This window comes from Cryptomeria japonica, chromosome 1, assembly GCF_030272615.1.
Source record: "Cryptomeria japonica chromosome 1, Sugi_1.0, whole genome shotgun sequence".
NCBI lineage: Eukaryota > Viridiplantae > Streptophyta > Pinopsida > Cupressales > Cupressaceae > Cryptomeria > Cryptomeria japonica.
The window spans coordinates 295625498-295697586 of record NC_081405.1 but is presented as its reverse complement, the minus strand read 5'-3'; the positions used below and the strand labels follow the sequence as shown (position 1 = coordinate 295697586).

Genomic DNA, 72089 nt, shown 5'->3' with positions numbered 1-72089 from the left:
TTGTTGATACCATGATTGACATAGGTAGACAGGGATGTTATTGAGAGGTGTGGACTATCCTCTTTGTTAGAGATGTCCTGGTATATCATTAACCGAGGTTTATTAACAACTTTGGCTGAGAGGTGGCATAGTGACACCAACACCTTCCATTTGGCGATAGGTGAGATCACAGTGACACCTGAGGATTGCTACCAAATTCTGTGGATCCCATGGTAGGTGCACTTTTACCCTATGAGGAGACTGGGGAGGGCAGGACAAAGGCACTTTGCTGGATTCTGCATGATGAACATATTTGCGGGTATGAGATCCCATGGTAGGAGTTTATTGATTTGGATTATGCTCCTCTACCATCAGTGCTGGCAGGATTCATAGTTGGCTTTTTATGTCCCAACCGTAGGTCGAAGGGACTGGAAGTAGGATGGGGGTTGGTTTTAGAGGACATGGTGACACAGGGTTGCCGATTTGCATGGGGATCGGCTATGTTGGCCCACCTATACAAGGATATGCATCAATGGTTTACTTGGGATACAACAGTCTATCAGTGGGGGTCACGCTGCTATAGGTATGGGCATGGGAGCATATTCCCGCCGCAAGGCCACTGGAAGACAGAGATAGGCCTACTGGATGCACCTATGCCTATGGATATAGAGGGATAGTTGTCTAGCATAAGTTGGGAAAACTAGAGCATTGGAGGTGAGTGCTAGATGATATTGATATGGTTATCTAGAGACTGTATATGGATTGCGAGGTGTGGGCCGAGGATAGTATGGAGATGCCATATGTCTACATGTCTCGATTTTTGATAGGGCGGATGCCCTTTTTTATTGAGAGATTCCTGCATAGATGAGTTTTACAGTAGTATGGTTGAAAGCAGGGGATACCATAGGGAGCATGCTTGTATGCTCGACAGAGGTAGGATGTACTAGAGTGGGGACCCACTATTGATAGTGCGGTGGTGGTTGACGAGTTCTTTCACCTAGCTAGTTAGATATGGGATTATACCCATGGGATAGTGGATGCAGGGATGACTGATGAGTTCGTAGCACTCTTTGTGGCTCATGTCGTTGCTAGGATATCGGATCCAATGGATATGATTCCCGCTTTTGATGATGAGGAGGATGAGAAACCCAAGAGGCTAGGGAGATGGGGCGAGGAGGGAGAGGATTTGGATGAGGGAGGTGGGGATGGTGGAGGAGGTGGTTGAGGTTGGCATGGGGATAGGGGGAGAGTTGATCAGGGGAGGAGAGGGGATAGAGGGAGAGTTGATGGAGGAGGTGGGATAGGGTGGAGAGAGTAGTGTGGCTGGCTATGGAGGATAGAGGGAGAGGAGGTTTGGCTATTGGGGTTGGGGGTGAGGAGTGGGTAGGAGAGGTGATAGCAGTAGTGGGAGGGACATATGAGTTTAGATGGCTAGCATAAAGGAGGAGGTTAGATGTTTTACCCCCACCAGCGTCGAGGACAGGGAGAAGGACGAAGGGTCCCACTACATAGGTACCCCTCCAAATTCGGATTCTGACTCACCGGGAGGATGCTCAGATTAGGTCCTTACAGTTATCAGTGCAACACCTACAGACATAGCTATTGGCACATCAATGGCAGATTGCACACCTGACCACTAAGCAGGATACAGTTTTGGAGCGATTGGGTTGAGCCGAGGCTCGAATAGAGACTTTTGATAAAGCGGTTGCGGGTGACTCGATGAGAGACACCCTGAGGGATTTTTCTTATACAACCAAGGAGGCTGAGTATTATTAGAGGCATTATGAGGATGCGGTGCCCTAGAAGCACAAAGTTTCAAGTTTCACAGCGACGAGATCTAGTCGATCTAGGCAGACGGGGTTGAGGACAGAGAGCAGAGGTGTGGCAGGGCCTACTCATTAGGATCCACCTGGGGATCATGGTGCTAGGACATCTGCAGCGAGACTGTCACCCTTAGGAGATAGTCATACCTAAGAGACATCTCCTTTTTATTTTGATCATTTTGTTGTATTATGGGACAAACATGACATATTTTGTACATTTGATCATTTTTGAGATATATATATATATATATATATATATATATATATATGACATAATTTTCCTTGATCCTCATGTGATGTGTTATGGATGATGCTTTCTATATGATTTGGATGTTTTTATGATAATGATGCAATGCTTAGATGTATGTGATTTAATATGTGATGAATATGATGTGACAATGCATGATGTTGTGAGATGTATCTTGAAAATGAGATGTATGATAATGATATGCTGTGAGATGTATCTTTAAAATGAGATGTGTGATAATGATATGCTATGAGATGTATTTTGAAAATGAGATGTATGATAATGATATGTTGTGAAATGTATTTTGAAAATGAGATGTATAATAATGATATGTTGTGAAATGTATTTTGAAAATGAGATGTATGATAATGATATGCTGTGAGATGTATCTTGAAAATGAGATGTATGATAATGATATGTTGTGTGCAAATAATTGTGAAATGATATGCAACTAATTGTAAAATGATATGCAACTAATTGTAAAATGATATGCAACTAATTGAGCATCCTCATTCTTTCATTTGTCATTCCTGTATAGTCACATGTTTTTGCTTTCTTTGTAGTTATCATCATTGAGCATTGATTTGTTGGGATATGTTGAAAATTTATACAAGCATAATGGTATAATTGAACCATAATGACCTGAAAAAAATTTACATGATTTTTTATTTTGCAAGATAGCACAAGCGCCAAGGTATAATTAAACCAGGACGACCTCAGTGCGGCTTGCGTATAAACAAACAAGATTAAACCATTTGTATGTGCAAAGTGGAATCATGTCTTCAGTGATATGCTTTGAATCACATCTTGAGACAAGTATTTGCACAGTACAAGTGATCGCCTCATAGATAGAAAACTAAAAAAATATTAGAGTTCCCATGACTTTCTCTAGCTTGATCCATCGTTGAGAAAATGTAGAGGATCCAATAGTGTCAAAAAGTTCAAGTGCAAAAATAGTCAAAACTTCATGCTAGATGCAAACATTTCATACTTCAGAAAATCATCCATTATGTGTTGTGAATCCTTTTAAGTGATCAATGTTTGTTCTCGTGATTGTTGATTTGTTGTTGGATAGGATGCTCTGAGTTTGCTAGAATTTTGATCAATGTTTCCCCTAGCTGATTTTACCTCTTGATGCGGATATGTACAATGATTACCAAGCCATCGTAGATGACGAAATGGTATTTCGATTAACAAGGATAGTGACTACAGTAAGTATGTCCTGAAGAAATGATATTTTGATAGAGTGTCGAGCGATGGCCGATATTGCGTGACTGTGGATATAAAAGTTTGAGAGTATAGATAGATAGAGGAACCGTCCTCTCACAATAGTATTTGTTGCCAGGTTTTCACCAGTTAATTTTTATTGTACCTTTTTATTTGTTTTTTCCTGATTTTTTTTATTGTTTTTGATATTGTTGATTTTTTCGACCTATTCATGCATTAGACTGCTCAAATGTAGTATTTCTTTAGATGGATGTTGTCAGTTGGTTCGTTGAGCACATCTCCTTCTGAAGTTGTTAGCTGATAAGCACCTGATCCATAGGCTGACATGATAACATAGGGACCTAACCAGTTAGGTTCAAATTTCCCTTTCTTTTCCCAATCCTGTTGATTTCTGGGATTTTCTTTGAGGACTAGGTCACCAATTTTAAAAATCCTAGGGATGGCTTTGCGATTGTAGCTTCGGCACATGCGTTGCTGATATGCTTTGAGGTGAGTATAGGCATGTTGGTGTTTTTCATCTAAGAAGTTCTAGCTCTTGCAGTCGGTTTACTCGATACTCTTCATCTGGAATGAGGCCTTTCAAAGATACTCTGAGAGATGGAATCTCTACCTCCAAGGGTAAAATTGCTTCTGATCCATACACCAATGAATATGGTGTAGCTCCCGTAGGTGTGTGGATACTAGTTCTGTATGCCCAAAGTGCTAGATTGAGTTGCACATGCCAATATTTTCCTGCATCATTCACTATTTTCTTTAGGATTTTCAATATTGTTTTGTTGGATGCTTCGGCCTGACCATTCCCCTATGGGTAGTAAGGTGTAGAGAAACGATGTTGGATTTTGAAATTTTCATATATTTCTCACACATCTTGGTTCTTGAAAGGTCGTCCATTATCTATGATGATGGAACTTGGAATGCCATATCTGCAGATTAGATAATTAAGAATAAAAGAGGCAATTTGTTTCCCAGTCACTGTGATCATGGGGACCACTTCAATCCATTTGGTAAAATATTTTGTTGCAGTAATAATGAACTTGTGTCCATTTGAAGATGAAGGATGAATTTTGCCGACTAAGTCCAGTCCCCATTGGCAAAAGGGCCAGGATGTTGTGAATGGCTGCAATTCCTATGCTGGTGCATGTATAAGATTGCCATGGATTTGGCATTTAGGACACTTCTTTGCAAAATGGTAAGAATCTTTTTCCTTTGTTAGCCAGTAATATCCCATTCTTAGAAGTTTTTTAGCAAGAGTAGGACCACTTGGATGTGTGCCACAGATACCTTTGTGAAGCTCTTTTAAAGCAGAGTTAGATTCATTATGATCAAGGCAACGAAGAAGAGTATCATCTAAACCTCGACGGTACAAAGTATCGGCAATGAGCGTATAACGGGTGGCTTGCTAGATAAAGTTACATTTTTGGTTTCGAGATAGGTCAATAGGTAGGGTATTGTTTTTAAGATAGTCGTATATCATTCCATATAACAAAGAGTTAGAACCGGTCAAGGCATAGATAACATGAGATTCGGAATGGTCATAGGCTGGGGAGAACAATTGCTCTACCAGAAACTCGTAACGACATTGTTGCTCTGGAATCTATAGCAGTGAAGCGATAGTAGACATGGCATTGGCTGCTCTATTGTCTAACCTTGGTATTTGCTCGAAGGTGATGTGTACAAAATGTTGTTTAAAATCATCCACCATGCGTTTGTATGGTAGCAGCTTGTCGTCTTTCATCTGATAGTCATTATTGATATGATTGATGAATAGTTGTGAATCTCCGTAGACTTTTAATTCCGTGATTCTCCATTCTACAGGCATTTTGATCCCTATAACCAGTGCCTCATATTCAACAATGTTATTTGTGCATGGATACATGAGCCTATATGATCTTGGTATGGTGTGTTCGTCAGGAGTGATGAACAGAATTCTAGCACCTTAGCCATGTTGAGTATAGGAACCATCAAACTAGAGGGTCCCTTGCTTGGTGTTTATAGTAAGAACATCCCTATCTGGAAATTCAATATCCATCGGTTGTTTATCTGGTAATGGTGCATTTGCCAACTGATCAGAAATCACTTGTCCTTTGATAGCTCGTCGCTCTGTGTAGTGGATATCAAATTCATTGAGAAACATTACCCATTTAGCCAGTCTACCAGTGAGAGTTGCTTTGCTGAGTAAGTATTTTAGAGGATCAATTTTTGCTACGAGCTTGATTGTATGCATTAGCATGTAGTGTCGAAACTTTTGAGAAGCAAATACCACTGTTAGGCAAGCCTTCTCAATGAATGTATAATTGAGCTCATATCCATTCAAATTTCTACTAATGTAATAGATAGCACGTTCCTTTCCTTCTTGATTTTTTTGTGCTAACAGTGCCCCTAGTGATATGTCTGTTGTTGATATGTAGAGAATAAGTGGCTTCCCTGCTATCGGTGGTACTAGAACTGGCAAGTTCATTAGATATTGCTTGATTTGGTAGAATGATTCTGCATATTTGGCCTCCCATCTGAATGGTACATTCTTATGTAGAAAATGATTGAATGGTAGACTTTTATCTACTAGTTAAGCAATGAAACACCTGATTGAGTGGAGTTGTCCTTGCAAGGATCTGAGTTGACTAATGTTCTTAGGTGGTTCCATCTCCATGATGGCTTGTACCTTTGTTGGATCAACTTCAATGCCCTTTTCTAAGACTATGTAGCCTAGTAACTTGCCTAATGTAACCTCAAAGACACACTTCTTAGGGTTGAGCCTAACTTGAAATTTTTCCAATCTGTCAAAAATCTTTTCTAAGATGCTTAGATGTTCTACTTGGGTAAATGATTTAGCTAGTAAATCATCCACATAATCCTTCATGAAGGTATGCATCATGTCATGAAAGATTTTTGTTTTGGCCCGTTGATAAGTTGCCCCAACATTCTTTAAGCCAAATGGCATGACACTCCAATAGTACGTTCCCCAAGGATAGGTAAATGTTGTTTTATCTTGATCCTCTGGGGCTATCTTGATTTGATTATAGCCCGAAAAACCATCCATTAGTGATAGCATTGCATGGCCTGCTGTGAGGTCTAAAATTATGTCAATACTGGGCAAAGGAAAATCATCCTTTGGATAGGCTTTGTTGACAACTCTAAAATCGATGCACATCCTGATGCTACCATCTGGTTTTGAAACTGGCATGATGTTGGAAATCCATTCAGCATAGTTGATAGGTCAAATAAATCCGATGTCTAATAGTTTCTTTAGCTCAGCTTTGACCATGAGTGCTACATGTGGATTCATCTTTCTCAATTTTTGCTTGACTGGCTTAGCTCAAGTGATGTATGATTAACTATGGATCAATCCTGGGCATATCTGCATATGACCAAGCAAAGTTGATATGCTTTTCTTTGAAAAATCGGACAAACTCTGATCTTTCTTCTTCTATCAAAGATTCTGCTAGATGTATGTTTTTTGTTGTTGTTGTTGCACCAATGTTGATTGATTGAGTAGGCTCAATCAATATGGGTGATCTCTCCTGATAGTGTTCAAGTAGAGTGTCAAGTCTCCCATCTTTAGGTGCTTTAAAAAGGTTTTCACCCACATATGCATCCTTTATTTTTACCTTTTTGTGATCTATTGTTGCCATTGACTGGTTTTCAGCAGTAGATCCTTTATTTCTGTCATTTTTGTGACTGAGAGACTTGGAACTCCCCTGATTGTAGATGTTGTTACTTTGTTCACTAGTAGAGTATGTTTCTGGGTTGACGATACACAAGTAATGGATAATGGAATCATCATTTGGGAAAATTGGTATGTCATGATTTTTCAGGTTCATCCTAGTCTATGAGGTCAAGAAAGATAAGTGGTAAAGAGTCATTGGATGGGTCAAGTTCAGTTGTTGTAAGTGTCAGGATGGAGGTATCATCATGGTTGGCTGGGATTTTAAATAAGTTAATGATTTTGTCAAGGTCTTTGATGGTATCATTTTCTGTGTAGATTTTCTCGTAATGTCACTGCTCGTTTTCCTTGGCGTCATAGATATTATGTGGACCAAATTCAAGTAGTCTAGGTTCTATGTCTTGTTCTTCTTGAGAAATGGGTGTATGGTTATCATTTGCAGCAATATCTTTAGTAACATTAGAATAGTTTCCCCATTCATATTCATTTGAATCAATCCCAGAGGTATCATCCCAGATTGTAGCAATGCTGTGGACTGGTATGTTGTAGGTTGAAAACAGGTCTTTGCTGATTGATACAAGTCTAATGGTTTTCTCTGATTCTGTATCAAATCCTACTTCTACCCTTTTCATTTGCTCATATACTGTCTCTCCTCGGGAAGGAATGATGTTATCAGGAGGTGATTCTTCTTTGTTTGACACTATTTCTTGAACATGATGAACTTCTGCAATAGGTGCTTCCTTCTTTTTATTGATGGACTTCTCTTGATGTTGCTTTCTTTCTTGGTATTCACATTCCTTGCATATTGTCTCTGTTGTTTCAAATAGTGCCTCCTTCCATGAGTCGTCCTTGTATTTCTTCTTTTCCTTCCATTGAGGTTTTTGGTATTTGCTTGGTGTCTTCTTTGGTGGTAGAGTGTGTTCATAGCCCAATCATGTTTTGTCCTTACAAAATTGTGAAGGAGGATCTAATGGTTCTATGATGCCTTCCTGACGCTTGCCGATAGGTCCTTTTCCATTGTATTCCAATTGTTGCATGATCAAGTAGCCTTTTCCATATAGCTGTGTTGGTATAGCTACTTCCATAGTAGTTGCTCTATCTTCTTCCTCATCCTTGTATAGCCAACTAAGGATGTCCTTTTCTTCTGATTCATGTGCTAGTGTGTCGAGTTGGATAAATTTGCCATCAAACTTGGTGATGGGATGTGTTGCTTGATGTGTTGATGTTGTAGGTAATCCATGAGATTTAGGCGATGCTGGTAAGTTGGCTAAACACAAAGGTTCCAAAGAGTATTCTCCCATGCCTTGCTCTTTGATTTTCATTTTCTGCTTGAAATCCATAGATAGTGATTTAGACTTTTCTTGCTAAAGATCTGGTGCTGAGGAACTTTGTTTTTCTCTATTATGTGGAACCAAACTGTCTGGGGCTGCCCCCATAGCATTACAATGTTGAAACAAGTTATGATCTACTGATATAGAAATCTCCTGTCCATTGTAGGGGAACTTAACACACCGATGATAAGTAGAAGGTATTGCTTGCATTTCATGTATCCAAGGTCGACCCAATAAGATATTATATGTGAGGTCTATGTCTAAGACTTGGCACATAGTATCCCTTTGTATTGGTCCTACTTGAATTGGCAACATTACTATTCCTTTGGATGATCTTTCTTCATCATCATATGCTTTGATAGTGATCCTTTTGTGTGGATCAATATATTTCTCAGAGAAGCCTAATGCATGGATAAGTTTCAAGGTACAGATATTGAGTACAACTCCCCCATCTATTAATACTCTTTTGACTCAATGTTTGTAGACCAAGACTTGAATGTGGAGTGGAGTATTGTGTGCATGGCTCAATGAGATATTATCATGCCGAGAAAAGGTAAGGTTATGAGGCCTTGTCATGTGAGCTACCATGGCTTGGAATTTGTCAGCATCCAGATCTTGAGGTACATTTGTTTCCAATAGTGCTTGTTCCAAGATGTCTTTGTGTTTTGGTGAAAGTTTTAGCAACTCCAATATAGATATTTGAGCAGGAGTTTTGCGCAGCTAACTGACTAGATCATATTGAATTTTGGGTATGGTGTTTGTTGTTGACGTATGTCCCTTCAAGACATATTTTTGAGCTCTGGTGGTTACATTGATGGATTCATGTTCACGCTTGTCTTTGATTGTAATGACATTTACTTGTTTGTCCTCTACTGATATATGATTGATGGTGTTATTGTATATGTGATTGATACGAGCTCCACGTGTATCATTTGAGGTCGAAGCTCCATCCTTGTTGTAGTTTGGAAGAGGATTATTAAAGGCTCCATGGCCACAATCTGTCTTGAGAGCATCGATTGTTAAATTGCCTCTATCAATCATGTCTTGAACAATGTTCTTCAGTCTCATGCAATCATTTGTTTGATGGCCTTTGTTGTGATGAAAATCACAAAAGTGTGAGTCATTCCACCAGGGTGGTTTGATTTGTGGATCAAAGTTATTGATTGCTGGTAAGGAGATAATTTTGTTTGCCAGGATTTCTTTGAATGCTGACTCCAATGATTGCCCTAATGGTGTGTAGATGTGTTTTGGAAAGTTGTTGGTGTTACCTCGTGAGTTTGTATTAGGTCCTCGATTGATGTTATTGTATTGGGTATTGTTGGTGTTGTGAAGATGATCTTGATTGCTAGTTGGTGCATAAGTGTTAGTACCTTGGTTAGCACCTTTTTTATTTTTGGTAGCCTGAGGATTACCTGATAAAGCTAACACTGGTTATTTGGACTTCGTATCATTAGGATCATTTCCTCCTTCATTTCCAGTGTTTTTGTTTCAGGTCCAGAACCTGGATTTGTCTAAGTTGTTGTTGCTTTGGTTATTGTAATTAGAGTTGGATGAATTCATCCCTTCTTTGAAGAATTTCAATGTTCCTTTCTTGACACATGCCTCTTCTACTTGGATGCCATTCTCAATCAATTTAGAAAAAGATGGTATGCATTGGAGTTTGAGTATGTAACTCATCTCGCTATTTAAATTGTCGATGAAAATTTTCATCTTTTCCTTCTCAAGCACATCTCGAGGATACCTTGAGACCATTCATCGCCAATGTTAAAGGAACACCATGAATGTTTCATTTTTCTTTTGTTTGGTATTGCAGACATCTAGCATGGTGATGGCGTGTTGAATGTTGTAGGAATATTGAGTAATGAATTTGTTGACTAACTCATCAAAGGATTTGATAAGAGGTGTGATTTTGGATGACCATTCCATTGTTTGTCCTCCCAAGCTTCTTGGGAATAATCTCATTAAATAAGTGTCATCAAGGGCAAATTCTAGGCTCATGGTGTAGAATTCCCGAACATGATCGTGGAGATCGCTTTTCCCATCATATTTGTCAAATTTGGGAATGTCTGAATTTGGGGAAAAAGGTACCATTTTTAACCTCCTCTCAAAAGGATAAGGACAAATTTCATTCAAGGAATACTGTACTATTGATCCTTGTTGCATGTCTTGCATCTATTTTTGCAGCATTTGTATTTGTTGTGTAAGAGAAATCAAGGGTGCATTTGTTTGCCGAGGGAAGAGTTCTTCCCTCATATTGTTTCTAGTTTGGAATGGTGTGTGTAGCGGTATGTTTTGCTCAGGGATATTTTGCTCAGGTAAATTCTGCTCAGGTATGTTTTGCTCATGGTCACATGCTTCCTCCTCTCTTTGTTGTTCTTGATAAGCATAATGTTGAGACCTTGTTCTAAGTATGTCAGCATCGAAGTCTTCAAGGAGTTTAACTCCTTTGCTTGTGAGCATGAGTAGGTATTTTTCTTTGTCGAATTCCATGAGTTTTTCCACAAGCTTTTGAAATGAAGCGCTTGCTTGACACTCTTGGAGGAGTTCCTCAGAAATTTCTATGTCTTCTAGATTTGGATATTCGAAAGGATTTGATAATCTTCGATCCATGCTGGACTCTGGTTGTGTTTCTCTTTGTTTGTTTCGTTGAGAGTGAGTAACAACGGGCATCTAGTAGAAACTTTCTGTGACAAAGGGAATGAACTCCTCTTCGATGTTTTGCTCAGGGGTTGGTGGTTCAAATCACGGTATATCATAAGTGATGCACACTTTGGGGAAGAAAGCTAGATTGATCTTTCCTCCTTGATTTAGGCATTGACTAAATGCTGATTTTTGACAGAATGCTCTACTCCTCAATGGTTCCTTATCAAATTTGTTTGTTTTTTCTTGAAGATACAAGCGCATATGACAGAGGAATGTTCGATGAGATTTGAAGAATTGGTGATTGATGTATAAAAAATTATTCCTTTTGGCAAGTTTCAGAGAACTAGGCTATTGTTTCCTCAACTTAGTGTTATGATAAATAATCTTTCTTCTCAGAATATGAGGATTAGTCATGCACAGGCGATCAATGGTTTCCTTTGATTTGTTTTGGATTCAAGATATCTTGTTTGGAAACTTAAGTTTTACTTTATCAAATGAACGTTTAGATGCCCCCTCATGACAAAGCGTGTCAAATGATATGGAATAAGAGCTTTCCCAATATGGAAACTCGATTTGACAACTTAGAGTTTAAAACAAGTATGTTTTTGGATAAAATTCCGTTTGATTGAAGGACATTTTGATACATGTGATCGTGTTTCCTGATTTGATAGGAGAGATGTGTTTTATCCCTTGACTAGTTTTCGGATTTGGACAACTTTGTTTTACGGAAAACTTGCTTTTGGAGTAGTTTTGAGTACATTGATTTGATTTTTTGTTTCATGGACTTCAAGATGAGGAAAGAAGGCTTCCTAAACTATTTTTAGATTTTTCAAAAATAGCTTCTGTTTTGCCCCCTTTTTTCTCAGTTTCTGCTATACGCTAAGACATAAACCAAATGCGCTACTAAATTTCTGCAACGCGCTGGAGAATAAACTCCACATGTTAAGCTGCCCTTTTGACACGCTAATAGGATTTTTTGAGTTTGTTTTATTTTGAAAGGTTTATGCGCTAATATGGACTTCTAAAGTGCTAAATTTTGACTTCAACGTGCTAATGTTTGGTTTCAACGCGCTAAGTTGTTACTTCAATGCGCTAGAATATTTTCAGAAAGCCCTGAGTTTTGATCTATTAATGTTTTGGATTGATCATGCGCTAAAGTTCAGCAGAAATGCGCTATGTTGAAGTTTGCAAGTGCTAAAATGTGGTTCCAAAGCACTAAGATGTTGCTCTTATGTGCTACACTGCCCTGATATTTTTGACTTGGTGGTTTTCTTGTGATTTTTGAATTTTTTCTCAACTATGATAGATGATTTTCTGAAGTAAGAAATGAATGCACAACACAAAAGAGATAACCATTTTTCCTAGTCTAAACAATGAGTGTATGTTCTACGAGGATGTGTTCAAATCCCCAGTGTTTCAACAGGTTTGGATACAAAAAATACAAATCAATCAGCCTTTTTATTCAAAGGTCATCGACAATACCATAGCTCACTAGTCTCGATAATCCGTCAACTCAAACACCCTTGTCACCCCCTAGGGGGCACCCGTTTTTTTTCCTTTTGCCAAAAATTAACCCAAAGTGAATTGCTTGACAATTGAGTGGTTATCTTGGGATATATATGTGAGTAATCTTGGGGGCAGATTCTTCCCCACCCTTGCACTATGATAGTGCAAATGTTTGGATACTGACTCGGCTCAAGGTTTCTATCTCTAAGGTTTGTAATTAGGCTTCTTGTTTGGCCGTTAGTGATAAACTCCCTCAGAAAGTTTCCCAACCTTTAGAACAAAGGCTTTATGTATCGTAAAGATACTGGGGGAAGGCTAATCGCTGCATGCAACCGTTGAAAAGGACTTTAGCCACTTTCCACTTTTGATTATAGTGGGTTGGAACACTTGGTGTCAAAGTCATTCCCCACTTAGGTTGTTCCCCTCACACCGGCCAAAGAATGGCTTTAAGAGTTGTTCAACTCCTCGGGAGGGCAGGCCTACTAAAGGTTTTAATGCAATAAACATTGAAAGCGTAAGAGTGGTCTGGCTTTCTGATCACCCAATTAAGGGGAGAGCATATTCCTTCCATAAAATCTATATGCAGATATTGCTCCACAAAAACATGGTGTTCATTTTATCCCATGAAATCAATGATTACCTAAGCTAGTAAAGGAACTTGGTCACAAAGCAAAATTTTGATTTTGGTGGTCAACAAAAGAAATCAACAAAAAGGGGAAGAATTTCCCTCTTTTAACCAAAATTTAGACAAATGTGGTTCTTTTACCTTGCAAAAATTGGAAGTTGATCCTTTTAAACACGAAAGGATGGTGAGGTTGTTTTTAAAGCTTTTTGCAAAATGAAAGATTGTCTTGTTCTTTTTAATAACCCAAAAGGAAAGTTTTTCTCCTATGAAAGCAAGAAAGATTTTTGATTGTGGTTCTTTTTAGGTACCCAAATGAGATGTGAGATCAATTTTAGCTTTTAAACAAGAATGAAAAGACTTCAAACTTTTAACTAACTTAGCTAGGTTAGTAAAAAAATTCAAACTATTTCAAATCCTAACTTAAAAATAAAAATGGGCTCCCAAACCTGCAAGAAACTGTCAAAAATCCTGCAAAATAACAATTAAAGTAGTTAGAAAAACACTGGCTTTGTGGACTTTCACAAGTCTAATTCTAATCTTGGTTACAAAGTAAATTTTATCTTTTGTCTATGATGGGCTACAAAAAATACTGTATGCGCTATAGAATATACCGGATGCGCTATTAGACAAACATGAAGCACTGCATTGTTTTCCGAATGCGCTATACTGTTAAGATCCCGCGCTGAGACCTACAAGAAAATTTTTAAAATCCTATGCGCTAAGCAACGATCTCTACGCACTAGGATATGAGTCCCATGCATTGAACCATATACCGGATGCACTATAATATTAACCAGATGCGTTAAGTGATGTTCCCCATGCACTGATTCTCCTTTCTTGCGTACCTGCAAAGATGGTTAGATTCAAAAACTGATTTGATTATTGGGGTTATGCCCCACGGTGGGCACAGGAAATGTATGTGGGAAAAGCGGTTCGATGAAATCCAAAATGTGAAAATATTTCAAGGACTTGCCCACACACCCACGGGACTCTTGGTGCAAGTTATGGAGTCATGAGGAATGACTAAACTTCCCAAGGAGTGTTCCATGGTTCTCTATCTCACAAGGTCCCTCAAGCCAATGCCTTTGCTCTCAGATCATTGAGAAACGTGACTTAGGGATGACAAATGCAAGAATGAGGGTGCTTTGATTGAATTTAGTATGAATGCATGATTTTAGGGAATGAACTAAACTAGATGATAAGATGACAAGGTTAGTAAAAATACTATCCTAACATGATATACTAGCTATATGATTTAATCTAATGATGATAGAAATACTCTAAAATGCTTATTAGATTAATTTCTATTACAAAGAGAGGCTAAAATGCTTGTTAAAATTAAGTATAAGTATGATGCTAAAGACTTGGATTCTGAAATGGAGGAATGAGAGCTCTATTTATAGGGAAAATAGGGCAATGGATGGTCAGGATTGAAGAATCTAATCAAGGGTCAGTATTGAAAGCTATCAATCCATGTTTGCAATTCTCACCAATGAAATGGTGATAAGAAGAATCTAATCAAGGGTCAGTATTGAAAGCTATCAATCCATGTTTGCAATTCTCACCAATGAAATGGTGATAATTGTCAACATAAGACTGCTTGAGAGGAGAGGTAAGAAGCATTAAATGCTTGAGAAGACATGAAGGTTAACTTAGACGGTAAAGGTTAAGGTTAGGTTAAGGTTATCCATTGGATAAAGCTTTTACCCAAAGGATAAACTCTTGTGCAAAGGTTAAGGGGATAACCATGGTCAAAGCAATGAATTCTTGATGAGACCCTTGTGTTAGATGAGGGTTAAGTTAGGCAAAAAGACTCTAACCATGCCACTAAGGGTTAGTTAACCGTTAATGGTTTGAAGACTTTGGGGACAAATTTGTAAGAGTCCTTCCAAATTTGGGGGATTTCAACAAGTTATCTTGTTGAAGGCATAAAGGCTTTAATGCCTTTGGAAGACTTTACTCCAAATTTGAGAAGTGACCTCCTCAAATTTAGGGAAAGGGGATAATTGATGAGTTTAGGTTAATTGATTAGAATTAGAGGTATTCTAGAAGAATTTAGGAAGAGGGTTAGGAGGCATGTGGGAGATGTAGGAAAATGCAAGTGGATGAGGGATAATGGGATTTAATTAAAATAAATTGCTTTATTTCAATTTGGTTACAAGTTGGGGATTTAAATAAATTAGATTTATTTAATTGGGGTGAACTATTTTATTAAATGTAAATTTAATTAAAAAGTAGAGAGAAGGGATTTAATTAAATACAATGATTTATTCAATTAAATGATATAAAGGGCTTAAGTGAATTTAAATAAATAAATTGAACAATTTACTTAATTAAATAGAAGAATGTGGGTGATTTAATTAAATTAGATTTAACTAAATAGAGGAATGAGAATAAAATGAACATTAAATATTCATTTAGGAATATGGTCATTTTTATACATCTACAAAATTTATACCTAAAGAACCTGATATGTTGTTGTAATTAGACCTAAAGGGCAAATTACCAGTCCATTTTCTATTGATGTGTTTCAAAAAAATCATAGCCAAGTTTTTGATATGTTTTGTAATACCCAAAAAGGGTATCCAAATATGTAAACAATTTGTGAGTATCTTATCGACATCAAAGATTATGCCTAGTTTTGTCATTTGTGAGGGCTACTAGTATTAGGATAGTTTATGTAAAAAATATACAAATTGGAGTGACCAAAAGTATTGGAGGGTTTTTTTAGTACATTTATATATTTTTTTACTCGGTCAAAGATGTCTCCATAGTTTGTTCAAGCATTTGAAGCCCTGAAGCAAATAAATGGTGTTTGTAGCCTATGAAGCATAGTGTTATGGTGAAGGGTAACTCGAAGTTTGTGAAGCATGGTAGTGAAGTGTTGACTGGAACTCCACCCTCTACATAACTTAATCATATTGCATCCTACATCAGAATAGACTACCTACACACTCACATCTATCAGTTTGCTCACAATAATTTTATTTGTTTTAATCTAGGGGTATGTAACACACTACCAATCCTTTTTATTCTATCATTGGAAAACTTGATCTTAACTTTACCACAACCAACAATATCTAAATGTGAATCATCACCCAAGTACACCTTACCTCCATTAAATTCTTCATATTCAGAAAACCAAACTTGATTGGAAGTCATATGAAAAGATGCACCTGAGTCAATTAACCATGCATCATTACCTACATGAGTAGCCAAAGCTGCAATGAATGCATCACCATCTTCCTTCTTAGGCTTAGAATAAGAATTGTACTTCTTCTTTTTCTTCTTTGTAGTCCTTAAAGATGTTTCTTGGTTTACCGCAATTCCAACAGATGACTATGGACTTTCCAGGATATTTTGATCTCCCATTGGACTTGGATGTATTATGCTTCTCATTCTTCTTCCATTTTTTCGTAGGTCTTCCACGAATAGTTAGGGCTTTCTTAAAACTAATGGATACCTTCCTTTGTATCTCTTCACCAAGTAGGGAACCCACCACATATTCAAACTTCAAAACAACAGAAGTACTACCGATAGCCATAATAAGGGAATCCCATGAATTAGGCAAAGAACTAAGTAAGATATGATATTTCTCCTCCCCATCCATCTTAACATCGACAAATGCCAATTGAGCCACCAACATATTAAATGCTTTCATGTGGTCTATAACTCATCCACCCTCTTCCATTCTCAAGGAGTACAATTTCTTCCTCAAGAAAATCCAATTCAATAAGGATTTTGCTTGATATATTTCACCAAGCTTAGTCCATAGATTTTGTGAAGAGTTCTCTTCATGGACATTGATCAGAATAGAGTATATCGAGCATAGTTTGATTGGACCTTTGTCTTTTTATTCCATAACATCATACTGAGTTTTTGCATCAGGATCTGCAAGTCTTGATACATTCACATCAACAACATCCCACAGATCTTGATCTATTAGTAGATCTTCCATCTTCAACTTCCACATCTCAAAATTACTTCCATTAAATTTCTCCACCTCTATTCTCCCTGATGAAATTGCCATCTAAAAATTACTCTAACAAGATCAAAAAGTGTCTTCTTCACAAGCTCCCACTCAAAACTAGATTAGTTCAAAAAACCCAACAACGCACAACTAAAACCAAAGGTGATCAGGCTCTAATACCACTTGTAAGGAAGTTAAGTAGCGGAACAACTTCCTGCACTAACCTTGATAGGAGGGTAATGCAATTTTTTTTATATCATTACAATAGTTGTAGAAACTTAGTAGAAATAGACATAATAACATGCATACCATAACACAATGATTTACGTGGGAAAAACCCTTTCAGGTGAAAAATCCCACACTTCAAAAGCCACCCAATATATTATTCAGTAATCAATTACAAATTACAATATACTTGTAGAGAAATATCTTCATGAGAGTACCACTAATTATATATTTAGAGGTAACTCAATAGCCATAAGACTCTTACACACAACCTCTATCTCACACACCTCACATATAGGAAATACCGTACAAGAAACCATCAAACGATATTATAACACATGGGCTAAAAACACCCAATAAAGTAGAGCTGGCCTTATCTCTGTACTATATGCCCTATGATGTGTCAAAACACACATCAACATGTGTCCCTCCCTTTTACAAATCATTTATGTGTCCGATGCATTTTATATTTCCTATTTCAGGAGTCCAAACTTTCGGAGGCCATAACTTGACAACAGTGTGTCTGATTGATGAATCGTTTGAAGTGCCAAAAAGTTTGCGAAGTGATTTATCACCTTGTAAATGGATACACCATTTACACCCACTTTTCAATTCATTTAAAATGGTCTAAAATCCTCAAAATCAAACTTAAACCTTTCATCTCACCCTTCCAAAATAGAAACTTTAATATCTTCAAAAATAGCTATGATCTTGCAATGAAAATTTATCAGCATGCTTATCTAGCCAACCAAAAGCTTTGGGAAGAATTTTACACCATTTCGTGCTCAAACAAAAACTTACTATAAATAGTGACCTCATGTAAATGCAAGGTTGAGACACCATTTTCCCAACAATAGGGTCCTAAGATGGATAGAAGGGAGGAAGGATTTGATTTGGGACAAAAGGATCCAAAATGGATTTGGAGAGTAGGGTCTATGTATGCTTGTATTTAGATGGATTAATGTGGGATTTAGTAGGGACACCAATTTTTTAAGAGTGAGTTATGTAGCCAAGGCCATGGTAATTGAGATTTTCTTTGATATGAAGGGGTTCTAATATACCTTATTCATGTAGGCCTAACCCTTTGCCTTGATAATGCATGTTTTGACAAATATTTTTAGCAATGAGATACTTGTTATTTTTGAAATAAGATGCAATTCGATTTTGAGGAGGATATGGTATGGAAGGAATGCCAAGATCATGAAGTATAACAGATTGGATAAAAGTGAAGGAACCCATTTGATAAGTAAGTGGTTCATGACTAGCTTTGATAGGGGTGATGTGATATTGTGGAAGATTAGGACCATGAGGGGGATAAGAAGGGATGATGGGGTATTCAGGTGGATATGGAGGATTATGACATGAAGGTGAAGGGAAACTTTGATCTTGACTTGGAATAGGATCGTTGGTACTTGCATTTTGCTCCTGATTTTGAATGGAATTATTGAAAAATATGGAAGGAATATCATGATCTTGCTCAAGGAGTGAATTATGAATGCAATTTGAAAGGATAATTTTCTATTGAGGTGGAAGGGAATCATCTTGGATGGAATAAAAAGGGATGAGGGGATCATCATAAGATTCTTGATAGGTGGGATCTTGATCAAAAACTGAATTGGATTGGAGAGCCATGGTATTGTGATCTTGATTTATGCTAAGACTCATTTCTTTTGACTTTGGGTAGCCCTCTTGACACAAGGTAGGAGTTTGGATATGCATATGGGATCTTGGAAGGGTTCAACACTTTGGCATGATAATAATGAATTTTGAATGGGACTCCTTGAAGTGGGTTTAACTGGGAATGGAGAATATGGTGGCATTGGATCTGGGATTCTTGAATTGTACAAGGTATCTATATAAAGGAATGGATTAGCTTGGATTTGTACTATGGATATCCCTTGGGAGTAAACTTGAAAGATGTCATTATTGGATTTACTACTTGGTATGGAGTCACATAAGATAAATATTGCATTGATATAATCACTTAGGAATGAGTCGTTGTTAGACATAGGTGGATGATTTAGTCCATGCTTGAAAGAGGCATCTTGACATATTTCGTTTCTCTTGCTCTAGGATTGTGTAAAGGTTCCTAGAACTACAGTAATGAATATAAAGGTAAACATTGTTTTCAGAATTTTAGATGATAATGCAACTGAGGAACTAATAATGAGATCCTATGTTTTTGGATTTTTTTTGGAATTTTGGATGAAAATGCAACTGAGGAAATGACAATTTGAGATCCTATGTTTTTGAATTTTTTAGAATTTAAGATGACTCTAAAAAGAGGAACTAGATGGACCTATAGGCTCTAAGTGCTTGATTGATCACAATCTTTGAAATGATTTAGATCCTAGTTGACAGATTCCAATTGACCCTATAAGGCACCAGTTTTAACAGTCAAATGCGAAATTAGGACTTGACAAATGCGACACAGATTTTGGACAAATGCAAAATGACTTCTAAACAATTGTAATAGATTGATATGATAGATGCAGAATATATTTTTGACAAATGTGGAATATGGTCTGAATAATTGTAGGAAATATTCATGACAAATACGGAAATGATGGTACAAATGCAAACAGGATTGGGTTCAAATAGGAAAGTCTATGTTTTCTATGAGGGATGGAAGTTTTGGGTTAGTTTTAGGGAAATTTGAATAATTTGTGGTGATCAAATAGTTACAAATGATAGAGATAGTATGACTATAGACTTGACTTACTTTGAAAAATCAGAGTCATGCATTGAAGGGCCTAGATTATCCTAAGTCATGATTGACTCTATTGGTTTATCGCATAAAAATATTTTTAAAAACTCAAAAGACAAAAAAATGGCCTACTCAGGATATAAAGGAAACCATCTGGTAAGTCCTCTGTTGCAATAAGATACCTCATGCAAAATGGATGGCTAGAGACTAGGTGGCACTCGCTACCCTCCATGACATTGACATGCCTTTCCTCTTACCTTGAAGATCTGGAGATCTTGTAGCTAGGGAATTTCCTATCTCACTCTAAAGGGTACATGAGGGGTATCTACGAGGTACGATCTGCACTCCCTGAACTACCAAATGTAGGGATTTTGGTCTCTAAACACCTAGGTTTCTAGTCAGAATCTAGGGATACCAGCACCCTGCAAGCACAAAACCAAGCTTAGAGTATGAAACTCTTTTCAAATTGACAAGAAAGATAAAAGCTAATACCATTGGGATTACATCTTTTTTCTCACCTTTTTTCATATAGTGGACTGGACTAAAGTACTACTTAGGTCATTCCCTATCACAAGTTTAGCACATCAAAAGACATGCCTTCTAAATAGGATTTAAACAAAATGAGCAAATGCCCCAAACACTTGAAACAAATTGTTCATTTTTGAGCACAAAATGAAGTGTGAGCTAATTTAAAAAGAATAACAGACACTCTCCTATACTACCCCTACAAAAACATTGAATTAGTAGTTTAACTCCAACCCTTCTCCTACAAGAAAATTGTTACTAAGCTAAGTGGTCTTAATCAAATGAGGGAAAAGCTATAGAAGCTAGGTTAATAAAACTAAGAAAAACCCAAAATTATTATTATAAAAATGATATAAGATATGTTTTGAGTGAATTCCTTATGATTTTTTCATAGATTTAAAAAAAATCCTACTAAAAGATGATCTTGTATGGAAAAGATATGAGAAAATGAAGTTTTAAGAAGGGGTGGCTTTAGAAAAAATTTCAAAATATTCTATGATATATTAGGAAAAGAGAATTATGGAAAATGATAGAGCATCAAATCAGATGCAAAATTCAATGTTACAAATACAAAATTCAATTCATATATATGCAAAATCCAATTTTTACGAATGTGAAATTGCACAGTCAAATGAAAAATTCAATTTACAAATGTGAAATTGCATATTCAAATGAAAAATTCAATTTACAAATGTGAAATTGCACAGTCAAATGCAAAATTCAATTTATAAATGTAAAATTGTACAGTCAAATGCAAAATAAATGATATGCAAATGCAAAAATCTTTGGAACAAATGCAAAAATTTGAACCTACACCTACAATATCATGAAAATCAAAAGAATCAAGATGATGTGTTCACATCATGTTCACCAAAAATGTATGCACAAAAATTATTCATTAAATCGTTAATTAGAATTAAAAGGTTAACCACCAAAACCTATCTAATCAACAGATTCCAAATACAAATCAATGAAAGTGTGTTCTTAAATTTGAGAGCAAAACAAGTGAAAACATAAATTTGAGAGAAAATTGACTTAGGAGAGGAAGAGACAATGAAAAGCCTCAATGGAGAGGAAAGACGATAGAGATAGATGATGTAAAGAGAGGAAATATACAAAAAGAGGATGAAGGTTGCAAAAAAGATGAGATTAGAGTGAACAAATGTGGGTGTTGCTAAGCGCACCAATATGGATGTTGCTAAGAAGAAGATGAAAGACTATAGGGAAAAGGATGAAAAGACCCCAAAAAGATCAAATTCATGCTAGAATAGAAGAGGACAATCTTTAAATAGTCTAGAGAAGAATCTTGAAGAATATGAGTTATAGATAGAAGATTATTGTTAGGGGAATGCATTAGTATGGAGGCTCCTACCCTACCACAACTTGCCACAAACCCTAAAAAAAACAAAAACTTATTGAATATAACAATCAAATTAGATGAAAAATTTATGTAATTTTAACTAACTTTGAAGAAGGTCTTACCCTTAAATGAAGCAAATTTGGAGGAATTAGCTGATAGGAGTATAAAGAAATTAAGAAAAGAGGAGAAAAAAAAAGACGATGAAGTTAAATAAAATTTGGTTGAAGAATTGAGGTCATTTATTAATTAAATATCACTTACAAATAAAAATATGAAATATTATTTTGAGGAGTCACAACCCCTTGACCAAGATTCATCCCCATATCTATATGAGTAGGAGAATTTTGGTGGAAGAGATACTATAAAAGAGAGAAAAATAAATATAGAATAAAAAGTAGAGCAATAGGTTGCTTGGGAAGAGATATTGGGAATGTTTTCTTTGATATTAAATTGAGGAGATATAAGGGAAAAAAAGAGAAGCCCTAAATAGTTCAAAGTTTTAAGAAGGATAAAAAGGAAAGTCCCCGAATTTGGAAACCTAATCAAGATACTAGTCTTTAGCTAGGAAACCACTGAAGATGCAGAACATACATCCCTATTGAAGTCCCTATCATATCAAAAAGGTGTAAAATAAGATAGGGAGAGATTGATGGACTTTGTGTCGTCTTTGAGTAAGGATGAATTATATTTCTATTGAATACCTAGCCTTGACATGGTAGCAGTTGGAATGAGGTTAATAATTATCTCAGTTAATTTTGATCTTTGGTCATCTCTACTAAAAGTATCAGTAAAATGAGAGAGTTGGTACAAAGGGATAATGAATCAATTAAATCTTATGATAAAAGGTTGAAATAATTATACCGTAAGTTAGAGGAACCACTATCAAAGAAAAAAAATTGAATGGTTGACATCAAGATTTGAACAAGATATTAGAGTGGCTTTGGATGAAAGTGTTTGAATCCTATATAGAACTATTTACAACGACCTGTCAGATTGAAGCACAACCCTAAAGAAAACCAAAAAATGATGAAACCAAAGAAGCTCTTAAATAGCTCTAGTTAGAAATTCATAAACTAACCATTCAAAATGAAATTATAGGAATGAGAACAAAAGAAGGAAAAAGAAATATGGTGCACATACTTCTATTTATAGTGCCATGGTCAAAATGACTATCCCAAAGAAAAAGGAGAGAGGACCACTATTGCCTTATATGTAGAAGTAAAAATCATAAAGGCTAATTCAACATACCATGCTATTTTCTAAGAATGGGACACTCATGTAATTGAGAAGTTCTCAAATTATCAGCCTCTAGTCTAGAATGGAGGAGATAATTTCCACCAAGGATGTCATAGTCATAATTGTAGTTCCAATGAAAGGAATGATGGAGGTTACAAATAGCCCCCTTAGAGAGAAAACAAGAATATTCATGCCATGCAAAATAACTCACAACATGACTATATTGAAGATAATTGGAAATCCAATTATAGAGGAGGTAGAGGTCTGGGAAGAAATAAGCGGAGGAGGAATTATGCCACATGCTTCAATTGTGAAAAAGTTGGTCATTTTACTATTGAGTGTTGGGGATATAAGAAAAAATGTCTATTTTGCGGAGATGAGGCACATGTCTTATATAGGTGTGAAAATGAAAAATAATTCTTTTTGAATGTTAAAACACCATCGAGAAGTGATGAATTGCAAAGAGGAGCTTGAGTGACTAGAGCATACCTCCACATGGAGTACAAAGATGCTAAAGGATGGACATATGGTCCTCTAATACATCTAATGAAGAGTATTCTAGAGAGAAACAAATGGTGGAAATAAATAAGAAGAAAAAGTTTATACCAAAGAAGAAGGCCACAATCCTTACAAGACAAGAGACTAATACCAAAAATAATATACATAAGGAAACTAGAAAGGAGTATAATATTCTAGCCTAGAAAAAGAAGACAAGAGTACTTTCGACCCAATAAAAATCAACACCACAAAAAAGTAGAGAAAGCTAAACAACATATTAGTTATTAGCAACAAGATGAAGTAGCATGTTTTACTGAAGAAGAAGTTAGGATGTTGAAGGATTTGGCCACTTTGGCCTAGCAAAAAGACCTAGTGGTGAAGTTGAAATAGTTGGGGAAGTAGTAGAATAAGCAAAAGCAATAGAAAGTTAACCAACTATTTGAGGATTAGGACTGGAAGAATGGTCGTTTTTTCATTAACGTGCATCTAAATGATAACAAGGTGAAATTGGTAATGGTTGATTGAGTGCCAACTTAAACATCACACTGAATGCTACATGGAGAAGCTTGGGAGGATATTTAACCAATAAAAATTTTCATCCATAACCTCCACACATAATTGAACCTGAGACTTAATGATCGAGACTCCATTAAGAAATGGTTGGAATAATTGGAGAAATTGGATGAATAAAGGCAATTAGCTTAACCACACCTTTGGGGAAAACAAGGTAGAAATTTTGACATGACCAGAACCTCATAACAAAATAATTTCAAGTTGGTGATATTGTCCTCCTATATGATAGCAATTTCAAGAAGCAAGGAAACTCCAAGACTAATTGATGAGACTCTATAAGATCAATGTCATTTTACCCACAAGGTCAAGTCCCCATTAACAAGAAGGCCATGGTGTTGTGATTGGTTGCAATTCTTGTGCTGGTACATGTATTAGATCTCCATGAACTTGGCATTTCTTGCACTTTCTGACAAAGTAGTAGGAGTCTTTTTCCATAGATGGCCAATAGTATCCAGTGCGCAGGAGTTTCTTGGCTAGTGACGGACCACTTGCATGAGTTCCACAAATTCCTTCATGTACCTCTTCCAAGGCCTTTGTTATCTCATCCTATTCCAGACATCAAAGGAGAGTACCATCAAGATTGCATCAGTATAGGGTTTCAACAATAATGGTATATCGAGCGGTTTGGCGAATGAAGGTTTTACATTGGTTATTTGATTGGTTAGGAGGAAGTGTGTGATTGCGGAGATAGGTGTGATGAATACTAAGAGGGGGGGTGAATTAGTATGCCAAAAATCAGTGTACATAAACACTTTGCTAGACTAACAGTAAACTGGTAAAACAGTTTAGCAGACAAACCAAATAGCAAATAATGCATTCACCCATAGAAGCACAAACACCATAACACAAGAGATTTTGACATGGAAACCCAAATGGGAAAAACCACAGTGAGATAGAACTCACAAGTAACTATCTACAGAATAGGAACCAAACCGGTTAAGGTCAGACCGGTTAAGGTCATACAATGTTCTTTACCAAAACAGATCCTGTTAGGAATCTCAATATCTGTTAGGAGATAAGTGCGATTAAATACTACCTTGCTAGAGGATTTTAGATCCACAGATGTGAACCACCTTGTTAGAGGATCTACAAAAGGCTTTTGGGCCTACCCGGTTAAGGGCTTCAGACTTGTTGAAGATGTAAGTAATCAACAAGTGAGTGATCTAGTAAATAGCACAGATTGCTTGGTTAGATCTGCGATAGCTCATTCCTAATGCATTCCAACATTACTTCAGTCTTCAACACATTCACACTCTCTCTAACTCATTAACCACCTTAAACCCTAGCAACAACATAAAACCCTAGACATGATGTCCTTATAAAGGAATTTGATTTCATGTCAGTCCAATAGGATTACAATACAATTTCCTAGGTTCAATGCATCTAGACATGTTCTGTAACATGACACAAAAAGCACCGTTGAAGTGTCCGCCCCGTCAAACAATCAGTGGATGGTAACTCATCACAAAATTTTAGTTGGTAACTCATCATAGAGTATTATCGGTTCATACGAAATACCGGTTTAAGCAAAATACCGGTTGTAGGTTTGACAAAATGAAGACTGGGAAATATGTGTTCTGCTGCTTTGATCCTTTGTACTGCTTGAGATCCTCGAACCACTTGGGGTCAGCATACCGCTTCAGATCGGTAAACACTTTCTGCAAAACATCAATAGTCTAAGGACTATAATGCATCATACCAGTTGGGAACAATTGTTGGTTGAGCATAGCTCATACATATAAAAGTGATCTCAATGCAAGTGTGTGTCCATCAATGACAATCACAACATAATCATCAAAAATGCCAACAATCTCCCCCTTTAGCATTGATGGCAACACTTAGGAAATTTTGACATCTAAGTGTTTTACAACAAAAATATGCCATAATCAAAATTACTCCCCCTAAGCATATACACTATCCCTTATGCAGAAAAATACAATGTATACTACTTCTTAAAAGAAATAACATGAAAGTATACATCAAAACATTCAAAATTTATACTTCTCCCCCTTTGCCAACAATGACAACAAAATATTACAGACTAACCCCTGTTTCATTAAGATAATAAGTGTTTATGACAGTAAAGAATAAAACTTGTCAAAAACTGATTTAAAGTCCTACAAAAATTGTTTCATAGATAAGGGCCAGGACTCGAGTAGGGAGGTAGCCACTTCTTTCTCTGTCTGCATCTGGGAGACCTGTTCTTCCATGGCGTCTATTGTGCTCATCTCTTGAGTCACCGTTAAAGCATCTAGATTGAGATAACATTTCTGAAGTATCTGCAGGCGTGGGAGTAGAACCAGTTGGAGTTCCTGCAAATCTTGAGTCCAGTTGCTTATTTCCAACTCTATTTTGGCAGACTGGATATGAAACCGGTGAACAATTTGCCCATTAGCTGTAAAAGAGTCATACGACAGCTTGAAGGTACTCATATATAACTGCAAGTCAGTTTGTAGCTTTTGCTTCTATACAAGCACATCATCATAGAAGAGATGGGGTTGGCAAATCTTACTCAGTAGTAGATTCCCCTCATCCAAAGCATTCCTTATGTCTTTTTGTGCTTTTTATAGTTCGGATCGGAGCTCATTAAGCTTCTTCACCAAGGAAATGTTGAGAGCCTTTTGATGCTCTTTCTTGGCATTTGCCTCTGCTACCTCTTCTAAGCTCTGCACCTGATCATCCACTACTATGCATAGGAGCTTCAATTGTGCCAATGATGAATCAGCATTGGGGAGGTTTGTGTCGGGTAACAAACCGGTAAGAGTGTCCACCGTAGCTTGGATCACATCTTCCTCCTTCTTCCCCCTTAACACTTCAAGGCATTCTTGAGCAACCTTAATGCTCTGTAGCAGCTCCATTTCGTTTGTAGACTAGAGGTCAATAGGACTGGTGATGTTAGTCGGTTTGGCTTGACTACCAGTTGCCTTTGAAGTCTCCATCTGTGTGCTCTTTGCCACTTCTACTTTCTTATCCTCCTCTGCCTTCTTCTTCTCTACTTCTTTCCTCTTTTCCTCTTCCTTATCCTCCTCTTCTTTCTTCTTCTCTTCTTCCTTCTTCTTCTCTGCTTCCTTCCTCTTCTCCTCTTTCTTTTCTTCCTATGCCTTCTTCTTTTCTGCTTCCTTTCTCTTCTCCTCTTCCTTTCTCTTATCCTCTTCCTTTCTTTTCTTCTCATCCTCTTTTCTCTTTTCTTCCTGTTTTCATTTCTCCTCATCTTTTTCATATTTCTTCTTCTCTTCCTTATCATTTTCTTCTTTCTTCTTCTTTGCATCTTCTTGTTTCTTTTTCTCTTCATCCTCTTCTCTTCTTTTCTTCTCATTCTCTTTTCTCTTTTCCTCCTGTTTCCCTTTCTCCTCATCTTCTTCTCCACCTGTTTCTTTGCTACCTCTTTCTATTTGTCCTCTGCTTGCTTTTCAACCTGTTCAGCCTGCTTCTCTTGACCTGTTGCTTCAGACGGTGTGTCCTACGCAACATCTTCTACATCCAGAGCATCAACATCAATGGTGTCTGTAGATTCAACAACTAGGTTTCCTTCAGTATCAAACACTTCATCCGATTTTGTTATTGCCAGTTCTTGCTCAGCCTTCCTGTTGGCTTTAGCCACTTGATGCATCTTAAGAGCTTCTAGAGCAAGAGTGTGTGTATTCTTGATCACTTCTTGACTCTTTCCTTCCAGTAATAGGAGTCTTCTTCTTCTCATGAAGAAGAGGCCTTTGTATTTATTCATAACTTCGAATAGTTCTGAATTTGATACATCAAGAAAATGTTGGGCAAAATTTTTCTCTCTCATTTCCTGTTCCTTTTCTATGGCAATGTGCCATTTATTGTCTAAGGAATTATACAAAGCATCCGGTGTCTCAGATCTAATTTCTGAAGGTGACCGATCATTAACACATAAATACTTAATGATTTCTTGTTCAACTGCTTCTTTTTCATCATCATTGAAATCATTAAAACAATCAATCAAATCATTCAACACTTTTCTCCTAATATTTTTGATAGTTTTTTGACAATGTGTCAAAGATTTGTAGGAAGAAATGTCAATATTTATCGGTGCCGATGGTGCCGGTTCATTCTTTGTCTTTTTCCTTGCTTGTCTTGTCTTCTTGGGTTTTTCTTCAGACATAGTTTCTTCTGAGTCCGGTGAATTATTCCTTGTCTTCCTCTTTCTCTCGAAGACTTTGGCAGGTGCCGCTTCTGGTTTCTTCTTTGCAGGTGACCGCTTGGTCACTTTGGGACTAGCTGCAGTAACTGGTGTTGATGCCGAAGGCACTGCCATTCCTTTCTTTTCAGGAGGTTCTACAACTAGTGCAACCCTTTCCAGATAGGTGCCAGTTCTCTTTGCCTTGGGATCAAGAGGTGAGGTGATTAGGGTAGAAGCATACCCGTCCAACATATCATACATCACCTCATAGCCCATAGGCTCTACTTCTTTCTGTTTGGGCTCAACGGCCTCCATTATGCATTCATCCACATTGATGATAAAGCAGATATCATCTTCATATTTCTTGACAATGTCATCGGATATCCTCATCCTCAGACTCATATTGCTTCTGAACTCATCAAAGTACTTGTTTAGAACTTCAGGGTAGTTGGTTCCAACTGCTTGCAGGCTTTCTTTGATCTGCTTGGTAACTGGTTGGTCCGCAGACCACTGAATATCTCCCAATTTGGGGAAGTAACCTTGGAAGTAGAAAAATAGTCCTACTAGTAGTTGTCCAAACTTGAATTTTAATGTATTATCCTATTTTATTGATTTAAGATTCAACAGGAGTTGCCTTTGCATACCAGTGCAGAGGTCAAATGATGCATCTTCCTTGATCATCTGGTAAGCAGCATTTACCGCTACAGTAGATACATAGTTAATTCTGTTGGTATGGAACATCCGGTATCCAATCACCATGCACGCATATTTCACGAGGTCATCCTTGATGGAATTAACAGTCATTCCTCGTGAGTCACTCACTGAACCGGTGAGCTTGGTCATTTCAGTCTTGATGATCTTCCTCAGAGCTAACACTTCACCGACGTTGCAGAAACCGATGACGACATGAACAGCTTATGGTGTGATATCATGCATTCTCTCTAGGTACATCTTGTCACCATGAACTCTGCTCAGAATGATTCTAATGTGGTCATCTATGAAATCCTCTAGGAAGTAAACCGCATTGTGAAGTTTCTTCTTCTCCAAAATGCTATACTCCGGTTTGATCTTTTTATCTTTCCCACATAATAGACCTAGCTGTGAGTGGATTGCTAGAGACCCTAGGTCTTCAATTTTACAATCTATATAATCAGATATTCCTTCTTCCACGATTACTCTAGCAGGAACTTGTGATAGGGCATTGTATTTGGACTTGCATTGAATGAAGCTTACTGAATTGACAGATGCACTAGAGCTAGTATGAGATGCAGAAGCCATGAAAAAAATAGAAAACTCGAGAAATACCTTTCAGAAATCGAGAATTTAGGGCTTTCAGATTCTACTTTGCCTCACACTTCATCGATTGCAGAATCACCACTTTGCATTCTTCTCTTGACCGTTTGTAATTTGCTTCTGAATCTCCTTCAAGGTTTCTAAATTTTTCTGAATCGCAGCACAAATCACTTTTTCATCGCTCTGCACTTGAAAAACCTTCTTCGCTCGAAAAATGATAGTGAGAAATGATTTGAAAATTCCTTTTAAGCATATTCCTCACCAACCGTAATTAATGCTCCACCATTAGGGCGTAAACCCTAATTTGCCTTTTACCATTTCTGGTCTTCCACCAAATGACAGGTATCGCATATCGGTTAAGGTCTTTTACCAGTGTAAACCGGGGGTTCGTAGTGTTTCACCGTTTGCTCCCCCTAGGCTTTTCTGATGCTTAGTTTGTTAGTTCAGTTATTTCCACACTAGGTGCAGAAACCGATTCTTCTTGCAACATCGCTAGTTTCTTCTTCCAAGTTTTGTTCATATCCGCTTGAACAGTGTCAATATCAATCTTTCCTTCCGGAGTGACCGGTATAACATCCAATATACTCCTACTTCTGCAGAATCTCGCAATGTGACCCGGTTTGTTGCAATGATAGCAGACCATTCCAGGTGCTCTCCAAGGTCCATTATTCATGTTACCGTTCTTCCTCTTGCATGTTGCAACAGTGTGACCATGACCATGACAGATAAAACAGTTTTCTCTCCATCTGGTTGCCGCTTAATAGCCACCGCTTCCTGACTGATGATTAAAGGTATTAAACCGGTTGTGATTCCAGTTCACAAAAGGTTCCAGACCAACTCCTTGAGTCCTCTGAGGATATCTTCCAGCATTGTTCATAACAGACCTGCATTTAGATGCTCTATGCCCAAACTTGTTGCATGCATAACAGTTACCATTGAATCTATAGGATCTAGGCTTATCATTTAGAAAATAAGGAAAATTATTGTAAGCCTTACTCCTACACACATTGGCAGTATGTCCTTTAAGACAGTTAAAGAAAATAGATTTAAACTTTTTCTTACCTTTATCCTTTGATGCTGGTTGTTTCTTTGATGCTCCAGCATTTGTACAAGAGGTCTCACCTTCCTCATGACCGGAATAACCAAGTCCATCGGTATTCTCGATAGGTTTGGCAGATTCAATCTTTTGCTCTAGCTTAACAGAACTCTTGTTGAACTTAGCAAGTATTTCCTTTGACTCAGAGAGTTCTTTGGAAATAGCAGCATTTGCTTCCATCAGATTTGCATTCTCAGAGATGGTCATGTTCAATTCTCCTTGCATGTCTTCCTTTTCCACTTTGCTCACATGGAGTTGAGCATTTAGGGCACTGATCTCTTGCTTCAGCTTGGAGATTTCATGATCTTTGTCTTTGACCAGATCTTTAGCTTTCCTCCAGTTCTCAAGCTCTTGGCACACTCAGATAATCAGTCCTTCCAACTCCTTTCTCAGATTGGAATTGGATTCATTCAACTTTTCTACTTCTTGGATTAGGGCTTCCATGTTCGCTTTATCAAAAGAACTATTTTTCGATAGCTCCATCAACTTTTCAGCATGTTCTCTCCTTTTTGCTTGAGAGGCCTTATATTTGACCATAAGATCATCATAAGCTTGCTCAGACTGAGTGAGTCGATGAGTAAGTTCCCTCAATGTGTATTCCCCCATATCTCTTTCCAAGTGGTTAAACTTATAGAAAGGTAGGCTTGGATACCAATTGATGAATACTAAGAGGGGGGGGGGGTGAATTAGTATGCCAAAAATCAGTGTACTTAAACACTTTACTAGACTAACAGTAAACCAGTAAAACAATTTAGCAGACAAACCGGTTAGCACACATGCAAACCAAATAGAAAATAATGCATTCACCCACAGAAGCACAAACACCATAACACAAGAGATTTTGACGTGGAAACCCAAATGGGAAAAACCACAGTGAGATGGAACTCACAAGTAACTATCTACAGAATAGGAACCAGACTGGTTAAGGTCATACAATGTTCTTTACCAGAACAAATCCTATTAGGAATCTCAATCTCTGTTAGGAGATAAGTCTGATTAAAGACTACCTTGCTAGAGGATTTTAGATCCACAGATGTGAACCACCTTGTTAGAGGATTTACAAAAGGCTTTTAGGCCTACCTGGTTAAGGGCTTCAGACTTGTCGAAGATGTAAGTAATCAACAAGTGAGTGATCTAGCAAATAGCATAGATTGCTTGGTTAGATCCTTGATAGCTCATTCCTAATGCATTCCAGCATTACTTCAGTCTTCAACACATTCACACTCTCTCTAACTCATCAACCACCTTAAACCCTAGCAACAACCTAAAACCCTAGACATGATGTCCTTATAAAGGAATCTGATTTCATGTCGGTCCAATAGGATTACAATACAATTTCCTAGGTTCAATGCATCTAGACATATTTAGTAACATGACACAAAAAGCACCATTGAAGTGTCAGCACCATCAAACAATCAATGGATGGTAACTCATCACAAAATGTCGGTTGGTAACTCATCACAGAGTATTACCGGTTCATACAAAATACCGATTTAAGCAAAATACCAATTGCCGGTTTGACAAAATGAATACTAGGAAATATGTGTTCTGCCACTTTGATCCTTCATAACGCTTGAGATCCTCAAGCCGCTTGGGTCAGCATACCACTTTAGATCAGTAAACACTTTCTACAAAACACCAATAGTCTAAGGTCTATAATGCATCATACCAGTTGGGAACAATTGCCGGTTGAGCATAACTCATACATATAAAAGTGATCTCAATGCAAGTGTGTGTCCATCAATGACAATCACAACATAATCATAAAAAATGCCAACAAGGTGTAGAACTCACCGTACCATGGGGATTCGAAACCGATAAGGTGACATATCATCTTGGATTCGGGGATATCATAAGCGGGAATCCAAAGCTGTTCAACCAAGAACTAGTAGCATGTTGAATTCTGTGGAAAATCTAGGAGAGATGCAATGGTAGCCATAGTGTTAGCAGCTCGATTCTGATCTCTAGGTATCTTCTCAAAGGTGATAATAATGAATGCTCTCTCAGATGCCACTCTAACCAGATGCTGCACCACCATCGCCACCTGCTCCCCCACTAGTCCCCGCCCCACCTGATCTATCTCTCCGTGGAGGACCCATCACACCACCACTGCTCTATATCCTCTGAGACTGCTTGGATCTTGCCTGCTGCATCTGTGAATAGCTAAGTACTCACTGACTAGCTGGCACCGCCTGCTCATATAACCCCTGCCAATAATCTATCTCCTCTTGTGCTCGTCGTATCTCCCTCATCGCATCCCCAGTAAGACCCTGTGCTCCTACTCCTGCTCCCACCTGTACTCTCTCCTGCAATGCCACAAATCTCTCCATTACCTCATCTCTCTTCTACAGCACCACAGTAAGCTCTGACTCTCGCGCAAATAGCTGCACATCTCTAGCTACCACCTCTACCTCCAAATCCTCTATGCGAGTCTGCAAATATCCTATCATATGATCCTACAGATCTCCACCTATAACTCCCTCCCCCATATCCATAGGTGCCTCCCCAGTGGCTCCCTCCTCTATATCCATAGGTGCCTATCCCTCACTTGCATCCCTGCCACCTAATCTCATGCCTCCCTGCATCAAAAGTCCCTACGATAGCCGCAATGGCTACCCACCTCTCCCGCTCCGCTGTAATCGACCACCACCCCCACCTCCACCTCTGAATCCGCCACCTCCTCCAAAACCACCACCCCCTCCTCCTCCTTCTCCATCCCCACCACAACCATCCCCTCTCCCCTGTCCACCTACTACTCTACGACCTCCTCTCCTCCTTCGTCCCCTCTCCTCCTCAAAATCTGGAATCGGCTCTACCGGATCTGATATCCGAGGAATCAGATGTGCTGCAATATACTACGTGTACTCCTCAGACACCCTTGCATCTACCATCCTCAACCACATATCCCATGGTCTCGCCTGTAGCATCCGAAACTCTGCTAATGCCTGATCATATGGTAATACAGGCCCCCATAGGTACCTCTCTCAGACCACCCTAACATACTCTCCAGATCATCTAGGCAATCCCTACCTCCGCCCAAACTGTCTCAACACTCTGCACGGAAGTTGTCTCTCCACATTGTAGGCTGTCCTACCAATGAAGAATTGAGTCATAAAAACATATGGCAACACCTCCGCATCATCCTCCCATGGCTCACACTCAATGTACGGCCTCCATATCACTGTATCCAGGTCATCCAGTGGCCGCTGCCACCACTCTAACTTCCCCAGGTGGAGCTGACTCATCATACCACCATACATATATACATATGGCTAGTCCACTGCTCGGAATTGCAAACTAACTGGTCGAGTCATAGGTAGATGCTCCCACACCCAAATATGCAGTAACGTGATACTAACTCCCAAAGAGCCCCTCCCTCGGTATGCAACCTCATGAAGATCCCGATATAGGTGCAATAGCACACACAGTCCCCATGCCAACCGAGTCCCCTCTGTAATCATCTTCTCGATCACCTACCCCCACCCAACGACTAGTCCATGTGATCGTCTATCCAGACATAGTAGTCCCCCAACAATACCTGATAACACTGCTGGTAATGGCTCATACAACGCGGCTATATCCTCCCAGGCTATCGATCCATCATCAATATACACATCCTCCTCAAAAAATCTCTGCACTGCTAGGGTCCCCCATGCTCGGTCATAACTCACCAGCTCTCCTCGGATAGGAATGTGCAGGATGTGCCATACATCCTCCCGAGTCACTGTCATCTCTCCCTGTGCTAAGTGAAACGTACATGTCTCACTATGCCACCGCTCTACCAATGTTGTAATCAAACCGTGATTCATCTGAATCACAGGCATATACATCACATCGTACAGGCCTATCGCTGCAATGCAATCCACCTCGGCCTTTGTCAACTGATCGCGCAACACCTGTGTGGCGGGATGCCTCTCACGCAACTGTAAGACACGAAGATCTTCCTACACAAGTGCATCAACCATCATCATCAGTTGTTTTGTTTCAAACTTTCTTCAGTTTAAACCTAGACTATCAACAAATACTTTGATCAAGTATCTTCGGGTCTCAACATATAAGCAATCATGGCACACCTAGACTTCAACAAACATTTATCCTAATGACCTAAGTCTCATTAGGGCTGCTATGGTTCAAAACAACTCTCACTTCATCTCTCCATCCATCCATCATTGGCATCAGAAGATTTTTGTTCAAACAAACTGGGGCATCTATTTTCCTACACAAAAGCGCTATCTTACACACAACAACACTAATATCCTGACAAAAGCCCTCAATCAACTAGGCAATATCGCTCAAACAACAATAGCGCTATATTAACTACACAATAGCGCTACCTCTCCACAACAACGCTCAATCAACCACCCAATAGCACTAAACAAACGAAAGCGCTAAAACAACTATTCAATAGCGCTAACCTTGACAAAAGCACTAAAGCCACCACACAATAGCGCCATAGCAACACAATAGCGCTAATTAATTTAACAACAACGCCAAAACACAATTTTAGCGCTATTGTCTTGACTCAACTTGGACTCAGCAAAAAACATATAAAAAAATGCACAAAAATAAAAAATTCAAATTCACATACCACTGGTCCATAGTCGTCTAGCTGCTGGAATCGACAAACGTGCTCTAATCAGTGCTCTGCTATGGGAACCAACATCCTGACTACTACTTGCTCCTCCAAAAAGTCAAAACTAGAGCTCAGATTTCATTATGGTCGCGAATACAAATGAGCCTATTTTCACCCCTTTCTCCCCATATAAACCCTTCGCCGTAACCCTATTTTTCCCTTGCTCACTGTCGTGGTCCCCGTGAACTTCCCAAGCCTCCCATTTCTTCATCTTATCTCCGATTTCTTCTATTTTTCACCAATGTTGCTAAAATCTTCTCTTCTACCACCCTGCCAATTTTCATTCCTTTTCGAGAGATTGCCCAATTTTTTGAAATTTTCCGGTCCATCTCTCGAGGGGGCATACCACCCACTAAATTAAAATTTTATGAGGCATATTTCTTCACACCTATTTTTCTTTTTTTGAAACAACGCGATAAACCACACCGTCTCAAAGAGGGGCAAATGTAGTCACATAAATCTGTCCATTTAATTAAATGAATATTTGCTATTTATTTGATTAAAAACCCACTAGCCAACATTTAATTAAATTAATATTTAATTAATTCATCTTCAAACATTCTCCTATTAATTAAATAAATTATTCAATTTATTTTAATTAATTCATTAAACCAAATTCACAATCAATTAAATAAATAAATTCTACTTATTTAATTTAATCCCCTTTCCTCTTTTAAATAAATTAAATAAAACATTTATTTAAATCATTAAATCCCCCTCACTTGCATTTTCCTAAAAATGCAACTTGCACCTATTTGTTGAAATAAATGAATTTTATTTTAATAAAAATCCTATTTTCCCTCACCCACCAAATCCACTTGCAATCCTAACCCTCTTCTAGATTCTTCTAAACCCTTCCTAATTAGCCTAATCCATCCCCTAATTATTGTCACGTTCCTAAGCAACTTGGAGTCACTTCTCAAAGACTTCAAAGTCTTTGAAAAACATTTAATGCTTTGTGTGTTCAACAATTTAACCTCTAAAGTCTTCCAAACCACTTATGGCTCTTACATGACCATTTATGGTTAACCCCTAACTCAACCCTCATGTGACCCATGTGTCTCCTCAAACATTTATTGCTTTGACCATGGTTATCCCTTTTACCTTTTGCACAAGAGTTTATCCATTGTATAAAGGTTTTATTCTTTGAATAAATAATTTATTCACTCAACCCAACCTTGACCTTGACTCCCAAGTTAACTCTCAGGTCATGTCAAACATTTAATGCTTATTCTCTCTCCTCTCAACCTATCTCATATTGACACTTGTCATCCTAGGATTGGGTTGAAAGTCCTCACATGGATTGAATGTCATTCAATCTTGACCCTTGTTGAGATTACTCAATCTCAACCATCCATTGCTCCATTTTTCCTATAAATAGAGCCCATTTCTTCATAATCCAGATCCTGAAAACTTGTATGCATTTAATCTATAGTGAATTTTAGAGAGAGCATTTAGCATAAATCACATATATTGTCATTTTGGACTAAAATAAATCTTAGTTCATTTCATAATATATCTAATTAGTTTGTTGTTTTACACTTGCATAGCATAGTTAATCATCCACAATCTTGAACCTCCATAAGCATCCATAGTTCAAAAAGCTGCTGAGAGCTACACTAATTTGGAACTTGGGGAGGAGAAGAACACATGAGAAAGAGTTAAGAGCATGTTAGAAGGCATTTGGAGATGCCTTGTGATATTTGTTTCCCTAGTTAAATACTTTAGCATGTTTTTAGTGTCTCTTTTGATATGCCTGCTTAGATTAGTTTTTGGTTGAATAACACTAACGTTTGTCTTTGTTTCTTATGTTATACGACCATGGGCTTTAATCTAACACTTGTCCATTTCGCATAGCATCAGAATCATTAGATGGAAGCATACTGCAATGCTTTGTCAATGGAGCTAGACGAAAATATTATCATTAAAAAATTGAGTATAATTGACTTGAGGACAAGTTAAGGTTTTGAAGGGGGATGATGTTGGTAGGGGAAGAGAAGTCAAATAAAATTCCAGAGAACATGCCACATCTTTCCCCATAAAGCTCATGGAGCCCAAGAGTTGGAACATAACATGTAGATTAGGGACACTAAGTATATGTCACGTCCCATCTCATAGACACATATATGTTGTAAGATGAGATCACCAATAGTAAGGATATCAGAATGATATAGTGATAGACAAACAAAATAGAGAAATAAATGCAATAGAAGATACAATATGAATGTCTAGAAGAATATAAGGAGTTACAAGGATGTATATGATGTACTAAATGAATATAAATAATACAAATACTTTTAAGTCCTAAATATGATGTATTATGCACGTTCTTACTGTTTTGTCAAATAAATAATCTTATGTTTGGATCTAATTTCCTATTCCCTTAATAGGACTAAGTCTAGGGTATAAGACTACAACACCAAAAAGTTGTTGGGGTTTAGAACTCTGGTCCATGTCCCCATATTTCTTGATAACAATGATAATCAATGATAGACCAATGATAGGCAAGCAAGTGACTAACATAGAGTACAAGTTTCAAGTTAAAAAAAAATAAAAATTAGAATGAAAAACCTTAGGGGGAAACCCTAAATCACCTTTAATTATTTAGAGTCTATTCTTTTTTGGGTGGTGTTTTGTCTTTGTTGGGGGTTCGCTTTGAAAATGTTTTGCGTTTATCTTATTGTTCTTGCTCTTGCAAATGTTTTAATGTACTAGGATTTCAGGGGCCCTTTTAAATCCACTTTTCCCTTAATCAAAAACCTTAAGGGGAAACCCTAAGGTGATGTAAGAGTGAAGGGGTTCACCAAAATGAAAAGGGGGAAAATAATTTTTATGTAGATCTTGGGTAAATAAAAAATAATGTAAGCATTACTAATCTATCATAGATTAAAGTGTTAGGGATGTGATAAATACACTAAATTAAATGCTTAAAAATTTTAAATTAAGAAATAATGATTCTTACATAGAAATACTATAATAGATGACAAAACATGATTCATCGATTGTGCAAGGTTACGAGTGGTGATTAGATCAATGCTTTGAAATTAGTGATTGTTCTATCTAATGTTGTGTGTCACTCATACAACTTTGGCCTCAACTACATGAGTGTGGATTTGGTTTGAATCCATATATATAATTTCGTTAACTTTTAGAAATTTTTCATTCGAACTTGTCTTGATTTCCTTGGTTTTCCCTTACATAAAAACTGGTTTTGGTGTTACCACTTAGCATTTGGGACAATTGCTTTGTGTCAAATTGTGTAAGGATACCATTTTATTGGCTAGATAAATGATTAAAGACAACACTTTCAAACCTGCAAGATACCTTAGATGATTTTGTAATACAATTTCTCTAATAAATACTCTTGATAATGCATGTAGGTAGTAAATGATAGCTCTAATCTTGATGCCTAAAATTGAACAAGGGTTTATATCCTTGAGCTCTCTTTATCGTCTTGATGATGGATCACAAAGTGTGATCTGAAACGTTGATGCAAAACATTATGTACATAACCGAATCCATAAATAACTACATTAATTTGCTATGGATTGTGGAAGCTTGATATCATTAAAGGGTTAGCCCTTTAAATACAACACCAAGGTCAGAAGAAAAACTTTCACAATTTGGGTCTACATACAATAATCCTAAAGAGAGGTAAAGTTAACCCTAAATTTAAATTTGAATTTTAAAAATTAGGGGGTCGTTCCCTTGTCTCAAACCATGTAAGGATACTGATTAGATAACTTGATAAATGATCAATGACAACATTCTTCATCATATAAAACGCTTTAGATGATCGTATAATGTAGATTCTCTAATAAATACTTTTGATAAAATATACAAATAGTAAATAATAGCTTTAATATGTAAGAAATCTAGATACCTTAAAATGGATAAGGTTGGACCTTTAAACACAACACCAAAGGTCTAATAGAATCTTTTCATGTCTCGCATCAATACATAATGGTAACAAAGAGAGACAAAATTGATCTTTGATTTTAATACAAATTTTAAAAATCAAAAGATCATTTTTGTGAGTGGAATGGAAAAATGATCGATTTTTTTTAAAAAACGCATTTTTCACCGATTCAATGTTAACATAATAAGTGAAGACTCTCATCTTCTATTCTGTGGCGAGGAGCCAAAAACCAGTAGTGAAATATAAAAATCAAAGCTGGGGGGTTCTCCATGGTTGCAGCCATGGCATCAGCTACGTTAACCCTTCCTCTTCCACAGCCAAAACATCAGCACCACCTCCAACCGAAGGCTCACACCACGCACTCTATCACATATCCAAAACAAAAGAATCCATCTCTTTTGACTGCAACGCAATACCCATCATTGAAGGATTCCCTCTGCAATCCCAATTTCGAGACAGACAATCATAATACTTGTACACACTACGCCTCTCTTCTGCAAGCCTGTGTCGAGACACAGTCTCTCACATATGGCAGGCAACTTCATGCTCGCGTACTCATTGCCGGCCTACAACAAGACCTCCTTGTTGCCACCAAAATCATCAACATGTATGCTGTCTGCAGCCATCTCACAGAAGCTCTCAAGGTCTTCGAAAGCATAGACATAGGCTATCGGAACATATTCTTGTGGAATGGGTTAATCAAAGGCTATGTGAAAAATGAACAGTTTGAGGAGGCGATTGAGTTTTATTGCCGAATGCAGAGAGATGCATTTAATGTGCAGCCGGATCATTATACATTTTCCTGCCTTCTCAAGGCCTGCGCAGGTTCGCATGCCCTGCAATTGGGAATACAAATTCATCTCAACATAATTCGGAGTGGGTATGAGTCGTATTCGTTTGTGAGCAGCGCACTTGTTGATATGTACTCGAAGTGTTGCAGTATGGAGGATGCGCGCAAAGTGCTTAATGAAATGCCTCAAACAGATGTTGTAGCGTGGAGCTCCATGATTGCAGGGTATGTTCAGAATGAATGTTGGAAGGAGGCGCTGGATATGTTTAGGGATATGGTGGGGAGAGGTTTGAAGCCGAATTCGGTGACTGTTGCGAGTATTTTGCCAGCCTGTTTTGTGCTAGGGAAGTGCAGAGAAGTGCATGGTTATGTTGTTCGCAGTGAGTTTCAGGGGAATGTTTTTGTTGGTAATGCGCTATTGGGTGCATATGGGAAATGCGGGAGGGTGGATGTTTCACGCCAATTGTTTGCCAGAATGCCTCAGAGGGATGCTGTTTCCTGGAATACCATAATTGCAGGCAGGACTTTTTTTTACAATTTATAGCAGGAAAGAAAGCTAAAAATTCAAGCATTAAAGTTTCTAAGTGCAGTATTTCCACATTGCAATTGCAGTTTCTGCAGTGCAATGTTTGTACATGTCAATTTCGATCATTAACTGCCTGCAATTTTTAGTACTCATGTCATTCCTTCAAAATAATTTACTAGAATTGATATTTCGTTTGATTTTTGAAATTTGTAATACTCGTTTCATTCCTTCATAAAATTTCACAAAAAACTGATATTCCATTTTATAGTGCGAAACTGGGGTGATCCCCAGAATCAAATTAGGGCGATCAGTAGGGGTCGCATTGCTTCTATCAAAATGCAGTTTTTTACGGTTAATTATGCTGCTGCTGTATGGTAGGTTTTTAGAAGCACCCCACTGAACTTCCGGAACAATCATATTTCATCAAAGATATACTCGAGTCCCACTAATGTTTGATACTAAATAGGCAACTAAGCAACTCTGTAGAACAAAACTTTGATGCTCCAATATACATATGTTAGATAATTACAAGCTGCAAATATCACAACCATGGAACCACCTGGAGCTGAATTGAAAAGAAGCAAAGAGAAGCTGAAAGCTCCGCTATTGGATGGTAATCACAAAAATAGTCAGTAAACAGAAAACAATTGCAAATACTGAATAAGAGGTTTTTCCAAAGCTAAGTTGCCAACCCTGCTATGGCTGCTTCTCCACCTCTGCTCATGCCATCAGAGCTTCAGGGTTTTCTACTCTTTCCATCTTCATAAGGATGTCAAGAAGGCTGCCGATGATGTCCAGCTTTGCTTTTATGCTTTAACTATCTGCCGACGACATGGTGTACCATGCCACCCCTTAAGCTTCTTTATATTGAGTGCAACTGTGCAACTGAAGGAACATTAAATAAAAAGTTAAAACTAATACCTAATCAATGTTTTCTTTTTATTAGCTTTTAAATCTGTATTTTCTCAAATATTAGCCTATAATACGTGTATTCCTTATTCGATGAATTGAGAATATCTACACTATTCCATCCCCTAAAATTTTTTGTCTGATTGCAGGGTATGTGCAGAAAGGTGATGCTCATGAGGCCTTAAAGATTTTCAATGAGATGCAAGAAGACGGTGTTGTGAAGCCTGACACAATGACTATCTCAAGTATTCTGCCTGCATGTGCTCACTCAGCGTCTCTTCAGCAGGGTATGGAAATCCATGGATACATAATCAGAAATCAAATTGAGTGTAATTCATACGTGTGGACTGCACTCATAGACATGTACGCAAAATGTGGGAGCACACAGATTGCTTGCCGGGTGTTTGATAACATGCCTCATAGAGATGTCGTTGCCTGGACAGCAATGATCGCTGGATATGGAATTAATGGGCAGGGCAAGGAAGCTGTTTTTCTCTTTAAGCAAATGCAGCAGGCAGGCATAACACCAAACCACATTACCTTTACGGCCATTTTGTCTGCATGCAGCCATGCTGGACTACTGACTGAAGGCTGGTTGCACTTTTATTGTATGAACCGAGATTTTAAGCTGACACCAAGGGTTGAGCATTATACTTGTTTGGTTGACCTTCTGGGTCGTGCAGGGCATCTAGATGAGGCCGAAAATCTTATAGCAAATATGCCTATAAAGCCTGATGCTGGTGTTTGGGGAGCATTGATGAGTGCCTGCAGAATCCATTGCAATATTAAGTTAGGTGAATGGGCTGCAAAACATCTTTTTGAGCTAGAGCCTGATAAGGCTGGACATGCTGTACTTCTGTCAAATATGTATGCTACTGCTGGCAGGTGGGATGATGTAGCGAAGGTAAGGGCAATGATGAAGGAGAGGGGATTGAAGCCCAGGCCTGGATGCAGTTGGATTGTGGTTGATAACAAGCTTCATACATTCCAAGTAGAGGACAGAACACACCCTCAATGGGAAGAAATTTATACAATGCTTCAGATCTTGGCTAGGCAGATGAAAGAGGCTGGCTATGTGCCAGCAACAAACTTTGTATTGCAAAATATAGAGGAGAAGCAAAAAGAATCGATCCTTTGTAATCATAGTGAAAGGCTGGCTATTGCTTTTGGACTTATCAGAACCCACCCAGGAAAAGTTATCCGGATCAACAAGAACCTTCGAGTGTGTGGTGATTGTCATAGTGCCACTAAGTTCATATCCAAGATTGTGAAGAGAGATATTATTGTAAGGGACACAAACCGTTTTCATCATTTCAGGGATGGGTTGTGTAGCTGTGGTGATTATTGGTAGCTCCAAACATAAGTTTTTGCAATACGTGAATGGAGCTATGTTGATTTGGAAGATGAGAGATGTGCACTCCACGACTTTTTTGAATTGGTCATATTTTTACTAGCATCTGTCCATAACTTGAACTGCATATGAGGAGGAGCTGCTTCCACCATCTTTTTATTTCAGGTAATTTATGTTAAGCAGATACAATATTGTTACGTCTATGCTTAAGATAAGCGGCAACTGATGCTAAGGCCCACTGCAGAGAATCCGGAGAAGAGGTGAATGGTACAAAATCTGTGGAGGCAAGGGAGTTGAAGATTTAATATTTCTCTGAGTAATCAACATAGGTAGAGTTTGTGATATATATGAAGTTTTTAGTCTCGGGTCTGTCTAGTGGGAAGGGATAAAGAGGATGAAACAACATTTTGAGACGAAGATTAAACATGCTATCAATAAAATCTGCAGCGGATAGCTTCTGGGATCAATCACCTAGTGAAAGTAATAGGTATAATTCTTAAACTTGAAAAGATAATTTCTTAAGTGAAAGCTAATTGAACAATTAAATGCATAAAATGAGGCCCTTTTATTCGGTATATACAGTCCCAGAGATGTCATAATGATGGTGGCTTGCAGGTAGCAGAGATATATACGCATACGATTGGCTGGAAGTACCAGAGATAAAAAATTAAATTTGGCCATATTCTGTTGTGCTAGCCAACTCAACAGCGGCTGTCAATCCAGGTTGAAGATCCATGCATACAGTTTAAATCTGTAATAAAGAAGTTGAGCTTGACGTTGAACTATGAAGCTACAGAAACTGGAAAATAGTTTGAACTTGGACTGTTAGGAGTCCAAAGTCCCCTTCTCTTTCTTTCACACACACGCACACACACACACACTCTATTTCTCCCTCTCCTCCTCCCATTCATGAAGATCTTACCATTTCAAGCAGGATACAACTGCTAAACATAGAGAGGCACCAGGTGATGGAAAAGCTCAATTTTAAATAGCAGAAATAAGCAGGAGGAAGGGGCAATAATTTATAGCAGAAAGTGACGCCTTTGTGCTTCTATATTCATTTATTCCACATCAACAGACTACTGTGTGGCGAGCAGTATCATAACCAGGTGTTATCCTTATTATATCCTGTCAGCAGCATCCGAATATCAATGAATTCACTCTTCTTTGCAAGGTTTAAGCAGCAGGGCCATCATAATTAAGTGGCTTATAACAGCCAAAATTCTGTTGTAGCAGTCATACCAGCAACAAATTTCATCTTCAGAACCTGTCTTTTCACTATAAACATCTGTTTCACTGTGGTGTTGCATCATAAATTCAGCGATTTTCCATTGATCCTTGGCAAGGCATTTATTTTCAAGTTTCAACTAGAATTCATTATGTATTCCTTTTAGAGAGTTGTGTTTAATAAATTGATCAGTCAAGAGGCAATGGCATTAGTCATAATTGTGCATTCTAGAGACAATTTGATCACTTAATGTACGAATGGCAATATCCATATGCTATAGGATTTCTGATGCTTAAGGTTGTGCAGTTTAAGCTAGAATTTTCTGAAGAACAAAGGATTTGTCAAATTTATAGTGTCATCAAAGCATCGGCAGATGAATTGTCTCGAGTATTGTGAGAACAGATTACTTCATCAGAACAGTGTCTAGAGTCAGCTGTCAGAAAATCTTCTTTAAGCCATCTTATTTTTAGCGTTCTTAAGAAGATGAGCATATTTTGAGAAGTCAATTTTTGGAGGTTTTTTAAAGATTACTTTCTAGAAGGGCTTTTGTTGGGTTGGTAGTTGTTTTTATTGGGAGTCTAATTGAAGATTCTCCGAGTTGGGTTTATGTTAGTGGATAGAATTTTGTAATAAAACCTGCATTGCATGGGTATTCTTAGGGTAAAAGTTGTATTAATTTTTTAAAATTTTATGCAATATACTGTAAACTCTTATAAATAAATGCATTTGGCACTTAGTTTAGGGATTCATTGTTCATTATCATGTTGTGGGCATATTAATCATTCGATCGTGTTCTTTTTGGATGCTTTTCTTTTAGTCTTAATCTATTATGTTTTTATACTTAAAAAAATATTTTATGATATCTAAAGTAATGTGTTTAATTTAGGTTTAGAATGGAATAAGAAGAAAATTTTGTTGGTGTTGTTTATGGGATTTGAATCAATGTATTACAACATGGAACTCTCAAAGTTAGAAATTTGTTTCGAATACAATGGGCAGGAAGTCACATTAAAGGGATTACAAGATGTTTCTCCAAAAATGGTTTCATGTAAAAGAATGGAGAAAATCCTTAGGCATGGTCAAGGAGAATGGATTGCCCAAAATATGATCCCAGACAAATCTACCCCTCAAGAACAAGCCATCCACATTGATATCCGTCTAGCCTTGAAGAAACACAAGAGTCTTTGAAGACATTCCCTCGAGTCTTCCCCCCAAAAAAGGGTTTGAGCACACCATTGGGTTAGAAGAAGGGGCCAAGCCTGTGATCACCACTCCCTACATACATCCCCACAAATTTATGGAAGAAATTGAGAAAAACTATAGAGGAGTTGCTAGAAATGAGGCATATTCGGCCAAGTTCTAGCCCTTTTGCATCTTCGGTAGTACTTGTCAAGGATGATGCAATGCTAATGTGCATAGATTATAGAGCCCTAAATAAGAAAATAAAAAACAGATATCCCATACCCAAGATAAATAAACTGATTGATGAACTCCATGGAGCCAAGTACTTTTCCAAGATTGATCTACGATCAGGATACCACCAAATCTAGATGAGGAAAGAAGATGTACCAAAAATTGCATATAGATGTCATTATGATCATTTTGAGTTCTTGGTCCTACCTTTCGGCCTCACCAAAGCCCCGAACACCTTTCAGTCTTGCATGAATCATGACTTTTGCAAGCAACTGAGGAAATTATTGCTTATATTCTTTGATGATATTCTTATCTATAGAAAAACGTGGGAGGAGCACCTCCAATATGTTGAAGAAGTCTTAAGCATCTTCGAAACATAATCATTATTTGCTAAGGCTTCAAAATGTGAGTTTGGCTTAGAAGAAATCTTTTACTTAGGCCACAAGATCAATGCCAAGGGAGCAAGTGTCGAGGAGGAAAAGATTAAAGCCATCCAAGAGTGGCCAAAACTCAAAACCTTAACCCAACTCAGGGGCTTTGTGGGACTATGTAGCTTTTACAAGAGATTCGTCAAAGGCTTTTCCAAGATAACCGCTCCTCTCACAGACTTAACCAAAAAGGGAGCCTTCATATGGAATGAAATAACACAACAATCCTTTGATAAACTAAAAGAAGCAATGAGTTCATGCCTAGTATTGGCCATCCCCGACTTTGTACTACCCTTCGAGTTACAATGCGATGCTTCTGGAGAAGGGATTGGGGCAGTCCTCATGCAGAATAAACACCCATAGAATTTGAGAGCTGCAAGCTTACAGAAAATGAGAAACATTATTTCATCTATGATAAGGAAATGTTGGCCATTATGCATGCCTTGACCAAATTCAAGCAATACTTAGTTTGCAAGAAATTCCATGTCAAAACAGATCACAACAGCCTAAGGTTATTTATGAACCAGAAAGATTTGAATGACCGCCAACAAAAATGGGTAAGCAAGATCCAAGCTTATGATTTTGATATTGAATATGTGAAAGGGACGAATAACATAGTAGCAGATGCCTTATCTAGACGACCTCACTTGAACACCATAACAAGCCTCACAGGGGATTGAAAAAGTTACATCATTGCTGAATACGCAAAAGACCCCCAAGCCAATGAAATTCTAGAAGGTAACATATGAAATGATGAATACAGAGTAGCCAAAGAAATTATCCTATACAAAGGAAGGATATTCCTCATACCCAACTCAAAGATGAAAAAAAAATCTTGGAGGAGTATCATGATAACCCATTAGCAGGACACCAAGGATATTACAAAACTTATAAGCAAATATGGCAAAGGTATTCATGGAAAGGCCTCCAAAAGGATATCTTAAAATGTATACAGGAATAATTAACTTGTTAAAAGAATAAAATAGAACAAAGCCACCTTGCAGGCCTCCTTAAGCCACTACCCATCCCTAACCAAAAGTGAGAAAGCATATCCATGGATTTCATAATTGGATTACCCAAAGTACAATGGAAGGACTGTATTTATGTGATAGTAAACCGACTTACCAAGTACACTCATTCTTTGCAATATCTACAGAATATAAGGCACAACAAAGAGCTGAAGTGTTTTTTAAGGAAGTTTTCAAGCTACACAACTTACCTAAGATCATAGTCAGTGACAAAGACAATTGTTTCCTTAGCCAATTCTGGCAATAACTTTTCTGGTTAGCAAGGACTAGACTAACACCCAACACGAGCTACCACCCACAAACGGATGAGCAAAATAAGTAGTCAACAAATATATAGAAGGGTATTTAAAGAACTATGTTACAGGCCAACAAAATGCATGGCTCAAATGGTTGCACCTAGGGGAATATTGTTACAATACTACCTACCATAAGTCAATTGGAATGAGTCCATTTAAGGCTTTGTATGGGTATGATGCCACCTCTTTTGGAAGCTTAGCCATACAAGACAGCAAAGTGTCGAGAGCCAGAGATTTTATTCAACAAAGCATAGACATCCTAAGCATTCTCAAGGATAATCTTCACCATGCCCAAAACCAACAAAAGATCTATGCTGACTAGCATTGGGTGGAGAGAGCATTTGAAATTGGTGACTTGGTCTTCTTAAGACTATAACCATACAACCAATCTTCCATCAAGACAAGTTGGGTAGAAAAACTTAAGCCTCATTTCTATGGGCCATACAAAGTTATAAGGTGAATAGGAGAAGTGGGCTATGAATTGGAGTTGACAGAGAGTAGCAAAATCCACAATGTCTTCCATGTATCTAGACTCAAGAAGGTTCTTCAACAACATGTTGCCCTATGTATGAAATTATCACCTCTCGATGATGAGGGTAAATTAGTATTGGAGCTCGAAACCATCTTAAATATAAGAGAGAGAAAGTTAAGGAATAAAACTATCTCATAGTTCCTAATCAAATGGAGAGGTCTACTAGGGGAAGACATGACATGGGAAAGAGAAGAAGTTTTTAAGTTGCTTGAGGACAAGCAAATTTAGGAAAAGTGGATTGTCGTAGCTCGTTCCCTTGATCAGATGTATCAGATTATTCAATAATGATAATAAGTTCCTAAAATTTATCTTCAAAACATGGTCATTATCAATGTATTTATCTAATATTAACTGATTAAGAAATATATTTATCTAATATTAATTGATTGATCATTATTAATATTTTGTAAGGCAATGTATTAGTAATAGTTAACAAAGTTATGTTACCAATATTATTTAAAAAACACGATATTGACTAGAGCTGTGGATCTTAGTCAAAAGGCACCATTTGAAATAAGGGGGAGACACATCCTTCCCACATAGTCCATCACACCAGCAACACACATATTAAAGGGTGCAACGAATCATTATTAGGCACAACGGAGAATAGAGAGGAGATACCATGATAGAAGAGGAGGCACACACATGAAACCACATGCCTTGGGAGGGCATTCAAACTACCATTGGAGGTAACTCTTTGCATGAATCCTAACTCAGCTCTTCCATTAACAACACTTCAAACTTTATTCGAGTCAATATTTCCTTTGTTACGTGGGCTTGATAGCTTTGCACTAAACACCTTCTTGTTAGGTGTACTAGGAAGAGATCCCCCCTCACCTCATGAATCTTGGTCTAAGGTAACTATACAGGAGTTTGAGGATTTGATAATGTTGGTTTGAACCAACATCATTAGGAGATAGATCAATTACCAAGTTATCAAACACATTCCCATTATCCATGGTAGAAATCATCAAACCCTGCCTAGGAATGCAACCAACATCTAGCTGAGACACCTAGTGATGGATGGTTTGATCCACAATCCCAAAAGAAGACACAGTCAAATCATCTAATTGCTTTTTCTTTCCTCTTTGTGTCATTTTTCTACCTCCTTCAGCGAAGGCATCACATGGATTTTTAAACCCTCTGCAACAAAAATCTTTGCATTTAAAGATCCATTGTTCAAGTCATTGGACAAAGAGAGAGGATTCTTTGAGGCATGTTGCTTCCTCCCAAGTTGGTTTTTGCATTCATTGCTGAAATTCCCATGTTTTTTTATTGTTGTGCATGTGAAGTATGGTACCTTTAGCTACAACACAAACACTCAATAGATCATTACAAGCATGGTTAGCAAATTAAAAGCAAATGAAAGATAAACCATGACAAAGCGACCTATCACCTCCTAAGAGATGCGAGTGTGGATTTGCTCTCAGATTTGGATAAGCAATCCCAGTGACTTGACTACATCGAGACGAAGGATTTGAAATGATGATGATATGCAAGCTAGATGAGATTGATTATGTTAGATTGATCCAAGAGTCTAATTAAGCTAATGATATGCATGATTAAGCTATGATGATTATGCAATTAAGCTAGAAAAGAGATTGATTAAGCTACATGATTCAACAATTACACTAGAAAATGATCAAATTAAACTAGATCTAAGATGCAATGCCTATAATAACAATGCTCAAATGATATTCTAGAATGGATATGCCTATAGTAACAATTCCTAAATTGATATGAGATGGGATCCTTTGTGCTCCCAAATGGGGGATATTTATAGGATTTCCAAGGCTATGGGTGAGGTGGCAGGAAGCAATGGTCAAGATTGAGTCTGAAGATATCAAGGGTGAAATTGGAGTAGGTTGGAGAAGAGGTTGGAGGGAGGGACACTTGTCATCTCTGTGGTGACAAGTGTCAAGGAGCCTTTCTCATGAGAGGACAAGTGTCCAAGAGAGGAGATATGTGGCCAAAGTGCCATGTGTCTCAAGGGGAGAATACCCACACCATAGGAGGTTAGGATGGGGTTAGTAAAACCCAAGGTTAGGTGGAATGGGTTAGGTTAGAGGGATGGTTAGGTTAGGTGGTTAGAAGTTAGGAGTCATGTGGGTAATTTGAATTTAAAAATTCAAATAATAGGAAAAGACTATTTAATTTTCAACAACTCATATATTGGTTTGTTTTAATTAATTAGGGGATTAGAAGAAATGAATTTAATGGGAGGAGGATTAATTAATTTGAATTATTTAATCAAAGGGGACTATTGAAATGAACCTACTAAATAAATCCTTAGATTTATTAATAAGTAGATGAATGGGAGAATTTAATCAAATTGCTAATGAATTCAATTAAATTAGGAAGGGGGATTAATTAAATAATTGCTTATTCAATTAATTATCTTCAGACCATTTTTAGGTGTATACATTTTGCCCCTCTTTGAAGCGAGGTGTGATGACACGTTGATTCAAAGAATAATCTCATTTTGATGATGATATTGGTTCGATAGGATGGTCCAGACATTGATTGATAAATTGCGGTACGATGATGCCCCCTTGGGAGATCAATTGAGATAATTGACTTTTGGAGTGGTTGGATCGTTGGAAATTGATGTCGCGATTAGAAATGATTTGATGTCGGCAACATTGGTTGATGAAAGTGCGAGTTCTTTGATTATGGTGATGCGGTTCTCGATGTGATGATTGATAAAGCTTGATTGATTAGATTGATAAGATCGAGATTTAGTCTGGTTTCAGGAATGACACCTTTTGTATAAGACAAAGATGATCAAAGCATCTGGTTTCGAGAACGATATATCATGTCTAAGACTTGATCAAAACGTCTGGTTCCAGGAAAGATACATCCTGTATAAGACATGATAGAATATATTATATTCGATTGATTGATAGAATTGATAAGGTTGATTGGATAAATAATTGACATTTTGTTGATATCAGGCTTCAGGAAGATTCAGATATGCTGATGTTGGTTCTGTTGAGGGGGTGACATAATATTTGCGCTAGATCAACAACTTATGGAGAGAGATGAGTCATCATTTTGATTGTGTATACACTTATGATGATGCTTTGAGGATTCTTGCGATAGATTTAACCTTGGACAAGATGAGCTTGTGGGATCCCATGCAAGAAAGAAATGTAAGCTAAATGCAAATGCAAATGCAAAGCTACGACCGAACCAGTCACTGGGTTATTGCGATTTGTCATCATTGAGCTTTTTAAAATTTGGGAAGTGAGTGCAAACAACGATGGTATAATTAAACCATGATGACCTGAGCACTTCTTTCCTGGATTTTGATATTGCAAGTTAGCACAAGCATCAAGGTATAATTGAACCAAGATGACCTGAGTGTTGCTTGCGTAAAACAGGCAGTATTAACCATTTCTATATGCAAATCAGAAATGTCTTCGATGATACTTTGATGATCATATCCTAAGACAAATTTGCACATATTAATGATTAATTTACAGACATCAGACAAGAAAAATATCATGTTCCTTCGTTGTTCCTCTAGTCAGAGACATCATGGTGTCACTCAGAAATCATGATAGCGAAAATCAAGATAGAAAAGTTGAACCAAAGTGTTAAAAGCATTATCCAAAAGATATCATCCATTGAAAAGTGTGTGATGTGCTTAGACTGACATGTGATAGTTGACAATTTGATCTCGTGTTCAACGTTGGATGTGTCTCAGTTTTTGCTTGACAAGATTTGTCTAACTATTGTTCTACCTTTTTTATTAAGCCCAAAATGATCGAAAATTTTGCCCCCAGCTAGGTGCAAGATTTTGCCCCAAGCCTAGAAACAAAGTCATTATGATATACCCAATGATCTAAACTATGGTGAGAAATCAGCCATGATGGTTGCATATGTACAAAGGCTTATTATGGATATGAATAGCGCTAATGAAAAATGAATGCAAGCGAAAGGATGCATGAACTAATAGATGGAAGAGCTAGTGGATAGATAGCGCCTGTTTGCCAGGTTTTCACAATCTATTTTTATTGCACTTTCTCATATTTGTTTTTTTATTTTTTTTATTTTTCACTGTTTTCGCTATTTTTGTATTTTTTGATTTTCCATTGTTTTTGAATTTTTCTGCTTTTTCACTGATTTTGGATTTTTCTACTTTTTCACTGGTTTTGAATTTTTCTTCTTTTTCAGACATAAAACTTCTTCAGATTCATGCTATTGATGGGTTCCTCGAGCTGATCCCCGTCCTGTGTTGATAGCTGATATGCTCCTGACCCAAATACTAACCACAAACAGACCTAACTAGTTTGGTCCAAACTTCCCTTTCTTTTCTCGATTTGCTTGGTTGCATGGATTTTCTTTTAGTACTAGTTCCCCAACTTGAAATGCTCTCAGTTTGACCTTGTGATTGTAACTGCGACACATTCTTTGTTGATATACCTTTAAATGATCAAAGACATTTTGTCTTTGTTCTTGGATCAATTCTAACTCTTGCAATCTAGATACTCATTGTTCTTCATCTGGGATAAGGCCTTTTAATGATACTCATAGAGAAGGTATCTCCACTTCTATTGGCAATATTGCTTCTGATCCATAGACAAGAGAGAAAGGTGTGGCACATGTTGGTGTGCAGATATTGGTATGGTAGTCCCATAGAGCAGGGTTCAATTGAATATGCCAATCTCTACCAGCATCATTCACGGTCTTTTTGAGGATTTTCAAAATGGTTTTCTTTGATGCCTATGCTTGCCCATTCCCTTATGGATAGTAGGGTGTTGAAAATCTGTGTTGGATCTTGAATTTGTAACATAGCTCTTGGACATCCTGATTCTTGAACAGTCGCCCATTATCAGTGATAATGTTCATGGGTATGCCGAAGCGACAGATGATGTAGTTCAAGATAAATGCAGCAATTCATTTTCCTGTGATATTGATGAGAGGTATTGCCTCAATCCATTTTGTGAAATATTTTGTAGCTACAAGGATGAATTTGTGACCATTGGATGAAGAAGGATTTATCTTTTTTACTAGATCAACACCCCATTGGCAGAAAGGCCAAGATGTTGCCAAAGAATGAAGTTCTTGTGTTGGTGCATGAATCAAATTCCCATGGATCTAACATTGTTTGCATGTTTTAGCTATCTGAAAAGAATCTCATTCCATAGTTGGCCAATAATAGCCCAAGCGTATGAGTTTTTTCGAAAGGGTAAGACCACTTGAATGAGTGCCACAAATGTCGTTATGGACTTCATTTAAGGCCTTCTCAGATTATTCTTGCTCGAGACATCTTAAAAGAGTATCGTCCAGACCTCGTTTAAAAAGGGTATCAGCGACGAGAGTATAATGGGAGGATTGGCGAATAAAGTTTCTCTTTTGGTTCTTTGATAGGTCAAGAGGGAGGATATTATCTTTTAGGTATGTGTAATTTTGGCCATAGCGGGAGGAATCATGCCCAACAAGGTGATAGATAGTTTGGGAATCAGGACAATTATGTGTAGGGTAAAACAACTCTTCCACCAGGAATTCTGTCATGCCCAACTTTTGGGCACGAACGGAATTTTTTTTTTTTTTTATAATACTTATCTAATTAACGACTTACTTAATTAAAATGATGCAACTTAGTTTGGTGTTAACTATATTTGTGTCAATCAGGTAATTAAATTCAATTTAGAAACTAGGTTTACCAAGTTATCAACGAGCTAATACTTCCCCAAAAAGGGAGATCTCTAAGCTTCATTAATAAGAAATTAAAATCTTAAATGCAACGACTAATTTCGAATATAAACGTTTTAAAATTTACCTTATCATCCTTAATCCACTAGAATTTTAAGTTTAGTTAACCTCGTCATTAAAACACTTTACTAAAATAAAAACCTCTTGGAGTAAAATACTTTATTTAATTTAGACCCCCATAATTCAAAACTACGTTATATTCATATACTTAATTTGGCCCTCTTTGGCCCTACAAAAATCTTAGTGTTGACACCCCCCCCTTTTTTTTTTTTTATAAAAATCTAATCTACCTAAATATTCAAATTCTTCTAATAAAATTTCCCTTACACTTGCCTGATATTTAAAAAAAAACATACAAGCCTTATTTCTGTAAGAACTAAAATAATTCCACTTTTCTATATATATATATAGTTATCTATTTAAATGTTCTAATTATGGATGCATTTCCAAAAGGGGGTGGGGTTTTAAATTTCACTATTAAATTTCCCCTTTTTTTAAAACAATTTTATTTTAAGACTACTTATATATATATATATATATATATATATATATATATATATATACACACACACACACACATATATATATATATATATATATATATATATGTTTTATAAAATCATTTATATGTTTAGTTATAAACCCCATATATCAAAAAAAACTCACATGTTCATTTAAATTGAGAGTGTTGCCCTAACCCGAAAATTAGGGTTAGGGCGAACACGTTAATGCCCCAAACTTCCCTTTTTTTTTTGTGTATGGGTTGTGAGCAGGGAGAGGGGGTCGGCGACCATGGCACCCGCGTGCAGGGCCGAACCCTCACCCCTTTGTTATTATTTATTTTTTTCTTTTAAAATGCGTTTATTACCTGCGGGAGGGGAAGAAAACCGAGTGTTTCCCTTTTTTTTTCGCTCAACCTTGCAAGCGACGAAGGTATTTTAGTTCTTTATTTTCTTTACGCAGCGTGGGGAGGCGATGGCGTAGCGGGGGGAGGGTAGGACCGGCAGCGCGGCACCGCCGGCCGTGGACGGCGCCGCCCGCAGGCTGCGGCCCCTGCAGTCTGCGGGCGTCGCCGCCCACAGTCTGCGGTCGCCGCCGCCCGAGGGCGCGGTCCCCGCGAGTCCTAAGGCGCCGCCTCTTCGTTTAAACATCTTTTTTTGCTGGGTGTTTTTAAAAAAAAAAATCACGCAATACTACCTGCGGTAAAATGTGGTTCTTCTGTCATTTGTTTGGCGTTTATTTTTTTATTTTATATATATATATATATATATATATGTATGTATGTATGTGTATATATACATATATATAAATATATGTATATTCATACATATAAATATATGTTGAATATTTATATTTATAAATATATGTTGAATATTTATACATATAAATATATGTTGACATATATATTTTGGAAAAACAAAAAAAACACATTACATTTAGTTTTACATTTTGGGAGCTGGCAGATTTCTGGTAAAGGGATAAAATAAATATATATATATATATATATATATATATATATATATATATATATATATATATTTATTTATTTATTTAGTCATATTATCAGTTTTCTTCCTTTCTTTGTAATATTAAATCTGGAAATGCATCATCCCCTTTTTGAAACAGATTTCTTTTTGTTCTAAAACAACATAACAGAATAACAGTTAATGAGATAAAATGTTTAAATGAGTATATATATATTGCTATTTGCTTTTTATTCTTTGTATTTTTATTTTTATTTTAACTATAACTCATGTAGTCTATTTGTGGGTATTTTATTTTTATGAACAACAACAAAATACTGTTAAGGGAATTCCTACTTTCTTATTCTTTCCTTGCCACTAAAATACTAAACTAATGCTAAATATTCTTTTTTGAAAGAAATAAACTGCTGTAACAAGTTTCATTTTCTGCAATAAATGGGGAGGATACATCTTATTTTGTAAGCCAAATAGCTAAGACTACACACAAGAAATAGACTTTTTAATAAATTTCTTTTGCAGTATTAAATAGAAAAATAATGGACTGTTTTCATTTAAATTTACAGCAACCTAATTTCATCTATTTGCAGAATACAAGAAAAGTAAAATACATCTACTTCTCCTTCTTTGTTAAACACAAAATTTTTCAAACAATCTAATACACTATTTCTTTCATTTGCAATTAACTAAAATAGGGAAAACAACATGTATTTCATTAACAGGTATAAATACAAATGAGCATGGTTACAAAGGGGTTTTGAAATTTAAAACAACTACATTTTCCCTTTTTATGAAAATAGAAATACATTGCTTCATTCTTTTTTTTTGAAAATAAACACACAATGACTTTCTCTTTCTTTTACAAGCTAATATTGAATACATAAATTCTTCTTTCCTTGCAAATAACACAACCTAGCTCACTTTTTCTTCCCTTTACAACTCCAAAGGAGAATACATTGTCAAATTAACCTTTTTCTGCACATAAAACAGCCACATATCTCTTTAATCCTTCTTTTCCCATCCCCATGCAACCTGCAATAAAACTTTTTTTTTTTTTTGACCATGGGAAGCTCACCTCCCAGCCTAGGCTTACTAGAAGCCACCCCCGAGCTTGGAGAACCAAGCACTAGACGGGTTACAAACATGCAAAGCCCACAACAAACATAGGAACATATTTACTTTCAATTTTCCCTTCCCAAGCTACACATTCACCACTTTCATGGTGACTCTTCCATGGGTGGAAGTGGACCAAGTACCAATGGGGAGAATGCATGCCAAAAACAATACACATAAACCACCTCATGGCAATACAAATGCAACCAAAAATACTTCCATAATCCTTATGCCCCCCAAAAGGCTCAAGGCCATATTTACTCCCCTTATGACCCCCAAATGCATACACAAGGCTATGCATCAAGGGTCACCAAGGACACCCTTGAGAACACTCTCCACAAGGAGAGCCTCTCACCCATGGCTGTCATACTCCTTCCACCCCAAGATCTTCCTACCCTCCCAAGGGTAGGAGATCTTGGCCACTCCCAAAACAACAAGAAACACAAACAATCACATAGAAAAGAAAACTACACATTTTAACTTCAACAAAAACTTCATAAAACACATTCTTACAAGCAACTCTTTTCTTTTACAAAACAACATAACTAACACTTACAACATAACAAAAGGAGGTAAGAAGTAACCAACCTTATTCTGCCAAAAGGTTTGCTAAACTTAGTTGGGGATGAGTTGCCCAATTCCACACTAACTTTCTCCAAATTCCACCAAAATGCTAAACTCCTACTAGCTTTTCAAAACAAGCATAATCTCCAAGAAAGGAGAGTGGGTGATTACTCACTAAGTTCCCAAATTCTTGCCTAAGAAGGCCTCTCGCACACTTCCCAACCCCTTGGGTGAGGTCTGAGTTCCCATTGGTTGCCCTTCCCAAACTCTTGCACATTACTCAAATTGGAAAGGGAAAAGGTGGAAGGAGATGGGGAAGAGAGTTTAACTTCTAAAAGGAAGGTTCTCTATCCTAGGAAGAACTTTCTAAGTTCAATTTTCGTGCATCTTGAAAATATCACTTTTTGAAGTGACTACATAGTCACATGGGAGAAGCCACATGTTTCAAAACACCCCTAACCCATAGGCATACCCTTTGGACCTTTGGAAAAGCCTAAAAACTTACCCTAGGAGTCCATTAAACCCTTTGGAAACCCCACTGAAGTTTACCTACGGGTCAAGCTTGAGTTGACCACTCCCATGACTCCCTACCCAAGGCAGATTTGGGACCACACTCATGTTTTTGAATGGCTTTGGTAGAAACAAAACTCCCTCCAAGAGACAAGTCAAAATCAATGACACTTAATCAGCACATGTGTCAAGTGACACAACAAAAATACAATATAAAAATCACACATGGAATTTGTCTCTTGAAGGATTACACATATACATATAAATTAAATTTTACACTCAAGCATTATACACATCACAAATAAAATACATTACAAGGGGGGTGTTGTCTCTCCAAATAGACAACTCCCGGCTTAACAAACGCACATTGGTCTAGGCTTGGTTCTCCATTAAATTCCATGGTCACATGGATAATTTTCCTGCGCATCTCAATTGACACATTAGTAACTCCAAATAATCACAATTATACATAATCAAATACATGGATTCCATTACACATCAAACACTCACACATTAGCCAACAGTAATTTAATATCTCATTTGTTTCAAATTCAATTTCACATAAGCAATTAACATAATTTTCCCAAAATTGAACCATTCATAAATATGCATCATTTTTCTATCATCAAAATGAAATCCTGCAAATTTCCAATAACAACATTCACCATCATAATGTAATTCTATTCTAGTAACATATCTAAAGTTTCATAATCATCATGCATGAAATAAAACATCAACAAATGTCAGTGTGATCCAAATCATGGAATCATATAAGTTCTAAGTCCATAATGCATAAAATAAAGCATCCATAATAGTCTCAATATGCAAATAACTGAAAATGTCAAACTGAATCGGGGTAGGGCCTCACAAATTCGTAACACTCTTGATTTTCTTGTGTCTGAAGGAGAGAAGCAAGTGTTACCATGGCATCTGCTGCTTTGTTGTCATTCCTTGGAATCTACTGAAAATTTATTTTGACAAAGTATTTCTTGACATCATCAACCATCTTCTTATAAGGCATTAACTTTTCATCCTTTGTTTGATAATCATCATTGATTTGATTGATAACAAGCTGAGAGTCTCCAAAGACTTAAAATTGTGTAATGTTCCATTCTATAGCCATTTTGATACCTGTAACCAAAGCTTCATATTCTATTGTATTGTTGGTACATGGAAAACTTAATTTGTATGCTTTTGGAATTGTATGACCTTGTGGCGTGATGAATAGAATGCCTGCTCCTGATCCATGTTGTGTTTCATTATTGATGCCTACTCCTGGACTGATATTTGGGTGATGTATTATAAGATATGGATCTAACCTTGAAATGTCTGCATATGACCACCTTTTGATTTGCCTCCTTTTGAAGAGTTCCAATTCTGTCATGTTCTGATAGAGAGATTATTGGATGTAGATTAGTTGTGCCCATGGTAACTGCCTCTATTGATTCTATCAGGATAGATGACCTCTCTTGATAGTATTCAGGTAAGGTGTCAAATTCCCATCTTCCGACGCCCCAAGGAGGTTTTCACTGTTAGATGCATCCTTTCTTTTTACTTTTTCGCGGTCTAATGTTGCCAGTAAATGATTTTCAGTAGTAGACTTGATATTGTTTTCTTTATTTTCACTTTTGTGACTAGAAGATTTGGCACCCACTTGACTTGAAGATATGTTAGCGAAATCCCTAGTGAATGTTGTTGTGGGTTCGATTGTAGTGAGGTATAAGGATATGGCATGGTCATTAAGTAAGGTATCAATTGTGGTATGTCTTTCATTTTCCCAGTCCATAGGTTCATGATGGATTAAGGGTAGAGGATCCTCAGGTTGAATTGTTTCGAAGATATTAGGGGTCATGATAAAGAAGTCAGAGCTTCCAATATGTATTTCCATGTCTAGAACGATACTCTCATCAGAATGATCTCATGCAAGTAGCTCCTGATTGTCCTCGATTAAGTCCAAGTCAACCGAATGTGATTTTGATTCAAGTAGGCTAGTTCCTCTCATTTTCCCTGCATACGCATGAAATACATCGACTCCTACATCTTCATCTACCCTTTCAATTTCAAGTTACTCTTGTTTTTTTTCCATGATAGCAAATATTCTCCATTCCCTCAATCTCTTAGCTGCATTTGTTTTTCCATGCTTGACAAAATTGATGCAAATGATTGTTCCTTGGATTGTGTGCTTGAAGATGATGCCTCTCTATTATGTGGAACAATGACCTCTTGGGCTGGTTTTAGATTACTATAACACTGCAATGGATTTGAGTCTGCTGAGATCGTGATTTCCTGCCCATTGTATGGAAATTTCAGGCACTGATGACATGTTGATGGAATAGTTTGTATGTCATGTATCCATGGTGTTCCCAAGAGTATGTTGTATGGTAAATCCAAGTCTAGAACTTGGCATGTTGTGTCTTTCTGCAAAGGTCCTACTCTGATGGGTAATATCACAATTCCTTTAGAAGAATGCTCTTCTTCATCATATGCTTTGATGGTGATCTTTTTCTGGGGATCAACTGCATCTTCTGAATAACCTAGAGCACAAACAAGACTCAAAGAGAAAATGTTTAAGCTAGCTCCCCCATCTATTAGGACACATTTAACGAGCATTCTATGAATGAGGACTTCAATTTGTAAGGAATTATTATGGGGATGTTGCAAGGAATCAATGCTTGGATATGAAGGAGATGGGCTTTGAATATGATCCTCTGAAATAGGTTTGATGGCCATTATGGATATCCCTTGAGGAACTTCATCCTTAGGTGCATTGTTTGGTGATGATGCTATGGAAGGTGCTTGCAAGATTTCAAGAGGCATAGGAATAGATGTATTTGGAGAGTCAATTTTCTAATGGGGGGATGAGCCATTGCTAGACATAGGTGCGTGATTTTGATCTTCCTCAGCAAAATCTCTTAGGGTTCTCTTTAAGAGTTGCATAAAAGGGCCACCATTCTTTGGAGATGTATTTGAATCCTTGTGAGGTTTTGACATAGTTGGCTTTTGATTTTGGACTTGGTTTGATTTCTTTGATATGTTTACTTGCTATGTATTCTTCTTGTATTTTGCTTTGGTATGCCATGTTGCTATGATCTTCGGCTATTTTGAATTTTTCACTTTCTGTTTCTACGATCTTTCGTCTCCGTGCTCTAGTTAAAACAGGCATACACATGTGTTGGATATTGTGCAAGGATTCAATTGTCTAAAAGTTGTTTCAATAAGTGATCAACTGTCGATGTAGATATGATAGAGTGATACGACACAAAAAGATAATTCAAGTGTTTAAAAGTTTGCAAGTTTTTTGATCTTCGGTTTTGGAGTGCAATGATGATGATTTTGATAAAAACCAAGTCCAATAGGAACGATATATCCTATGATGTGGGACAATATTATCCTGACCAAACATTGTAGTTTCATGATAGAGTATGATAGATCCTGATGAGAAAATATGTTTTGAGTGATTAGTTTATCAAAGAGGGTGATAATGCACTTTGAGATGTTTAGATCTTGAACTTGTTGAAGGCGAATACTTGAAAATCTTGAGGTGTTTATTTCTAGAATTCGATTTGATAGATGATAACTTGACCAAGCGAACCAAGAAGACAATCTAAGCACAAAATGACAGATATTAGGTGTTTATGCTCACTGTAAATTGACCAAGCCAATATGACAGGTCTGAAAAAGACATGCAAGAAGACAGCTCTGGGCTAATAGAGACAAAAATTTGTACGATAGTTTAGACAACCCCAAATGACAATTTAGATAGGCCCATACGACAAACTAGAAATATCGCACAACAAAGCATAAACTCGTATGAGATTTCTCACAGAACCAAATGACTAAAGATAACACAAAATCCTGTTAAACTGACTTGTACGACGATTCTCACTGGACTAGACGATATACTAGATTTCTCGTATGACAAACTAGAAAACTCGTACGACTAAGGATAGAACAGAGACAAAAATTTTGTTTGGACAGATTTTTGATCAGTGAAGTTTGATGTTTTGCTTCTGTTTTCCATTTTTAGATGTTTGATTTTCTGTTTCAGGGATGAAGACACAACAAACATGTCATATGATAAGTGACCTCAAGCATAACATGCTAAATCCTAAGGAAGTTGGGTGAGAGAGAAAACCTTTGCTTGCAAACGTAGGTACACACCCAATAGCTAATCAGAATACGGTGGCTAAGTCTCACGCAATGAATTCTCAACGCTATATTATCCGACTCCAAACGCTAATGGGGGCACGATATGGAAAGTGTCTTGGGAGAGTTACTATCTCTCTTGCACAAATATTATCCCCCTTTCAGAGGTGAATCGGGTAGCTTCTATCTTAAGGTTCGTAGTAGGGTTTCCATTTGAAATTACCCCTTGCAGTTGCAAAAGCACGATTGAGGCCTATAGCCCAACAAGGTACCGAAACAAGAAGTAGTCACACAAGTGTGATTGAGACCACAAGGCCCTACTAAATGTATGATATGAGAGATCTCAAAAGAGAAAACTCAAATAATCCCATCCTCTGAGACTTCAATCCCAAGAGGCCTATTTTTTAGAGTCAGTTGGAAAGCTTAGGTCTAATTGTACTCACTTGGGTCATTCTCACAGGGTGGTTACTTTTTCCCACTGTGACAGGCCCGCTAAAGGTAATCAAATCTCAAACATAGAAGCGCTTCAAGGGTCGGGATTTGTGATTGTCCAAATTGACAAGATCATACTCTCCTACCTTTTAGACAACTTCTCAAACATAGAAAACAAGATGTTCATTTACCATTAGCAAAATAAGTGTTCCTAGAAAACTTAAAGAAGACACAAAGTTTGGTTGAGTTCTCCTTAGGCAACCTACAAAACAAATACATTAGTAGTCATGTTTTTTTATGAAATGAAGCTTTGACAAGCATAATCTTTGACAATCATCCTGCAAAAACTAGTTAGGCTGCTAGAAAATTTCACAAACAAACTAGGGTTAGCATTAGTAATAGCCAAATTGAAGCATGAAAACCCTAAAATGTAACTTGTTTTGAAATCACAGAAGTAGAAATTCATATGAGTATTCTCACCTGCTTGTACAATTATTCTCACATACCCGTACGAGTGCACAAAGAAACTCGTACGATACTGCAAAGGTACTCATACGAGATTCTGAATCAGACCTAGCCAGAAAACTGCAAGATTGAAAATTTGATGATGCTAAGAGGCCAAAAATGAAATTTTTGGCCCCACGATGGGCGCCAAAATATCGTGCCTATGAAGTATGGTACCTGCAACTGCAACACAAACACTCAATAGATCATTAAAAGCATGGTTAGCAAATTAAAAGGAAATGAAAGATAAACCATGACAAAGCGACCTATCGCCTCCTAAGAGATGTGAGTGTGGATTTGCTCTTAGATCTGGATAAGCAATCCCAGTGACTTGACTACACCTAGATGGAGGATTTGAAATGATGATGATATGCAAGCTAGATGAGATTGATTATGCTAGATTTATCCAAGAGTCTAATTAAGCTAATGATATGCATGGTTAAGCTATGATGATGATGCAATTAAGCTAGAAAAGAGATTGATTAAGCTACATGATTCAACAATTACACTAGAAAATGATCAAATTAAACTAGATCTAAGATGCAATGCATATAATAATAATGCTCAAATGATATACTAGAATGGATATGTCTATAGTAACAATTCCTAAATTGATATGACATGGGATCCTTTGTGCTCCAAAATGGGGGATATTTATAGAATTTCCAAGGCTAGGGGTGAGGTGGAAGGAATCAACGGTCAAGATTGAGTTTGAAGATATCAAGGGTGAAATTGGGGTAGGTTGGAGGGAGGGACACTTGTCATCTCTGTGGTGACAAGTGTCAAGAAGCCTTTCTCATGAGAGGACAAGTGTCCAAGAGAGGAGACATGTGGGCAAAGTGCCATGTGTCTCAAGGGGAGAATATCCACACCATAGGAGGTTAGGATAAGGAGGTTAGGATGGGGTTAGTAAAACCCAAGGTTAGGTGGAATGGGTTAGGTTAGAGGGATGGTTAGGTTAGGTGGTTAGAAGTTAGGAGTCATGTGGGTAATTTGAATTTAAAAATTCAAATAATGGGAAAAGACTATTTAATTTTCAACAACTCATAAATTGATTTGTTTTAATTAATTAGGGGATTAGAAGAAATGAATTTAATGGGAGAAGCATTAATTAATTTGAATTAATTAATCAAAGGGGACTATTGAAATGAACCTATTAAATAAATCCTTAGATTTATTAATAAGTAGATGAATGGGAGAACTTAATCAAATTGCTAATGAATTCAATTAAATTAGGAAGGGGGATTAATTAAATAATTGCTTATTCAATTAATTATCTTCAGACCATTTTTAGGTGTATACATTTATAGTTTTGATAGAAAGCCTTTGTATTCTCATATTCAATGGGTTGAACCAAATAACCAAAATGAGAATGAAGAATAACTTGGGTGGGCAGAACATAGTTGATAGCCATATTAACACAAAATCTAGCAAAAAGGAGCCTAGATTTAGACTGGATTATTCTATCCACCGCCAAAAATTTACCAAAAGATTCAACAATCCCCTTAAACACCAAGGTTACAATATTCCAAAGATAGCCCAGGTAGGCAGATCTAGGTAGGAGCCATCAGCCCAAGATCCTTCCCAGGGTCTAGCCCCAGTTTCCACTTGCATAAGGAAAGGAAGTTTTGAAACTTGCTTCCATAGGTCCAAGGACCTTCTGTAAGAACCTTAGCCAGATCTTCCTGGTTAACAAAGATAAACAAGAATAGTCCATTTTCCATAGCACTTATAGAAACACTATCTTTTAACTTCCAATGAGATTCAACCCATTTCCTAACTTGATCAATATTAGGTTGGAAGGCTAAGAACTTACCAACTAGAGAAAGGTTGAGCTCAACAATAGCAACTTTTAGCAACACATTAGGATCCTCAACTGATTGGCACTGGACTTTATACCCTTACCCTTACCCATTTTAGGGGAATTTCCTCCTAGCAATTTGTCCATAAAGCTTGTAGGTTCATCATCGACAAAAAAGGAATCAAGATTGTACTGAGGTGAGGATAGTTGAGGTACATATGAAACATCCTCGAATTGGGAGTCAACCTTCTAACTCATGGGAGCAGAATCCATAAGGGTCACATGGATATGGGCTCCAAGAGGTAAGGACGCCCATGGGGGGTCCCCATAGCTATTCCCATCAAGAAACAAGATAAAGTAGGAGAACAAGAACTCAACTTGGCTTAAACCTTAGTAGAGAAAATCTACACATGAATGATAACAACAATAACACTATGTTACTTAACATTTTTAGGTTGTCATTAAACTTATTGCATAATTGAATTTTGTCATATAATATTCTATATCAATTCAAATCCCTAAAAGCACGTGACTTGTTATCCCCAATTTGGATTTAAGAAAATTTGGGGCAACCCTACAAAGTTTTGTCTATTTTGTAGCTTGTATGTTTTAAAGTACGCTTCCAAGGTTTATTATGAGGTAGAGTCCTTTGTTCCTTTTGTTTTTTTGTTTATTTTTTAGTTTTGATTTTTGAGTCATCTTGTAATTCGGGCTTTTTGAGCCAAATTACAAGTCATTTTGCTTGCAATCGGATGTTTGAAACCCAAATTTTAAGTAAGTGCTCTTCCCTTTTTGAATTTGGGCTTTTAAAACCCGATTGCAACTCCAAGTTACATTTAATGTTTCATAATAGTAGAAACAAAATCAATTAACTCATGTTTTCTCTTCTTTAAAAAGATGCATTATGGATTGTTTTGATCTTCAAAACACATTCCCTCTTGTTTACTTTATGCTCTGCATTTAGTGATACGATTTGGGTTTTAGAGGAGCCATTTTTCATCTAAAACGAACAAGTAAGTTATAATTTTTTCCCCTTTGTCGATTTAAGCTTTATTGATTTTTCTATGAATGCATTTTGTTTCTCCCTCTATGCTTGATACTAGGGTTTCCCCTAGGTTTTCGAATCACTATTTGATTTTTGTTCTTCCCTTTTGAAATCAATTTTCATGAGTTTTTGTGCCACTATAAAATTCATAACACTTGTAGTCGAGTTTCAAGAACACAACTACATTATGTTTCTTTTCCACCATTTTCACTTATCATTGATGCCTGTAATTGGGTTATTGAAACTCGACTACAAGTGTTTTATTGTCACAGTCTCAAGCTTAATGCATGGGCGGGTCTTATAGACCTGACCACGTATTCTTCAATTAAATATGTGATCGAGCCTCTAAGATCCAACCACACATTTGTAAGCATTGACACTTGCTATTATTTCAAGTTGTAACTACATTTGTTGCATGTAATCAGGTTTTTTGAAACCCAATTACAAGCCAATCCATACTCTTCACAACTTGTAATCAGACTTTAAAGGTCCAATTACAAGTGCGTCTATAACAAGCTTATAATTGAACCTTTAAAATTTGATTACAAGTTGTTTATGCTGTAATACAAATGTTGCACTTAGTAATCAGGTTTTAGATACTCGATTACACCTTGATCTATTTAATGAAGTATCACCCAAAGATGTAATCAAGTCTCTAATACACGATTACACCTAAATCGAACACTTGCAAAAGAAAATGTAAAAAAGTCTTAGAGACCCGATTACCAATCTGGTCATCCTTCAATATTACAAAACCAATAAGAGCTTGTAATTGGGTTTTTAAAACCTAATTACAAATTTTGTTTGTTTCTCTTGCATTTGCAGTTGTGTTGACTTGCAATGGGGCCTTGGAACCCTGATTGCACATTACATTGTATGCCTACTTAAAGACTTATAGTCAGATCTCTAAGACCCGATTGCAAGCCTATGTCAATTTTTTCCAAAAAGACATATATCACCCTTGCATTTAATTTCATCCTCATGATGTAGTTTTTTAATAGCTCATTCTGTGTCGACCATTCATGTTTGCACATATGTTCTACCCAAAACACTGAGATCAAAATGTTGGTCTTCACTCCAAAGCATTATCATTCCATAAAGGTGTCATGGAGGTTTTTGTGTTGCATGAAGATGTTCTCATATTATGGGCTTTTCATCTCAACCTTTCAAATAAAGCTTAAATGTCTGAAGAACTAGTTGCCATTCCAGATAGGAAAATGAAGTATAAATATCAAAAGTATCAAAATACTGTCTCACCCTCTTCATTGATTTTGAATATTGAAGAAATGAAGGATACAAAGATAGGGCATGAATATATGTATGAGTTTATTGAAAGGACTCGAAAGCAATCAACTACTCCTGGTATGCAACAACTTCTCAAAATCCATATTCATTTGGTATCTTCTTTTCCTGTGGCAACATTAGAATGAGAATTTGCATTGGCATGTGCTTCTCGTTTTGATAAGGAGATAAGAGCAATCAACTATTATGATGGCAAAGTAATAATAAGATTAGATCCAGAGACTATTGATAAGGTTTTCAAAGTCTCATCTGCCTCTACATATGTTGATATTACTATTGAGAAAGCTCAAGCTCATTATAATCAAAATGAGGAAACATGTAAAAGAAATATCGATACCAATTGGCTTGTAAAGCCTATAGATTCTTTAATCAAGCAGTCATAAAAAATCTACTAGAGTAAGCTCAAGGAAGAGATAAATGACATTATTACTCTCCTTAGTAGGGTCAAAGGATTGAAGAAATCTAGTGTTTTTGTAACATGGATGTATCAGTACATATTTATCATCAAGAAGGGTGTTCCACATATCTTTTGGGATGAGAAAATTAGTGATGTTATATGTGAGCAGCTTTCACAAGTTTCTACTACTCTCACCTTTTAGATGAATTTCTATTTAGTTTATGTTGCTGCTTCATTCAGACAATTTCTTAGTCTAACTATTGAAGGAGATAGGACAAAGGTACCAGTATGGACATACTATGATCAACTAACTATGAAGACCAGTAGATACCATTATAGAAGAGTGCAAGATGCTTTCTATGATATGTACACATGTTCTTTTGATAAAACACTCAAAAAAGCAGGGTGTCTGAAGCTACTTGGAAAAGTGTTAATGAGTATGGTTGCCTCTTTCTATATTTTCCTACTTTTACATATATAAGGGTAGGTTGCTTTGATAATGATCGTCCATGCAAAGAAATTGGTTGCTCATAAAGCAGGTTTGATTATATCTACCCAAAATCCTCTTGTCATTAGGAGGTATTTGTTAAATACCTCCACTCAAGCAAAACTTATGGAATCAAAACTTTTGGATATGAAATTGAAGGAGTTCAGGATTAGGAAGGGTTTTGACTAGAATGGGATGAAGGATAAGATCAAGAGAGACTTCACACATGTGCATCATGTTGAGAATGTTTTGGATTAATCTTCGCACAGAGGAAGATATTAGAAGGATGGATTTTAGTAGGCTTACTTTGGAGTAGATTGTGAATTTGGACCTGGCTAATATTCTAGAAGGAATGGTAGATGATGAAGAGATAGTTCATCTAGTCTACGAGTAATAGAAAATTGTGGAAAGTCCTCTTCCCCCTATTCGCTGGTCTTAGAAGGAATGTACGTCCATAAAGGAAACATTTCAACCAATACTGTCCAACACCAACACCTAGTTGAAAAGAAAGAATATAAAGTGAGAGAAGTTCAAATATGGATTGGATGATGATACAACAGGGCCAGTTGGTCAGAAATCAAAGTTGAGATCAAAGAATAAGGAAGATGCATCTTCTTCTAAAGGTACTAAGATCAAGATAAATATTGTGAAATCCAGCTGTAAATCCCAAGAAGAAATACCAGTTAGAGAGAAGGAGCAAGAAGAGGAACAAGATGTTGATTAAGCTCTAAAAACTTGGCTCAAGTTTACAAATTATCATTTAGACGCACTATGTAAATATGGTGTCTTATCTTCTAGAAGGCAATATCTTTAATTCAAAGAGCTCATGACCAATAGGGCTAAGGTTACTATAGACCTGATGAATGATTTAGAGAGCCCTAAAATCATGTAATGAGAATGAGCAAGAAGTGTTTGCTCAATTTGAGAAAATCTCTCATGGGTTGTTTGATAAAGATTAAAAATTGTTGCCAGAAGACACCAAACTTCTTAAGTTTAATTCATTAATTCATGTAAAATTGGAATTTGATCACTTCATCTTAACTTCCATTGATAAGCTAGTAAATTTTCATGCATTTCTAGGCAAGATGAAAAGCTCTATGAAGAAGTATCAAGCCTCTTTTACTAGTTATAGGGAAATGTGTTGGGAATGGGGGTTTGCCTTTAGGTCAAACCCTGGTTTTGGAATTAACCAAGTGGTTGAAATAATGTAAATGTAATGATTCAAAGTAGAAATCCTCCTCTTTGAGGGGATGTTGAGTTGACTAAAAATGAAATGGTGATACTTCCTTGTGAAATTTTGCTTGCCTCCACATGGGACTAGGGTTTCATGAATTAAAATGTTGATGTCCTCTTCAATGCTTGAAATCTTGACTCTATTGCTGCTCCAAAGCTTGAAGGAAGATTGAAAATGCTCAATTTCTCTTGAATGCTTGAATAATTGATCTCTTGAATGCTTGATGACCTCTTGTGTGTATGTGTTTGAGGGATGGATTTCATGTTATGTCAAATGAGAGGGGAAATCCCTCTTATATACTTGCCAGTAGGATTAATTGATTAAATTTCTGACATGAGCCAACATAGGGGGGATTTTCCTGCTTCCAATTTGAGTTAGGTCAAGGGCAGGGGATCAAGATAGGTCCCCATTAAGGGGGACCAAGGTGCCATGCCCTGGTCCTGCCCTATTTTGGAGTAGGATCAAGGTGGCTTTTGAGTGCATTGTTAAGTTGGAAGGTGTTTTTGATGTGCATGAGCATATTCAGGTCTCTGATCAGGCTGAGGGGCGCAAACACTATGGCAAAGACCCAAATGCAGTTGAAAATTGTGAGGGGTGCAATTTTAGGATATTACAATTCTAAAATCTTACTGCGTTTGAATTGATTTGATTGTAGCATCTAGAACTAAGCATATGACATGAGAAATTAAAATGTAGAAACGAAAAAATTCTTCATTTCCTTAACTACAACAAAGCATGCTTATCCTTTTGAGAATACTTAAGTTCATGAGTTTTGAGTGGACAACTCATGAATACTATGAGAGATTCTATTCCTTCTGATCAATTTTTTTTGAACTAAAATCACAAAGAGTGTATGATCAGAAGCATAGCTATACATTATAAAATCTTTGGTATAGTCAGGACATACCAGTACTAGAGCTTAAGCTATTGCTTCTCTGATTTCATCAAAGGTCGCATTTCCCTCTTGTTGGTTAACATTTTTGTCTTTCTTAAAAAGTAATAGAATGACTCAATGTGCCTAACATGAAAGACAAATAAGTAACCAACAGTTGGAGAGATTGCCAATTATGTTGGCAATCTTCCTCTGAATTTTCGAGGTACAAATCCCTCCTAGGTTTTGCGATATGCTTTTAACCAGAAAGCAATAAAGGAAAATATACACAATTCCCATATGCAAAAAGATGAAAATTAGATTCATATTATCGAACGAGAATGTGAACAACACACAGTCTGCTCACAACACAATTAATTGCAAGGAAAATATTGAAATGTGATGTAAATAACTGAAAAGGGAACTTGCAGAATCCAAAGCTTCTACATAATTCACATTTCACCATAGCAAGTAAATAAATATCAAGTGAAATAGCAGTAATTCAAAGCTTAATTCTAACGTGAAAGAATATAAAAAACACAAAGTTTTGATATATTAATTCATTCCAAACATGCCAAGAAAAATAAAATTCTACAAAAGATGGCTACTTGTTTAAAATTTAACAACACTTTTTTTCAGTATTTTCATTCCCCCTATTTACCATCTATCATCTATCTATTTATAACTAAAGCCTGTTCCATTTTCAAGAAACGATTCCTTTTAAAGTAACGGTCTTGAAAATGACCACTTTAAACATGATTTTAAAGAAAACAAAAATTATCGAATAAAACCTATTCATGAACCATTAATCTCATGCTCCTTCTTCATCAAGCATTGGATTATGTCCTGCAATCTGACGATAAATCCTATCTTCTTTCCCTTCTTCTTCAATCAACACCTAAAGGACTTCAGTAAATTTATCTTCATCAAGTATAGTTTCCCAAACAAAGTCTCTCATGTCGAGAAGAATATCATCCTGCAAATATTCAACATCTAGTTGGATCAAGGGACCTTTTACTTTGAGCACCATCATTGATGATGTTTGAAAAGACTAATTACTAAGATTACTTTGTATAGAAAGTTATTCTTGTAAACTCCATTCACGATTCTCAACCTGCTCTGTGATTTTCTCTAATAGGGTGATCGCCTTTCTATATTCACTGAAGTCAGTATGCTTTTTCCATGCAAAAGACTGTAATTGTCAGATGATATCTTCTTGTTCAATTTTTGGCTAATTCAAGTCTGGGTTTTGAAATGGCAGTTCACCGTTATGAGGAAAAACTTTTCTAATAGGGATAAATCATGATAGCATAAGCTCCTTTAGCCATTTTTAAAAGGTGGTGAATTAAATTTTATCTGCAAGGTTGATAGTATCAAGTGCTACAACACATGTTTCCACCTTTACGTGTCCTCAACTGCTAAATCCTATCATTAATGATAGTACCAAGAAAATATTCTTGATTGGCTTCTTGGAGAATGTGTGCCGCATGTTGGCACGACAGGTCAAATTTGGTACCAGCAGTAGTGATTTCCTTCACAAAGTAGATAAACTCAAACAATTTTTGTCGACAACTAATTATAACCCGCTCCCTGTCAATACTCATGTCACCACCTCAGCAGGCCTCATGTACCACTCTTGAGTATTGTTCTTGAGAAACATGCCAACTTCTAAGTCAGGTGGGTGATCCCTCCTTGAAGGCTTTATAAATTGACAACACAAGCATGTCGGGAAATCAGATAGAATCACAACTTCTAAACTGCTTTAGAAATGAATCAGAAACCTGACCTCCTTGGATCCTCATGAAGAGTGATCGGCCTTTTGTGATTTCCCTCAACCATTTCAGGTGATTGGGTACTTTCAAAACTTGAGAACCCTGCGAGAAATTTAATAAGGAAAGGGACTAGTGACTTAGTTTTGAAAATGCATAAAGTTGGGACCCAGGATTCATATTATTGAAGTGGATGAAGGAAGACCCTAAAGAAAAACTTCAAGACATGGAAAATTTTTATGACACGGGGGTAAAATTTAAAATTCATGGGCAACACCTCTGAACTACAATGAAATACAAACTTCCCTTTTATCATATTTACAATATGATGAGTCTTCTCAACAAAGTTTGGAACAAACCTTCTTATGAAGTTAACTTTACCAAAAAAGGAGTGTACAATAATCTTGCTTATTGGTAGAGATAATATTTGAATAGATTTTATCCTTTTTAGATTGATTGTAGTGCCTTCTTTGGACACTACATGCCCGAGAAGCTTACCTCCTGTTACCCCAAAAACTAACTTTTTGGGATTCAAGGAAATTCCATGCATATGACATCTTTTCAACACGTCTTCAAGATGGAAAAGATGTTTTTCATGATCCTTTGAAAAGACAATTAAATCATCTAGATATCCAACAATATACCTATTGATGATACCCCAAAAAGCCATATCCATAGCCCTTTGAAATGTTGCACTGACATTTATCAACCCAAATGGCATTCTTCGATAAGCAAAAGTGCCCCAAGGTGTTGTGAAAGTAGTTTTATGTTGATCTTCCTCGCTGACTTCAATTTGATTGTAGCCAAATAAACCATCAAGCATAGAAAACATTTGAGATCCCATTACTATCTGAAGGACTTGATCCATAATTGGTAAAGAGTAATTTTCTTTCAAATATGCTTGGTTCAAGTTATGGAAATTGACACAGATACGAATCTCACCATTTTTGTTCAGCATAAAGACAATGTTAGCAATCCAAGTAAAATGATGAA

General features: G+C 37.0%; 1 protein-coding gene across 3 annotated transcripts; it reads left to right on the top strand.

The window, feature by feature from the left end:
- Window positions 1-39377: 39377 nt before the first annotated feature.
- LOC131046443 (pentatricopeptide repeat-containing protein At3g12770) lies at window positions 39378-44688 on the top strand. Of its 3 annotated transcripts, XR_009106007.2 has the most exons (4): window positions 39378-40526; window positions 41593-42959; window positions 43039-43281; window positions 43410-44687. XR_009106007.2 is itself a non-coding variant. In XM_057980193.2 (2 exons), exons 1-2 carry the CDS (start codon window positions 39488-39490, stop codon window positions 42792-42794), a joined length of 2241 nt encoding a protein of 746 aa, XP_057836176.2. In that variant the 5' UTR covers window positions 39378-39487; the 3' UTR covers window positions 42795-44688. The 3 variants fall into 3 exon arrangements, 1 of the variants encoding a protein (XP_057836176.2); XR_009106006.2 differs by having other exon boundaries at window positions 41593-43281; XM_057980193.2 differs by having other exon boundaries at window positions 41593-44688.
- The last annotated feature ends 27401 nt before the right edge of the window (window positions 44689-72089 follow it).

Bases quoted from the DNA above. Each gene is read 5' to 3' on its own strand.
- LOC131046443 (XM_057980193.2), top strand. From the start codon at position 39,488: ATGGTTGCAGCCATGGCATCAGCTACGTTAACCCTTCCTCTTCCACAG. The intron at 40,527-41,592 runs GCAGGACTTTTT...GTCTGATTGCAG, and splicing joins CTGGAATACCATAATTGCAG to GGTATGTGCAGAAAGGTGAT.